The following is a 72,089-nucleotide window of genomic DNA, read 5'->3' on the forward strand; positions in this document are numbered from 1 at the left end:
TCATTTATAATCGACTTAACCGTCATGGCAAAAAAAACAAAAACAAAACAAAAAAAAAAACCAAACAAACAAAAATTAAGAAAATCTTGGTGTTCAGCAATGGAAGAGAAAATTAAAATCAAATTCTTGAAAGTCCTTGGTACATTGTAAATATCAAACATTTTTAGATAATTGTGACACAATTTGGATGAAATTTAATTAATATTCTCATGTGAATGTCTAAAACTTGAGTGTTACTTTTTCTTTCTAAGATATCTATAGCAGTATTTTTAAAATGCAACCTCTTAACCCTCTTGATTGTCACAAGAAAAACTGACCTTAAAGAAGCGTTTGCTGTCTTGTGGATCCTTCCTGGCCAGTTCTCGTCGCAGACATTCGAGGAAGAGCTCCGACTGTTTCCCGAGCTCTTCTCGCTGACGAAGCCCAGCACGATCTAGAAACAACAACATTTCATTTCTTTAACCTCTAGTGACACGGGCAAGCCCTACTTACTGATCAGTACCACTAATCCGTTCATGAACAGGGATTAAGTAAATCCCTCTGTCAATATTACATAACTATGACATTCATAAAGCGTTTTGTATCACTCCCGCCATGGCTAAGTTCTGGGCGGGGGGGGGGGGGGGGGGGGGGGGAGGGACTTTAACAAATCTTGATCAAATATTCTGTCATAGCAGCGGTGAAGGGATTGCATAGTTTTGGTTGAGACAGAACTTCATGTTTTTAATGTGTTTTGGTAAGATAATGAGAAACCTCTGACGAAGTGTGAAAGAGCATGTACGTGTAATTCCACGGGTAATTCAATGTAATGTAATTTGATTTAATGTAATTTGATGCAAATTGGTTTTGAAATGGCTGATATATCTAAAACAGAGCGATCCTAATAGACCCACCTTTTATCATGATTGCTTTGTTTCACTTTGACCCCGTTTACAGTGCGGGGCTGGGCTGAGCCGTGGCCGAGCCCACCCTCAATTGCAGGGCCAAGCCCTGCAAATTTGTCCGTTTACACTGCTGGGCCTGACCGCGCTTTTAATTCAAACCTTTCAATATTTTTTCGTAGTGGCGCTCTGCTTGTAAACAAATGCAATTTGGTATAGTCTGGTTTTCAGACCCTTTACCAACAGGATTCCGTGGCGACGAAGATGCCGTTCGGGCAAAGGCCTGTGCCGAAGGAAAAATCCTTTGCAGGACAAAACCACCTTTACAATAATCTATACTCATTTTCGACGTTGAGGGGGTTAATATCCTGAATAACGAAATAGTATGGGCAGAGGGTTTGGAAGCCAGACTAAAATTGGCCGCGCATTTGGCCCAGTTTGCATTTAAACTGAGAAAAGGATGGGCTTGGCCGCAGCTCGGCCGCGGCTCGGCCATGGCCGAGACCACTTCCAGAGCGTGACCAAATGCGCGGCCAATTTTGGCCCCGCATTTGGCCTTTTTCACGTTTACACTGAAAGGAAGGCAGGCTCAGCGCGGCCAAGCCTCGCACTGTAAACGGGGTCATAGTTTTTGGATGTCTCAGTCATTCCAAAAACTGATTTTCATCAAATAAACTTTGAATTCTTCTTAAAATGGCAAAGCCCTATACTATTTCATAAGTGGTTTCTTGGTATCTCGCAAAAACTTAAAAGCCCAATCCTCATCTTCACCAATGCTATATGTGACCGTGCACCTCAAAACGAACATAAAGTCGCACACACTGATTTTGCGTGAGGACTGAAAATAAGTGAAATGGGTCAACCTAGCCGAACTTGACTTTTTCATATTTTCTGAAAGAGCAGGTCTTCTTTTACATTATGCTAAAATTTGGTATCATAAAACGGGCAGGAAAGTGTGGTTTTTTAGTAGTTTATCTCGAACATTTTCGGTAGAATAGTGTGATTAGGTGTGTCTTTGGAATCCCTTTTTCATTTCTGAAAAACCTTGTCCACACTCTTCACTTTCAACTCTAATAACTTTTGAAAGGATAGTGCTACTGCTTTGAAAATTGGCATTAATTATGGACAGAATGTGTTAATGAGGCATGCCTAATTTCATTTTAATCTGATAATCCCTTCATTGTTGTTACTCTGGTGGTTTACTTCCTGTTTTTTGTCCCGTTCATCGCACAGCCAGCACGGTTTGGTAAAGATTAAGCGCTTGAATAGACACTGTACTTCAGAGCCTCTTTTCTCAGTTCACACTTTTCCTGAGTTTGTGCTTTCTTTCCAATATTTAGATAGGTTAGGAGAGTCCATTTGATTCAAGTTATACATCATTTTAAAGCTTAAAGTCTGCTCTTTCAGAATATGGTCTTAACTAAAAATTCATGTCTGGCGACTTTTTGTTTGTTTTGAGGTGCAGAGTCACATATCACCCCTTTAAAGTGAAAGGTAAAATGATGAGGCAGTATCTTATTCCAGAATAACCCACATTAATCACTTGATGTCAGGAACCTTTGATATGTAACAAAACAGGAAGTCATATAAGATTATTAACACTAACACCAGGGAAAATGGCTTGTAAACATCTCTTTGCCACGATTCATCTACACATACTCATAGTCTGGTTTCATATCATGTCAGTCTTTAGGCAATTATCTTTATCACTTAGTGTGACCGTGGCACATGACTCAATTTCCAGATATTCATGAAAGAAGGACACAAATTCTCGTTCACACACACACATACACACACACACACACACACATACACACAAACAGCTTAGTCACTGCAACGATACTCACACTGGGAAAAACTTGCCCTGGACCTACCCGAGTTCATTATGGTTGAGGCCATGAAGAGGGCAGTCTCCATATCGGTAAGGTTGAGCTGGGCTATGGCCGTCGCGAACTCGAGTATGTGCCTCCAGAGGTTCTCCTCGGCCATGTCGGCGATGAGGCCGGCATCGAAGAGCACCTGCTCGCCGAGGATGATGCTGCCGTCGATGGCGGATGCCAGCGGGTTGACTTGGATGAGCCACACCTCAAAATATGTCTGCTTCAGCAGCTGCATCTGGTCACACTGGGTTAGAATGGGGTCATTGGAGAGGAAAAAGAAAAATATACAAAGAGAGAAAGTGTGGAATTAGAGACAAATATGAACAGACAATTGAAAAGAGAAGGAAGAGAAAGAAACAAGACATAAAGACAAGAAAGATTGTTGAAGAGGATTATGAAATTGAGAAAAATGGAGATATGTACAAACAAAGAGAGAAAGGGAAAATGAGTATTTAACAGAAGAGGAAGATAAAGGGAGAGATGGGGAGAGAAAGGAAAAATAGTTGTTGCAGAGAAAATGGAAAATAAACATATGTGACCCGCTACATCAAAAAGGTCCTAAAGTCGCGCACGGTCGAAGCCGTGAAAATCGAGTTTGAAGTCAGAGCATTAAAATTGGTCAAAACTTACGATTTTCTGATTTTGATATATTATTGGAGTCTAACATGTCTTCTATCATCTGTCGAAATTTTGAAGCAAAATGATGAAAGGAAAGATTAAAAAATAGCGTTTTTCTGAGCCATGATTTTTGGCGTTTCAATGAAGCAGAAACTGGTTTGAAAATTTGGATTGAGCGCCACAGATAGGTTCCGCCCCTAACAACGACCAGAGTGATCTCATTGGTCAGTTTGCTGCAGCTTGCTGCTAACCGAAGCGTGAAGCTCGCACACTGCCCAGTCGACTGGTGCGTGCGGGCGGGGTGCGCTATGCTCAGCCGCTTCTCACATCCTGGTCACTGATTGGTTGGTGAGGAGACCGCCGATGCTGATGTGCTTGAATAAACTCTTCGGGGGTTGCTAGGGCTTACCTTCTATTGTCCAGAGGTGAAAACTGACTTGCGTGTCACTTGATTGTGATTGCATCAAAAGGAAGACTTTTAGGGCGCTTTTCTCAAAACAGTGATTTTCCACACGTCTCGACATGCTCTCTTTTGAACATCGATATCTCCGCAGCCGATTATTTTAAAAAAATGTGTTATATATCAATTTAAAGCAGAAAGATTAGGGGATTATACATGCCATTTTCAAATAATCGATCTCACCCGACTTTAGGATCATTTTGTTGTAGCGGGTCACATATATTTATTCATACATCTGAAAGAGAGAGAAAACAGAGGAGGGAAGAGAGAGGGGGGAGAGAATGTCTTTCAGAAAGACAGGAATGAGGGAGAGAAAAGATTATAAACGTGAAATATAAAATGAGACAAAGTAAGAAGGATAACGAAAGATATAAATAAAGGCAGACAGAATGAGGGAGAAGAGAATTAAAGACTTAGACAAAGATAGAGACAGAGATAAAGAAAAATAGACAGTGATAGATAGAGCTAGAGACAGAGAGAGAGAGAGAGAGAGAGAGAGAGAGAGAGAGAGAAATAAAAAGGAAGGAGAAGAGATAGATAAAGAGAGGGAATAATGGAGAGTGGGGGGAGAGATAGGGAAGAATGAGAGAGATCGAGGGAGAGATATTTATGATAGTGGAGCGATGAAAATAATGTGACTGGGGAGAACGAGACATCATTTTATCCAGAAGCACTGGCAGCATAATACAGCTCACAATTCCTTCCTCAAGAACTGTGAATAACACGATGAATGATACATACAACTTTATCCCCATCTTGCACAAAGAGGCCCCTTCTAATACGCAAACCTTCAATTTTAATTATATCTTTCACCCTTTTGAAGACTAGTTCCGAGTCTGGCAGGTGTCTAAGATAAGGGAAATGTGCATCAAGGCCAAATCAGCTCGCTCTCAACGGGTTAAAAGTGAATCATGGTGGTGTTTCAAAATTAAAAACATTTGTCAAGTTGTAACTATGCCAAAAGGGTGGAAATTGACTTCCTTTATTGCTTAAAGGAAAATCGCTCTTGGGAAATTTACATTACTTACAGAAATAGATCTAAATCAAATATGATTAAATCTGTACTATCATGAAAACATGCTGAATGAATACAACTAACTTCATTTCAATAAACCTAAGGTTAATCTGTAAAATTGACAACATTTCAATGCTCTGTGCTTGGAGAGTAATGTCAGTGCCATTCAATGAAATAAAATTCCATGCTATAAATCAAATGAGAGTACAGTCATGTTCCTATTTGAGTCTGTCCCTTATTTTCCTTCTGTCCATTGTCTGTCTTTCTGTCTGTTAGTCATTTAACTTAATTTATTTCCAAATGTATCAATCTGTCTTTCTCTTTGTCCAACAATTTGTCTGTTGTCTGTCTACCTACATGACCGGGGGGTGTTTCATAAAGCTGTTGGTAAAGTTATGAACAACTTAAAGGGATCGTATAGTTTTGGTTGAGACCTAATTTCAGGTTTCTAACATTTTTGGTGAGATAATGAGAAACCTCTTATGAAACATGAAAGAGCATGTAACTCTATGAGCAATTCACCATTTATTTGATGAAAATTGGTTTTGAAATGGCCGAGATATCCAAAAAAGAGTGATTCTAATAAAGTGTGGGACCCACACCTTATTACGATCGTTTGTCTTTCTTTGTTTTTGGATGTTTCAGTCATTCCAAACCCGATTTTCATCAAATAAACTTTGAATTCCCCTTAAAATGGTACGCTCTGTACTATATCATAAGTGTTTTCTTGGTATCTCGCAAAAAGTTAGAAGCCCGATTCTCATCTCCACCAATACTGTACTATCCCTTTCAACTGGTGATAAGTTCTTGTGCTGAATTATGGAAATTCTAATAAGTACCGGTATAGCATATCAGAACTGATCACCAGTCGCTCTTAAGTTGTTCGTAACTTTACGAACAGCTTTATGAAACACCCCCCCCTGTACACCTATCTATCTATGTCTTATCTTTTTATCTGTATATCTATTTCTATCTTTCTCTGTTTATCTGTAAATCTATTTACCTTTTTATCTACCTTCCCATCTACATATCTTTATATCTATTTACTTAAATGTATGTATGTATGTATGTATCTATCTCTCCATCTATTTATCTATTCATCTATCTATCATACATGTAGATCTACCTACCTACCTTTCTACACGTATATCTCTATGTCTATGTTCCTATGCATGCATGTATGTATGCATGTATGTATTTTTTTTTTCTCATCACCTACACCTCTTGAAGTGATGGAGTGTGTGGTTTAGTACTTGTCTAAGTGGGAGGGGGTGAAGGTATGGGATGGTGGGTCTGGGGAGATGATGTGGTATTAAAAAGGTGAAAATTACTCTCACTACAGACATGATATATGTTCTCTGTCAGACGTCTTTGGTATTTTCATCTCTACACCATTTTCCAAGGGAAATATGGTTCTACTATTAAAATTAAAAACAAAACAAAACTAGAAATATCTGCTGCCATAAAACAGGGTTCATGTCTCCTCTGGTTCATTAAACCTTCACCTGTTGAAGACTATTCCCAAGTATACTCTGGCAGGTGTTTGTGGAAAATGGATGTAGAAGCAAAATCAGTCTGTCCTCAACTAGTTTAGGGTTTAAAGGTATATCCAAGATGGATCTGCATACTAAAGTAATAAAAAAAAGTTTGTACACAAAATCACATTTTTGAGCAATTTTCAGTCTGACATGCACTTACATAATGCTGCGTAACGTCGAAACCGTGTACTCGGACGTCGCAAATTTGGTCTTAAAAGTTGCCCAAGGCTTCAAGGTAAATTGTCATGAATCGCCATGTGGATGCATGTTGCGCGAAGTGTCGAGGGGGGGGGGGGGGCATTATGCCCCCCAGGTAAGTTAGGGTTAATCCTAAGTATCCTCCGGTATATGTACCAGGAGAAGCAGTAAAGGGAAAAAAAAAAATCATTTGTATTCACTTGCTGCTGTATGTTCATATAAATCCTTTGATTGGAAATCCATAGCTTGTTATGCCATTCATTTTTTGTCATTCTTATGACTACACTCATTTACCATTTGTTGCAATACGTTATTAGAATATACATTTCAATTATTTTGTTTGTCGTAAAAAACGCGACAAAAATGTTGTATAATGAATATCATTGTAACTCAGTTTAATATGTTTGTTTCTTTGCTTTTGTGAACTAAAAGAGGAAAACAAACCAAATCAAATCATTTTTCTAACCTGAGGTAGTTTCATGAATCCGGGGAGGCATTTTGCAAATTCCACGATTCTTCGGACACACGGTGATATGGCCTCTAGAAACGCCTTCCATGCGTAGACCTTGGGATCTCTTCGCTGCTCCTCCGTCAAGTCTGATGTGTAGGAGGCAGGGATGATTGGCTTACCACCACTTTTAAGCCTCTCCTGGGAGTAGCGAAAAGATAATCACGCCATTTAAAGAAGGAACTCATAAAAATAACTGCCTCCATGGAGGAGCTCAAAAAAAGAAGAGAGTAAGAAAAAAAAAGTTTTCACAAGGGAGCTCAAATAAAAGATTGTGAAATTGTCTCCACATGTGAGGACATCAAATAAACATGAACATCTAACACAAGCATTATAACACCGGTCCAAATCAACACACTTAACCCGTTGAGGATGAGTCCCAAGTACACTCGGGCGAGTATCAATGGGAAACGCCTATTGTAGCAAAACCAGTCCATACTCAATGCAGAGACTCCAACCCCCAGCACCTTCTGATCTGGAGATTCTCCCGCCTGAAACCCCTCGCAAACGGGAGACTCCAAGTTGATGTGCGCGAAGCGCGAAATTCCTTGCGGCCGGGTCCAGTCTAGGGTTCTAGATGCTCTCTTGTGCTATCTAAAGTTACGTTCAGACGGCAGGCCCTAACCTCGAGGTTTAGCTCTCGCCCCCTAACTACGACGTGTGTCCACACGACGAATCTTAACCTCGAGGTTACGAAACTTCGAGGTTAAGCTTCTGCCCCCCGTAACTACGAGTGGGTCCCACTCGATGTTAAAACCACAAAACCGGAAGTTTCAGCCCACATACTGCTAACAAGGCGTCTATTTATTCTTTAGTCCAACCCTGTCGGACTTGCTTACAGGTACTCTTTTTCTCTGTCATGGTATGCAGAGATAGCACTGCACTGATGACTTTATGCCTTTATGAAGATATTCGTCGAAAACATTTTTTTTTAGCGTCGGGGAAGAATATAGAATACAGTAGCGAGTTCGACGTGTTCAGTTTCAGAGATCAAGCGCATGGGAAGAAAAGATGATGTTGTGTCGTGCGTCATAGGTTTTTCACGTGTAATGTATTTGTGGTGTACGTTTGGGAGGTTGACCCGGAAGCAGAGGGAAATTGTGGGGGCTGGAGTTTACGGCGAGGTCACTCTTAACTTCGAGTTCGTTGTTTTTTGTGTCCACACGGTGCGTAACTACGAGTGGGGACCCCCCGCGGCTCGTGGTTAGAGCGCTAACCATAAGATTTCTCGTGGCTCGAAACATCGAGCAAACCTCGAGGTTTGCTAACTACGAGTGCGTCTTCACGGTCCCTAACTACAAGCTCTAACCTCGAAGTTTCCTAACTTCGAGGTTAAGGGCTCCCGTCTGAACGTAACTTAAGGCTTGTTTTTCAACATATGATATGGCAATAAGTAGGAAATCCTTTCCAACGGGAGACACAGAGCCAGGGTGGGAGAAATCAAATCTCAAGCGGGAGAACGGAGGATTGTGCAAAAATGGGCTTTCGGCGGGAGATCTCCCGTCGAAAGCGGGAGAGTTGGAGTCTCTGCCAATGGGTTGATAAACACCCACCCACACAAAACACACAGAAGGAGAATTAGTAAAAAATAAACAAACAAAATATTCTGAATCCTGGCCAAAATGCAAGAATCAAATTACACTCACAAAAGCTGAATTCTAATCAAACTGTAGGGGTACATAGAAAAAAGAAAACAACAACAACAACATCAGAAAGACAGGATGATTGTCGTGCAAACATTTACCAACAGCTGTTGCAGTCCATTTCCAGCCAGACACTGGGGTTTTATCATGATGAGGGTAAAAATGCTGGTACAAAGGAAATGTTCTATGGTTGCCATCAAAATGGAAAGAAGAAGAAGAAAAAAAAAAAAGAGACACACTTTACCTCACTGAAAGTCCTGATTATACTCGGACAAGTGCCTATGGGAAACGTGTGTTGCAACAAAATAAGCCCATCCTCAATAGGTTAAAGAAAGCTTGGAGTCAGGAAAAAAACTAGAAATGTCGTTACAGCGACTGGTTATACCCCCGCCAAACAACATTTCATAAGCTTTGGTCAAAAAACTGAGGAAGTAGTTAAATCCGCAAGATCTTTCCTTGATTTTCTGCCATTAATATGCCGTTACCATGGCAACGTACTTTCGGGTACTGTCGAAAAATGCGTCTTGCACATCTACAACCAAAGGCACACATATGTACCAAGTTTCATGGAAATTGGGCAAAAACTGAGGAAGTAGTTTGCAACACAAAATTTTCCATCATTTTGGCTCATAATATGTGAGCTGTTACCATGGCAACATACTTTTTGTCACTGTCAAGAAATGTGTCATGCTGACCTATATCCTAAGACAAACATTCAATATGAATTCCATGAGAATTGGAAGAACACTGATGAAGCAGTTTTGCCATGAAGCATTTTGCCCTATATTTTACCAATAACATGCTGTTACCATGGCAACGCACTTTTTGCCACTGCGGAAATATGTGTCTTGCACATTAACATATTCAGATGAACATCTGTACCTAATTTCATAAAAATTGATCAAAAACTGTGGGAGGAGTTCGCGACGCAAGATTTGTACCCATTTTTGCCCATAATATGCCGTTACCATGGCAACATACTTTTGGGTACTGTCAAAAAATACGTCTTGCACATCTACAACCCAAGGCACACATCTGTGCCAAGTTTTATGGGAATCGGTTGAAAACTGAGGAAGTAGTTCGCGACGCAAGATTTGCAACGGACCGACCGCCCGACCGCCCGACCGACCGCCCAACCGACCGTCCGCTGATTCCTATATACCCCCTTCAAACTTCGTTTGGCGGGGGTATAAATATAGAAATAAAACTTCAACAAACACTGAGAGGGTGAAAAAGGAGACATAGGTAGCATTTGGTATCCATATAAAGTGACACTACTTCAGACAACTGACATTTCACAGTTGCTAACTTTAAAAACTACTGGTATTTGCACAAGTCTTTGAAAAGACAAATCCATAATTATCATAACCATGTATTAAGTTTGCTTTCTGTTAGGTCTGAGTATATCAACCTGTTGAGGACCGGCTGATTCTGCTACAACATGCATTTCCCATAGACATTTGCCCGAGTATACTTGGGACTCATCCTCAACAGGTTAAGTTTTCTATGAATATTAGCAAAATGCATTTTTATTTTCGCCAACAGCAGCATTGGCTGTAGTCACATCTGCAAATCAGCTATGGTTATTACATTTATCAACTGACAATCCTACCAGTGAATGGTTTACGCCAAATATGTCATAATAATACGCCTAAGGTTCCCAGTCAGTTATTTTGCAAATACTGTAAAACATGATATAATCGTGGCATGAAATTTTTTAGCGAATTGGAGCCGATGGCCTTTGTCACGGTATGAAATTTTCACGAGTTGCGTCTAGCATTCAATGCATATAGTGTAGACAGGAACATTCGTGTGCATTTTAGTTTTGCGAATCTTGGCTCTCGCAAAATTAAAATGCATGCGAACGTTCCTCGTTTTACAGTAAACATTTTCTCCCTAACTGTGATAAAGACAGAGTAAGACAATAAGAACAAAAAACACGAATGCAAAGCTTCAAAATTTTTTGCATGGATTTCATATCCAAACAAGAAATCAATAAAGGTTTAAAGGGCACTACACTCGTAGTATGGGTAGAACACATCAGTGAAAGTTCAAAGGAAATCAGACAATCCCATTCAAAAGTTATGAATTTTCGAATTTTCTGCTCAGTCACAGAAGATAATATGACCCAAAAGAAGCTAGTCTATGATGCTAAACCTTTTTGTTTCTGTACGTAACGGCATTTGAGAAACCCTTGCAAGCTTTGTCACTCACAATTTCCATCCTAATCCATCACAATTCTACAAAACTACACCCACTTGGAATTCTAGAATTTTAGAACAAAGAACCTAACACAAGTGACAATGATTTGAAAGGACTGTCAGTTATCAGAAGAGATTTGCTGTAGTTGCTTCGGGGAATTCGGTAGATCTGATTTGTCATCCACTAACACAACAGGAAGGAAAAGTTGTGCCAAAGTCATTCCAGACATTATCTACAACACTATGTGGGAAAGGGAAAGAGGGCAGGTGAAGGCAGCAACACGATAACCAAACAAGAGTTTGCTCTCTTCCTCTCCACATCCTAACATTGCCAATTTGCAGTGAGGGAACAACAAATATGATTTTCCAGTTTTAATAGAAACCAACACAAAGGGGGGGGGGGGGGGGGGGGGGTGGCCCGGATCTTGGACGCCGATCACACGATCGGTGCAAAATTTTGCCTGAAGATAGAGCTGGATGTCAACTACAAGATTACATGGTCATACAATAGAAAAATATTGCCTTTCTATTTTTAATTAATCTATTATGCAAATTTGTGCATGAAATCATATTTTTCCCTATAACTCCATTAAAAAGACTGGAGGATTGCTAAATTTTTGTATCAGAATTCCTCAAGACACATCAAACAATTTTCGTGTAAAAAAAATTCACAATCAAAATCAATTTCTTTTGTTGTCTATTGTTTTGTTAATTTCTTTTATTTAATTTACTGTTTTTTTGCTCTTTTGTTTTCTCTTGTTTTTTAGCCGAAATTTGTTGCAGGCACTCTTTGAAGCTTATCTACACTAGAATTGATTAATTTCAATGGTTAAAAGTTGAAATAATCTTATTTATATCAATTTAACCAAAAAACACAATTTGCATTACATTTTGCACACGATATCATGAATTTGAGTCAGTCAACCCAAATGACATACTTGAGTCCTCTACAGGGAATCCAAATCAGTAACTTGTTTGTGGCTTTGGAGCTATTTGGTCACAAATACTAACTTCCAAAAGGAAACATGGAGCGAGACAAAGGCAATGATTCATACAAGAACTCACACTTACAGAGAACTCACACTTATGGCTGTGGGATAATAAGATTATTGCTAGCACTTTGGGAACTCTCTAAATCTAGAAAAAAAAATGTGCATGAAATGTTATAAAACATGACAATATAAGCTGTACATGTTATTTAAAATTCCTCCTCTTCACAACATTTACATTTCCTTCAGACGTGTTTATAAAATTCTATGTCTTCTTTTTCTAAGAAGCGTTTTTCTTCATGTCTGCTCAAGGCACTGTAGCAAACATTGTTTTCCCACAAATTATGTCATCTGGATGCTGATGAATTCAAGGAATAAGCTCTTGAATAGGCATCGTGCTCGAAGAGAATACAGATTGTAACCTTGCAGTCTTTTCTCTTCCCATTCCTTCACTTTTAGATCATTTCAAATTCACAACAATTGCATGTACAGGATTAATATCATGATCATGGATACCACATAAAAAAAGAGACATAATGTGATTTTCTTCTTTGTTTGTTTGTCTGTTCTTTTAATCTGGCTGATTGTAAAGGTGGAGGTATGTGTATTATCACCTCTGCCAATGATACTGTGATATACAATTGTACATTCTTCCTCCCCGCCCCCCCCCCCCCCCCCCCATCGATAGTATAATATTTATCATCTTGTTTGAGGAAAACATGCAAAAGTTTAAATTGCTGTAACTATCCTCACAAGGTTCAAAATGACAAAATGACTACCATTCTAGTTGTCTGATTTCATCCACTCTCCATTTATTCTCAAAGGCAACTTTGAATGCATTATGTGGGGTTACACCTTATTGAACATTCACTTTTTGCTTGTTGATTCCATCATCATCACTATGTGTTAAAAGTAAACTTGAACATGGCTTTAGAATTTTGATTGAAGTTTTTACAGATCTTTGTGTGGGTGCTGTCTCTGTGCCCTACATTCATTCAAGACACACTTTCTCTGAGGTGAAGTCCCATCAGGGGGCTACCCTGGCGGGGGCCAAACAGGACCTGGGGTGTAGATCAGATCTCTTTACCCTCCACAGCAACAATGGAAGCCCAGTTGGGCAACTTGTCAAGGGCATGCACATAAAAACAATTGATTCACGGTAACCATGGCAACGATACGGTGAGGCAGATACACAGATAGGCATTACAAAGATGCGAGGGGAGTTCTCCCCAAGGCCACGTATGAAGAACAGCGTTGAGGGGGAGAGGAAGGGGTAGTATGGGGGGGGGGGGGTGTGAGATGCTGTGGTAACACAGACAAAACATGCATACAAACTGATCAGAAAACTCAACACACACACTCACACTCACTACCACATAGACCAATCTTCCCATAACCTCTGCCTTCATACACACACCAGACCGAGCTGATCTGCTCAGCATATATAGGGATTTTCCCTACAACATACAAATTGCTGAACTCAGTATTAAAAAGCCTGACATCCATCACCCTGCAGCCATAACAAAAGAAGAAGAAGAAGAAGAAGAAAAAACGCCCTCTACTACCCTACTGAGCCTTCTTTGCTGATTGTCTGGAATCTAATTTTAAGTAAAATAGAGATGTCTAATACACCTACATAATTCCTATTGTGTCACCTAGGCCTACTTGTTGGACTGAGGTGCATTGCTACTAATGTGCAGGTTTCCTTTATAGGCATAATTTGCCATTTGCAGATGAAACAAAAACCCAGCAATTAGTGGTTCAAAATAGTTCTAATGTGAGGGATAGGGATAGATAAAGGATAGAAACAACCAATGTAAAATAATTAATCACTGTAATCAATGTTAAGTATTGTTAAATACAAAAAATGTGAACAATAGTCGAAAGAAAAATGTTTCCAGACTAAACCATTTACAGTTATGGTTTCACGAGAAAAATAGTGACATCTCTTTAGACTTTATGCTTTATTGCAAAAATATCACATAGTAAGATGTTTTGTGATACAACTGACCTGCACATATGCATCAAATGTAATATCTTGAACATTTTTAAAATCGCTGCTCCAAAAGGTAAAAAGGACCTCTAAACTTCAAAACCAGGTCATGTTTGGTAGGACTACTGCAGGGGCGGATCCAGGAATTCTGTAAAGAGGGGGCGCAACTAATGTTTCTGGTGCCACTTCTGGGTTTCATTTCATTTTTTTTTAAATTTCTTTTGTATTTTAGGTAAAGTAAAGGGGGGGGGGGGGTGTGCCTGATACTGAAAAATCAGGCAAATTTCAAACTTCAACATTTGTTCATAATTTTTGTCAAATTTGGTTAAAACTTCAATGATTCATTTAATCTGCTGTAGATCGAGAAAAATAAACTTAAGCTTTTCAGAATGTTACAGTTTTTGGTTATTTTTGTTGTTGTTGTTAATGTCCAGCTTTAAAGGGTTAATAATTTGTGTGAAAGTCTACTGCACTCACTGGTGAGTTATTATAATCACTATTATTATCATTACCATTATTATTATTATTTTTTTTACAGAATAAACACACATTGTGCAGAGGCACGAAATGTTTCTGAGGTCTTGTTGCTTTCAAAAGTGCAAACACATAATTGCCACTATGCCTGTTTTGCCATGTATGTTATTTATATCAACTTCTTATCAAAATCCATTCAATCTACCAGCACATTCCCAAAAAGATATGCTACTTTTGGCTCACAAGTTCTCAAGTGTCATGAGACATTGAAAAGAAAAATGGAAAGGAGAGAGGAGAGGGGGAGGAAAAAGGTTGGGAAAATGTATTCTTTTAGGAAAGCTGTAAAAACAATGTTGCTTTCTGGATATTAGTAATTCCATTGTCATTGTTAATGTATTATACACGAAATTCTTTTGCAGAAATATCAACGCATTTAATGTATTATGTAAAAATTATGTAACTGACCATGACCTGTATCTACTGTTCACCTGTACCTCGGTGAGAAAATATTTTGTCATGCCTTGCTAATCAGAGATACAGGTGATTTTATTTTGTATAAACCTTCAGTGAAAGCAGACAAACCTTTCCTTTCCCTTTCTCCTTTCAACTATCCTATCTCTATGCAAGTCATCCCTCCCTCCTATTCCCCTTCCGATGTATATCATATTATAATCAAGCCACGCTTATGCTGTAGCCCCTCTGTATTATTCATTGTTGTATGTTTTGTTGTACTTTTGTTGTACATTGTACAAAGGCAATGAAGAAGAAAATGCAACTTACATTTATGTTACTTTGTACATGAATGTGTATGTACAATGATGATACAGAAACCAATAAATCAAATCAAATAAAAAAAAAAATATGGAGACTTGAGAGAGAAATGAAGATGAGAAATTCTGTGCAATGCAGGGTGCTACATAAGCACTTGCCCGATTGCCCGGGGCAAGTAAAAATCAAAGTCGGGCAAGTGTTTTGGAACATTGAGAAAAAATGCTTGCCCGAATTGGGCAAGCAAAAAGTTTTGAAGCCATCTTTACTTCCCAACACTTACGTGAAAAAGTCCCACCAATCCAACACCAACACTCTATCGAACCAAGTTTGTTACTCACCACATGTGCTGTTTATTCAAATGATTGGGTTTTATCAAGCCCTTGGCTTTTCAAATGATTTTTTTATTAATTTCATTTTTGGACTTTCTTATCGGGCAAGTAAAATTCATGTTCGGGCAAGTGTTCTGCAACAGTTTGAAAATCTGCTTGCCCGACCGGGCAAGTAGTAACAAAAAGTTATGTAGCACCCTGTAATGCATCATGAAATGAAGCAGGAGAAAACAAAGTTATAATACGTCTAAAAAGGCAGACTTTGGTGGATTTTATATCTTGTTCTTACCTAAAACACAAATGTGTTTGTGGGTAGCGTAAACATTTTGGTATATATATGCACATGCAGTTTTCGGAACAGTTTGGAAATGGAAGATTCTCCCTTCCCGATATTAATAACTCGTTTTCAAAGAAAGGAATGACATGGTGTGAACTCATTTTGGTGGAGTGCATTTGTATGAACCTTTGGATCGAATTTATGATTACGTTCTGCTCCTTGGTACTTGAAATTTGCCAGCGTTTTGGAATGAAAGAAATTCTGTGGGATAACATTCGCTAAGACAGATCTGTTCAGTTTTGGAACAGAATCATACACAAGATGAAAGCTGAGCGATTTCACACTTAATATGATAACAAATTGTTGTACTACATTTATTACAAGACTTTCGATGATACAGTGACAACGACTTTTAATATGGCTGAACATACCCATTGCCTACGGTGGCACCAGGAAATCAAATCACAAAGTTTTCATTATTTGTCAGAACCTTTGAGAAAAGCGACTAAGTAATCTTTTCTTTTTCCAGAAGTCATATTCCAGTCCCGTTCACATGCACAAATACACAGACACACACAAACACACACACACACACACACACACACAGACACACAGACACACTCACAAATAACTTTTAAAAAATATAATTAATGTATTGCAATGGATCGGCAAGAGGTGCTGTAAAAGTGGACATTTTCGCGGTGTTAGGAATATGTGTTATAAGTATTATCACGGTCACCCGCATGCATCTTTTACATGCTTGTCTACGGGAGCATTACGGTCACCCACACACATCTTTTACGTGCTTTGTCTATGAGAGCAAAACTATTCCCCATCTTTCTCATTTGACGACGATAGCTGCAAATTTCCAGCATCAATCAGTGAACTTGTGGTTCTGTTTCAATCTTCACAATTTTTTCGGCATGTGAGTGGGATTCCATAGAATTTCAGTGACGAAATGTGATTCAAACATGCATACACATTAAATATGACGAGTTGCGGGTCACTCATCTATACTTACCATGAGTTCCTTTCTCCTGCTAATCAAGGTGTTGACCATGGTCTTGTTGTATAGGCAGGTCACTTCTCGGGCCTGGAGGATGGTCTGGCTGACCGTATACATCTCCATCTCATGCCGTTCCCTCGCCTCCTTCTCCTCGCTGGTCTCCGGCCGAGCGGTCAGCTTCCGGATCTCGTCCAGGTTGTTCTGCTTGACCCGTTTGGAGTAGCGGCCGATGCGGACGGCTGACCAGTCGAAAAATTGGATGGGAAAGATGGTTGGAGAGATATACAAAGAGAGATGACGAGATGACAAAAAAACAAGAGAGAAGAAAAGAAAAGCAAACATCAATAGAGAAAAAGAGACATATTTTAGACAGAAAGATAGAGCGTGTGAGAGAGAGAGAGAGAAGACAAAAAGACAGTGAGAAAAAAAAAAGGAGAGATTAAAAAAGCGACTGCAGACCCATTAACTTCAACTTTTACACGCAAAATAGTTTTTATTATGCTCATGGAGTCATTATAACAGCCATATTTGTGTATCATGAGTTTATTTCACTTAGCTTTACTTTGAATTTCATTTTAATGGTTATTAGCACCATAAACCTAGAAAAGAGAATGATATGAAATAAGACTGGTACATGTACAAGCAAGGCCTATTGTACCTTAATACCAACATTCAATGATCTATTCCTTGAGCAGGCACCTTGAATCAGAATGATGTACAAAATGGGACCTATGAGGAGGACAGTCTTCTATTGACTGATTCTTTGACGCGCTACAGTCTGTATGTGTATTTTTGGCATGGGCAGCGCCATTACTCGGTGTCTCAGCCGACCCCCCACTCCTCTCTCCCCCCCACCCTCTTCCGCCCACGGAATGAAAAACTGATGCATGGTTGTTTTAGCCAATGGGCGTGTCGTACTGAGTGTGCGAATGCTTGCTTAGTGCGTGAACCTTTGTTACAAGTGCGCGATAAACACGTTGCCCGTGGGGTGGGGGAGAGGAAGGGGGGTCGGCTGGGACACCGCATGGCTGCGCCCTGCAGTGCCACAAATTGTCTGCTGCCCTCAACGAACCCGAATCCGTCAATAGAAGAAACTGGTTTGTACTCTCAGAGAGAACTTGACTTTCAAAGATGCTAAAATCACAAGATTGACAATTCTGTATTGATTCTGAGATTTTACTCTTTTTGCATGTACTTTGTATCAATTACGTACTGATTTGTCAATGTTCTTGGATAAAAAAAAAAGCATAAATAAAACCAAATCAAAACATACTCAAACAAGAATTGGTTGAAACAAATGAGGTTAGGTCCTTATGCAGGCATCAACTCTCCTTTCTCAAGTTTTGCATCTCCAAAATTCTGATGGGAAAATTACCAAAAAGTATCCCCTTTTAACTACCGGTAATATGGTACAATGTATGCATCATATTTTATTTTTGCAAATTTTGTGAGATGTGTGTGTTTGAAAACATGTGAAAATGCAGTGTATTATAACCTTTGACCCTGACACAACTTTAATGTGATGTGCACTCGTACAATGCTCCGTTCATTACTGCACTTCCCGATCACAAATTTCACTACTCACGAAAAATTACACTAGCTATTAAAATATATTGGCGCATGCGGTACTCGTGCAAACACCACTGACACTGCATGCTTCACTGTTGCCCTATGAGCAGAAAGAGGGTTTGCTAATCTCTTTGTCAGTTTGTAGAATTTCTAAATGTGACCGTGCACCACAAAACGAACAAAAAGTCGCAAACATTGATTTTGTGTGAGGACTGAAAATAGGTGAATGGGTCAACCTAAGCAATCTTGACTTTTTCATATTTTCTGAAAGAGAAAGTCTTCTTCTACATTATGCTGAAATTTGGGATCTTAAAACGGGCAGGAAAGTGTGATTTTTAGCAGTTTATCATGAACATTTTTGGGTAGAATAGTGTGATTAGGTGTGTTTTTAGAGCCCCCTTTTCACTTCTTAAAAACCTTGTACACACTCTTCACTTTCAACTCTAATAACTTTTGAAAGGACGACGCTACTGCTTTCAAAGTTAGCATCAATTACGAACAGAATGTGTTAATAAGGCACGCTCAATTTCAGTTTAATCTGATAATCTCTTCATTGTTGGTACTCTGGTGGTTTATATCCTGTTTTTTGTCCCATTCGTTGCACAGCCAGTGTGGCTTGGTAAAGATTTAGCGCTTGAATAGACACTGCACTTCAGAGCCTCAGTCTTTTCTCAGTTCAAACTTTTCGCGAGTGTGTGTATTCTTCCCAATATTTAGATAGGTTAGGACAGTCCATTTGATTTGAGTTATACATCATTTTAAAGCTTAAAGTCTGCTCTTTCAGAATATGGTCTTAACTAAAAATTCTTGTCTGGCGACTTTCTGTGTGTTTTGTGATGCACGGTCACAAATGAAACTTTCCCTGTGGTTAGTGTGTTTGTGTGAGTGTATGGGGGGGGGGGGGGGGGGAGGGGATGTACATAATACTACTGTTGGATTTCCTTGTAGATAATTGGATGCCTGACTCATTTCTCACCCTTTTTTTTTAGGAAGGGGTGAATATAACTCACTTATGCCTAACATCACATTTAGGATTACGACTACAATCTGACTATTAAAGTGCAGCACACTTGGTCAGGAGAGTCATTATTTAACACTTCCATATTGTGAACATTTCTGCGCTAAGATCCCATGGCACCATATCACAGAGGCCTGCACTGCTTTCTAGGCCCTGGCATTGATTAGGGGATGAAAATTACTTTTGAGAGATCCGGGCTGAATGCCAGTCTCACTGCTTGATCCCACATATTGCTTTCTGTGTTCTCCTAATATCTCAGCCACACACTGGGTCACAATGTCTTGAATGTCTGGATATCTCTAATACTAAATCCTAAAATCCTAAAATCTTAGAAAGCTCTCTGATATCCTTCTTCATCATACACTGATATAGGTCCACACTATCATCAAGGCATGGTCATCATATGTGACCCTGCATCACAAAACCAACAAAAAATCACCAGACATGGATTTTCAGTTAAGGGCAGATTCTAAAAGATCAGACTCTAACCTTTAAAATGATGTATAACTCAATTCAAATGGACTCCCCTAACCTATCTAAATACTGCAAAGAAAGCACAGGTTACACTCTGGAAAAGCGTGAACTGAGAAAAGAGGCTCTGAAGTACAAGGTCAATTCAAGTGCTTAATCTTCACCATGATGTGCTAGCTCTGTGCTATGAAAGGGACAAAACACAGGATGTAAACCACTGGAGCAACAACAATGAAGGGATTATCAGATTAAGCTGAAATTGATCATGGTCTATCAACACATTCTGTCCATGATTAATGCCAACTTTCAAATCAGTAGTGTCATCTTTTCAAAAGTTATTAGACTTGAAAGTGTAGAGTGTGTAAAGGATGTCAACAAACGAAAAGGGGTCTTTATGACATACCTGATCATTCTACTCTCCCCCCAAAATGAGTTGTAGAAAAACTGTTGAAAACACACTTTTCCATTCATGTTATGATTCCAAACTAAAGAATAACGTTGAAGATGGATAGCTCTTTCAGAAAACATGAAAAACTCAAGATTGACTCAGTTGACCCATTTCACCTTTTTTGAGTCAAGTAAAATCAAGGGGTGCAACTTTTTGTTCGTTCTGTGATGCACGGTCACATATATAATAACTTCAGGCAAGCCTCAGGCCAAATTACTAACAACATGTGGCCATAATCATGATGGCAACCACTTGACCACTAGAATGGACCATCAACAAGAAGTTGTCCACTGACCGGGAAGGGGGGGGGGGGGGGGGGGGGGGCAGGGGGGTTGTTGCTCTCAATCCATAAACTTGCAACGCACTTACAATTTCCTCCAAAATCATCAAATAGGGTTCTGGTTTTTAGGCATATGGTGTCATCAATGTTTTCCCCCAAACAACATTGTTTTTTTTATATCTTCCATCACTTTCTAGGGGTCAGGAGAAAAGACTATTATCCTCTTCAAATAAGGCTCCCATCTACATCTAGTCATCTCTTAGGGAAAAGGGACAAGAAATGAGAAAATCAGTCTGTTGCCTACTATTAAATCATCAATAGGCACAACAGGGACACCACCCTTCTAAACTGCATTGCTGTATTCTGAGGACTGAAAAGGCAGTAAATGTATCTTTTTTTAAAGACAATTCCGAAAATACAATCTTTGCTTTGCTTGCAACAGCCATGAATAATAAAACATTGGGAAAAACAATATTTTCCATTAACCCCGCAATATTTTTTGGGGGGGTAAAAAGAGTAAAAAATGCTACTAAAAATGAGCAGTTTGTATCTGAGGCATAGGTGACCACCATCACTTGAGTTGAAATAAACTTGAGTACTAGTCAAGACCATGATATTACTACCAGCAAATGCTTTCTTAACTCACAGATCCAAAAAATGCAGAACACTGTTGAGACTCACAAATATTAAGCAGAGAGAATTACCAGGCTTCAATATGTTACTCTTTCAAATCAGTAAAGAGTCATTGATTATAGGCAGGGAAGGAAAATCTTTGTGATAATTTGCCTTGATTAGATTTGAACTGATACAAACTGAATTCCCTTGATTTGCCTTGATTGATATTTTCATGAGACCACTATTAACTCTTTATGTGCCACGTTCGCATGCCCGACTCAGTCAAAGGCATGTCAAATTCTCATAATCTGCTCAAACCCACAAACCCGCCTAAAATGATCGATAAATTAGCGATTAATGCCAATGTGCAATGAAAGCATTTCTTGCAATTTCATTCCTGTCATATGCAGACTGCATTTTATGTGATGATTGATTATCAAGCAGTGTTCACTAATGGACTTGTGAGAAAATTCTCAGATTCTGTCACTGTTTATGTGGAAAAATCATGGCTCTACAATGTTACTTCTGACCATGAAAGAAAAAAAAATCATAGATATTTTATACAATTTACATCAAAGCAAAGCTAGGGTATTTTGTCTACATACACTTTGTATTTGATCACTGCATGTCCAGGGTAACAACAATCTCTAAATGTTTTATTAAGTAAAAAGAAAAAAGAAAAGAAAAAAAAAACAGAATGTTTTTCCAAGCGGCGTTGCTGTCCCAGAATAATGTAGCACACAGGGATTTACGTCAAGGCACATAAAGAGTTAAGTAATGCTCAGAAACCAGCAACCACAGAACTCACGGCTCCCAAGGGGACTTGAACCATTGACCTTGTGTTTGATGGTCTTATACACTGAAGCATGGCAGCTCCTTGCATTTGGTCATCATGTTGACAACTGTAACGATCTTGCACAGAAACTAAGCAAGCTGTGCTCTCACCATTGCCATGAATACAAGAAGTAAGAAATTAGAATGTCATGATAATTCTCAACACCGAACCCTTATACTGTGCTTCACTTGCAGATATAGGCAGATTAACCCACTGAAGACTAGCCCCCAGTATACTCTGGCAGGTGTATATGGAGTAGACTGCTGTTGCAGTATCAGCCCGTCCTCAGCGGGTTAATTTATCCAACCATGTCAGGTTATGAAGAGGTGAGCTTCAATTTGCACAACAATGTAGGGAGCTCTGCGAAAAAGTCTCACCAAGTTCAATTCGTCTCAGAGCTTATCTCACCAGCTTTCCCACTGAGTTCGCGGTCGTGTTTTTAATTTTACTGTTCTGAGGAGTACTGTCATTAAAGAAATGATGACGCACAGAATACTTAAATGACTCCCGATTATTAACCTCTCGCTGTGCTTTACTGGCAAAGAGGCACATCCATCGGAGTGGTTTTTTTTTTTCTTTTTTTGCTGATTGGCACAAACATCTCAAAACTCTACTCACCAATGAATAGAGATTAGCTAATCCCCTTAATCCCTATTGAGTCACCATGGCTTTCCTGACGGATTGAGGCAATTTTTTTTTTATGACTGAATGGGCTGGATAACTAATCATTTTGTTACATTTAGAGGATATTTATTACCAAAATGTTGACAAAAAAAGCATGGCAAATTTTATAGTATCTGGTCACACAGAGGGTTATAAGCTACAACATAGGTCCTTGTTAAAACAAGTCCTCTTTAATGGGAAAGCATTTATAGAAAATATAAATCCACTTCTGGAACCAAAAAAGGATTAACTTCATCACATTCTGGTCATAGCTACTAACAATTATCATTTGTGCTAGATGTAATGTGAACAATGCGAGTTTGAGACAGCACAGGGCTTAGAGTTGGCCTATAGGTAAATAGACATGTACAGTGTAGCAATAAATTATAGATGATTGTCACAAATGTACACACTAGTAGTTATGTACATGTATGATGTACTGTATGCATGTTTGTTTTAATGTGTGTGTACACAGGTTGACCAGATTAATGGAGAACATTCTATGTGGTATAGATATAGTACATACAGGTTGACCAGATCAGTGGAGAATTTTGTAGGTGGTATACAATGTGGCTATGCAGTACATGCATGTAGCAGGAAATACATTATAGCTCACTCAATCTAGAATGATTTCACCCATTCCAGAATGTTCTGGGAAGTGCTAACATATTTGGCTGAGTGAGGCACTGTCCCTGTAGCCCAATGTGATTGGTAGTTAATTTTGGCAATGATGTTATAATGCAGTGAGGCATACAGGATTCCTGGAACTTGGACTTGCCAGTATGTTCAGGTGTGTGGACCCAGGTTGGAGAGGGTTACAGAATGTGCTAGAAGGGGGTGAATGGATAGTATATAAGCCAGAGAAATTCTACGTCACTTTTGGCTCTGAAGCGACTTATTATAGTCAGTCCTGTGTTACCTGCTGACCTGTTATGTTTGTGGAGATAAGGCCTGGGAGACATTTTGCCTGCAGATAATCAATTTGCCTACATTGGAGATAGACTCCATTTTTAACGTCAATGGACATTGCTACAGAAAAGCTGTGACGGGCTGGATTCCTAGCTGAACATTATTGAGCGAATCATCATTCAACGCATCGACTGGACGTGGTCGTTGGATTCTGCACATTTCGCTGTGAACATTATACCGTGGATCTATTGTGGACATATACCCTGGATTTATAACGCGGACTATTGTAACCTGTGCCTCTGTTTTTTACGTCGAAGGAATCATTCATCGGTGCATCGCGGATCATTCACCTGTGCATGGAACATTGTACCTGGACACTGCCAGGGAACTGAAGGGACTTTGAGATTTAAGATTTGGATGCATGTAAGTGATTCCATTACCGATTTGTAATTGTTTCTATTGATCATTGTACTGATGTGAGAACCGATTGCGAGTCTGTACCCACAATATCACTGATAATAAACCGCCTGAACATTATTTGATTGTTTCTTTTGTGCGATCATTCTCGGAGTGATTTTGGTCTTAACATGATACACCCAAGGAAACCAAAGCCCATGTACAAATGTGGATTGAGTGAAACCAGCAATATTAGCAGAACACATCAGTGAAAGTTTGAGGAAACTCTGACAATAGATTTAGAAGATAGATATTTTTAAGTTTTCGGTGCCATTGTTGCTGAACATGAAGGCTAATGTAGTTCATGATGTTCTAATGGACAACAATATAAAAAAAAAAGATATCAGAGAATTCTTTAACAATTAATTTTGCATAGAAAGTACACATTCCATCAATCTGTTACTGACATATGAAGGGTAATTCTCCATGCTTTCTGAAAGAGCTATCAGTCAAGGGCACTTTCACTATGGTAGAAAAGTGAGAATATACGTGACCGTGCATCACAAAACGAACAAAAAGTCACACACAGTGACTTTGTGTGAGGACTAAAAATAGGTGAAATGGGTCAACATAACCAATCTTGAGTTTTTCATATTTCCTGAAAGAGCAAGTCTTTTTCTATACTATATTAAAGTTTGGGATCATAAAACAAACAGGAACTTGTGTTCTCAGCAGTTTTTCTTGAACACTTTTTGGTGGAATAGTGTGATTAGTTGAAGAGTTTGTTCGCAAAAACCGATAAGTCCATTTTTGAAGATTTTGAAGTACGGTCTACGTCATAAAGTACAAAATAATACCTTTTAAATGACATATTGGTCCCTACACATAAAGGTACATTTTTGAAGTTATGGTCAAAGGAAGCAAATATTTTCTTCTCTTTTATTTTTCCTGACCTTTAATCGCAAATATCTCCATTTGGCAAATATGGACTTATCGGTCTTTGCGAACAAACTCTTTGGTTGTTTCTCATAGAACCCTCTTCCCATTTTTCAAATACCCTGTCCATACACTTCACTTTCAACTCCAATAATTTTATAAAGATCGATGCTGCATTTATAACTGGTATTAATCATGTACAGAATGTGCTAATGAGGCATGCTCAATTTCAGCGTAATCTGATAATCCCTTCTTTGTTGTTGCTCCAGTGGTCAACATCCTGTTTTTTGTTCAATTCATCCCACAGCTGGCATAGCTTGGTAAAGATTAAGCGCTTGAATACACCCTGTACTTCAGAACCTGTTTTCTCAGTTCACACTTTCCAGAGTATGTCCTTTCTTTCCAGAATTTTAAATAGGTTAGGAGAGTCCATTTGAATTGAGTTATACATATATATATACTCTTTTAGAATCTATCATTAACTAAAAATCCATGATTGGCGACTTTTTGTTTGTTTTGTGGTGCAGGGTCACATATTGAATTTCTTTACATATTTTTTTTTTCTTTTCCATAATAACATCATGAAGTGTAGTAGTCTCCTTGTGCAGCAATAACAGCACCATAAATAAATTCATACATTTTCAAATGATTGACTGTCCAATTCTTCTCAAACTTTTACTGATCCTGTATTCCACTTATTCTGCTGCTTTCAATCATTCCAAATTTATACCGGTTGAGTTTCAGTTTCTTTGAATGGGGTCCTTCCAATGGCGATACACTATATACATGGAGTTTCAGTTTTTTTGCGAGGGGTCCTGTAATGGTCATACATTGTGTACATTGACTGTCTATCAATGCTTTAAACATCTATATACAGTCAACCTTGCTTATTAAAGTCAAAGTCAAAATACAAAAGAAAGAAAGAGAAAGTCAACTAAGAAATAAAAGCATGAACACATGTCTATGGAAATATAAAAGGGAATATATCAAATGGAATATATTTTCCAATGGTACAATATGTGCAAGTATGCCATCATTGCAAGGATTTCTTATGGCTTAGTGAATATTACTATTTTATGGTAATCATTTAAACACTGCAAGATTGTGTGTACAAACCATGCAACAAAGTTAGTTACATTGATCAAGCGTATCAATCACGTTAACATTCACTGAAAAATCAATTTTAATTGATTCTGATTACTCTAATATCTAGAAATTGTGATTAGAAATTAAAGATGTAACCTTAATTGTTTTGCTACTCTGTTTGTATTTCAAAATAAAGTCTCCCTGTACTGCAAGGAAATACATTTCAAATCCGTAGAAGACAACACATCCTCCCAAGTGATTTTATCCTCATAGACACAATGTACATCACAAATAACACGATACAAAAAGATATAATGATGAGGAGTGAGGATGGGTGTGAAAACCCGGTCATGAGCACCCAGGGAATCGATGTCGAGTTCACGAACGACACTCACATTCCTTGGACATTCCGACCGCCAGGCATTTCCTGAAACGACAGTGCTGGCACCGATTGCGGTTCACCCTCTCGATCGGACAATTTCCGGTGAAGTGGCATTTGTATTCCATCTTCTTTTGAATACTCCTTCTGAAGAAGCCCTGGAGGAAGGTGAGAGTGTAAGAACATAGTGAAAGATATGCAAGATATGGAATTCCTTGGAGAAAGATGTATTCTTTTCTTTCTTTCTTTTTAGGGGGTAGAAATCATCTCAGTCTTTTATACTGAGATTGAATTCCACAAATATCTAGTTGAAACCTACAACCACAAGGGAAATTTAGATATATGTATTATATGCGATACAAGGGAGGGAAAAAAAACAACAACCAAACAACAAAACTTGCACCACAGGAGTTCTCATGTGGCAGTGAAACTAAAATACTATTTAATTTTGAGAGTAGAAAAAATTAAAGATACTTTTGGGACACCCTTTTTATTGTTCCTTTACAATCAGGCAGGCTTCACACACCCTTGATAGATTGTATCATATACGACTTTATTTTGTTTCTATCTCTTCATTCATATCTATTGCATTTAATTATTAATTCATTATTTCTGCTTGGCAAAAAACAATGTCTCCTGAGTGTAAGGATTCATGGGCAGCTCCTATACATTACACCTTTACCAAGCCATGTAAGTTTTGCTGATAGGTGCAACACTGCACTGCAAGACTGAATATCTAACAAATGCTGCAAAACTTTGCAGTGCAATATATTCAAGAGAGTCAAGTTTTGGGGTGTACTAAATCTTTTGCAATTCAGATCCTAACAATTTACTGATTAAAACTGAACTTTGCAGTCTTTACAGACTAACAAAAATCTCCACAACAACAAAACAGTACAATCTTTTGCACAATCTTTTTTCTGGCTTTAAGTCAGCGATCACAAAAAGCACACCATGAATACATCACGTGCCATGTACACACGAGTGGTTCTGTAATGTTTCAGCCAATCACTTTATGGCTTCACAGCTCCTGTGACTTTAATACAGACCAATGGTGGCACCTGCTCGTGTGTTTTCTTCCCCAACTAGTGCAGACACAAACTGTCAATACACACAAATTGCCAAATCAATTTCATCCCATAAGCATCGCCCTGGCTTTTTCTGTTGGATTGACACATTGTTAGGGCCAAGTGGGGGATATTAGGTATGAATACTTTTGAAAAAACAAAACAAAAAACAAACAAACTTGCCAAGTTTAAGCCAAGTGCCTGACCAGATAAAGATCTGCATTATGAACACCTTAAAGGTCATGTTTACCTTTGGGCACAGCGATTTAAAAAACATTCAAGATATCACTTTTGATGCATATAATTAGTAGGTCAGTTGTATCACAAAACATCCTACCATATAAAGTTGTTTGTAATATAGCCTAAAACATAAGGAGATATATACTATTTTTCTCATTAAACCATAACTGTAGACAATTTAGTCTGGAAACATTTTTATCATAACTATTGTTCACATTTTGTATATTTAACAATACTTAACATCGATTATACTGGTTCAAATTTTTTACATTCAATGGTTGTTTCTATAAATAACTCACATTTTAGAACTACATTAATGTATGTTGAAGCACTAATGCTGGGTTTTTGTAAATTATGCCTTTAAAAACCTAACTCACAGCAAATCATGCACCCTATGCAAGTACCTTGAATCTTAACCCATTTTAAACAAGTGCCAACAAGTGCCAAAAAGTGATGTCATATCTTCAGAAGACGACTGCAGGTGATTAAACTGATAACTTTTGGTGATTACAAAGGAAAACTCCACTACTGAAGTTGGCTTTGGATAGTGCACAGGCAAGACAGAGCAAACAGAGTCGATTCAAACAGGACAAATTTTAAATGTTTTATCATGGTGTGGACATTATAAAGACAGTTAAAATGGAATTGTGTCATGTGTCTCCACAAAATTAGTGACATTTGTAATAATTACACTCGTAGGAAATGGCAGATGTGGTGATATTATCATCTCAAGTCTTCCAATGACTTTCACAGAAATTTCTAGACTTTATTTCTTGACTTGAAATAAAAAAAGAACAAGTTGAACCCTTCATTCCTAATCATTTGAAGAATTGCAGAACAGAATTCTGAAATAGGTTCTAGAAATTCTGCAAACTCATTGGTCAATTGTGCATTGATTTTTACTAGTTGCACATTGCCTTACTGATGACAGCAAACTGTGAACAAGTTATCACACACATGTAGAAAGAGTTTGCTCCCTAAGCAAAGCATTCGGACACTCAGTATTTAATAGAGAGATGACTTTTGACTAGCTAAAACACATCCAGGATTATGCACCCAGTCATTCCTGGATGAATAGCTCGATATACTGGATGCTCCCATATCAAATGGATTTCCGAAAAAAAAAAGGTCCATCATCATATAAAACAGACGATGCACATGCCATTTTGCACATCAGTAGTAAAAGTGGGCATGCAGTAACTATGGAATCTAGTCTACACCCACTTGGCTACGCCTTGTGGTTAAACTTTCCATTATCGTTGCCTCATACAGACAATTCTTTCAGATGCACTCAGACCTGTGCATCATTTATACTGATTACTTAAAGAGAAAAATGGGCCGCTGTTGCTGGATCCTTGAACAAAAATAACTCAGTCATCTAAATATTTAATGTACAAACCAATGGAAGAGTTGTGAGGCAATAGCATCACTGCTATCACTAGTTTGTGAACAGATAATCTTCTGGTGAAACCACATGAAACTTCACAGCACACACAATTCCACAGTATTTTTATTTGATGTTTTATTCCACGGTAATTTCCAGCACTGTTCTCATGTACTGTAAAATGAGGAATGTTCGTGTGCATTTTAATTTCACGAATTTCGCGAGCGGCAACATTCGCTAAATTAAAATGCACGCAAAAGTTCTTGTCTGCACAACATACAATGTACAGTGGATGCCAGTGGCAATTCATGAAATTTTCATGCTGCGAGAAAGGCCATCGGCTCCAATTCGCGAAATTTTCATGCCGCGAATATATTGTCAGGGGCAGATCCAGGAATTCTGGAAAGGGGGGCATAACTAATATTTCTGGTGCCACTTCTGGGTTTCATTTCATTTTTCAATTTCTTTTGTTTTTAGCGAAAAACTAAGGGGGGCATGCACGAGTTGCGCCCCCCTCTGGATCCGCCACTGATTGTATTCTACAGTAGTTTTCAGCCATTCATCTATAAAGTCAACTTGGATTTGATGTTGACAAGGGCATTAAACTCTTTGTGTTTTGTTCACCAATTGATACACCTGCTATAAAGCATTCTTCGCCAATTAGCATTGATATCTAGGGACTACTATCAATTAGATAGAGATTAACTGATCCCTATAATCCCTTGTGTCACCATGGCCTTCCTATTGGACTGAGGCACACTGCTACACTTAACCCGTTGAGGACGGACTGATTGTGCTACAACACACATTTCCCATAGACACCTGCCCGAGTATACGCCGGACTCGTCCTCAAGGGGTTAAAGTGGGCTTGTTATAAAACCTTACAGCAAGGTTTATATATTTGAAGGGAACACTGTATGCTGATGACAGAGTTTGGCAAAATAACAGAGATGCCAACCTTGTAAACAGCATTTGCAGTATTCTGTGAACTGAGAAGGCAAATTTTCTCTTGGAAGATGAAGGAAAAAATAGTATTTATACCTTTCTTGCAAAAGACATATACAACTTATATTATTTACAAGTTTTACACAAGCATCATGTTGGACCTCCCCTTCTTTCATTGCATTTAATGTATTGCACCATTGGCTGCCAAAGGGTCAAGCATATAAATAGCTTAATAATGGCAACCATTCTGTATGGACATTCATAACACATGTATTGTAATTATGTCACAGATGTGTGTGTAATGAAAACTGTTGAAATTGGAGAAACTAGCTACATAGTATCATATGTGACCGGCGACAACGGTTTCAGGTCGAGAATTTTGAAAATTTGAAAGAAGATCGAAACTGACGAGTGCGATCCAACATAGGGCGTTTTGAAATTCCATTTTCGGTAGGAAAATCTTAGTGTTATGCTGTGAAATTTAGTGTAGATGTAGAAAACATATCAAAGATTCAATTTCTGCAAAAACCCTAAATCGACAAAAATAATGTTCAAAATGTTTGTACCCCGCCTAGGAGGGAATTTGCTCTTGCGACTTTTGCCTGAAACCGTTGTCACGGGTCACAAATATACACTAGCATTATGTTTGGTTATATTTACTAAAAAAGGAATTGTAAATGATGCCATACAGAGAATAAATATATCAAATCAAAAACATAGTAAATATAGCATTTTTGAAGACATAGATAAATACCTTACACCCTTCACAAGCCATGACGCCATAGTGGAACCCCGAAGACTTGTCCCCACACACCTTACAGGGCAGGCACAAGTTGTCCACCACCTTGTCAGAGCTCTCCTGCTCTTCCTGGGAGCCAGTGGGATTGGTGAAGCTGTCGATGCACCCCTCATCTGGATCAAAAGTACAAAGTCACACCTGATTAAGCTGTCGATGCACCCTTCATCTGGATCAAAAGTACAAAGTCACACCTGATTAACCCCTTCTGTGCCAGGGAGTTTAAAGGGGCTGCACAGTACTGGTTGAGGTGGGGATTCATGCTTTTTTTACATTCCTAAGTGAGATAACGAGAACCCTCATATGAAATATGAAAGAGCATGCAATTTTAAGAAGGATTCAACATTTACTTGATGAAAACTGGTTTTCAAATGGCTGAGATATACAAAAGAGTGATGATGATAATAAAAGACTACAGGCCACGCCTTTTATTAGGATCTCTTTGTTTCACCTCGTTTTTGGATATCTCAGCCATTTCAAAACCAATTTTCATCAAATAAACTTTTGGTACCCCTTTGAATTGCATGCTCTTTGACATCTCATAGAGTGGTTTCTGAATATCTCGCAAAACGTTAAAAGCTAAAATCCTCACCTCGACCAGAACTGTACACACCCTTTAACCCTTTATGTGCCACGTTCACATGTCCGACTCAGTGCCAACTTAGCATATTCTGCTCACAAACCCACAAACCTGCAAAAACCGATCGATAAATCGCCAAATGCTGCAGTACAATGAAAGCTTTCCTCGCGCTTTTTCGTCTAACATGTAGCTTGCATTTCATGTGGTGATTGACCATCAAGAGGTGTTCCCTAATAGATTTGCATGTAAATTCTAAGTTTCTGTCACTGTTTTGTGTGCAAAGGTCATGTCTTTACAGTAATGTAGCTACTGGTCATTTCAAAGGAAAACAATCATAGATTTGTCATACAATTTTCATCAAAGTAAAGCTTGGCATTTCCTCTACAATTTTCCTCATTACATGTCCAGCTTAACAGAAATCTACAGAATTAACATTGTAGATTTGAAAAATGTAATGTTTTTTCAGAGCATGACTACGTTGATGTCTCAGAATAATGTGGCACACAGGGGGTTTCCAACATGGCACGTAAAGAGTTAAAAAGCATTTGCAACACTACCAATGAGTTTTCTGCAAAATATAGCTAAGATGTTATATTTTAAGACCCTGAAATGCATTCAGATTGCTTAATTATATTGGGAGGTATCAATGCGAAAATTGATTTATTCTTATTTTATTTTATTTATTTTTTATTTCTATTTTTATTTATTTATTTATTTATTTATTATTATTATCATTTTTTTGGAGGGGGGGGGTTACATACTGTACAGGGGTTTTGGTGCCAATATGCACTCAAAGAACATGAAATTAAGTAAACAACAAATGCCTTTGATAGATTACTAGTTCAAATACATTTGCACACATACACTTCTCACATGGACTGAAGGAAGATTTTGCTACAGAAAGTATGTTTTCACCCTCAAATTGGCACCTTTGATTCTATGTGTAATTACACATCAAAAAACACTACACTGAATTGGTTTAAAGCCATCCAAATAAATGTGCATGAAATCAGAAAGAAATCTGTTAATATTGAAAATATGAGAGAAAAGGGATCAATGTACTTTTCTATTCGTGTTGCAAATGGTTAAAAAAAAGGAGATAATTTAGAAATTAAAAGGCTTTTGAAAAAATCTACAAGTGAAATGATTTTCCATGAAAAACAAAGGGCTTGAGCAGGGCTCAAATGGCTCACTAATGATAAAGATATAAAATATATATTAAAGCTAGCAGCTCTCTAGGTGTAAGAGACATAAAGAAGCTGCTGTGGGCTCATCCCATTGACATTCATACTAAACTCAGAAGAATCTTTTCCTGTTGTCCCATAATGGAAATTAAGCAAACAACAAAAACAACAAATGGCAAACATTTTGTCATTACTGCTTTAAAGTATACATTGTTCTTTCACTATTTACCATATTCATTCATACATGTTATCTACGATACTTTATGACTTGTAGTTTTTACAAAATGTTATACAATATAATTTGTCAAACAATTATTTTGAGTCATGTGTTACTTTCTGTTGGATGGATATACAAATTGTAAAACATCATTGAATTGACTTGAAACATGTCAGATACAGCAGGGCTCCACACTAACCTTTTTTTTGGTATTCTGATGGGGCCACCAAAATCATCAATTTCAAATTTTTGGTGGCCCGAGAGAAAAATTTGGTGCCCACCCCCCCCCCCCCCCCCCCCAAAAAAAAATGAAAAACATTAAAAGTCCTGTTTTTTTTTAAATGAGTCACACACTCACTGCATGCATTTTATGCACTTCCGGCGCAAAAAATGACGAATTTATTGACATACTTTTCAAAAAATGAAATTTGGTGGCTTGACTTTAATTTTTGGTGGCCCCGTGCCACCGGGCCACCGTTAGTGTTGAGCCCTGGATACAGGAATGTGACACGAATAGTAGCCATCAATTAATACAAACACATACAGAAATTTACAGACGGACAGTTAAACACAAAAACATGTAATTTAATACACAAACACACATGGTCTGTCTCTGGATAAGATATCTTTTCATGAGCTTGGAATATAAGTGGATGTGCCTAGTCCCTTCTATACAGACACAGAGAGAATACATAATTTGCTAACCAGCAGATTTCACATCCACAGTTACTATAAAAGTCATTTGAACTTCTTTTTTTCATAATATTTTTTTTTTCTTTAGTGGGACCAGTATAACTCAAGCAAAGCATCATTTCATTTGAGTTTACTGTGCACTGTTTTTATCCATATAGCAACAAATGCTGTATGCGCCATATATTTAGCGAGTCTAAATTTTCGCAAATCAGGATTTTCCAACGATTTTGCAAGTGGTTAAATTGGCGATCGTGGAGTACTGTGCATGCTTAACGGAGAAATATGTGTGTGACACATTCGCATTGGGATCAGTGTCATCATTTTTGGGTGTCTTTAATTTTACCAAAAGCACTCGACTCGCGAAATTCGTGAAAATGAAAACCTCGCGAGATATTCGGCATATTAGATATACAGTAACCTTTACAGAGCCTTGCTTTTTAACAGTCAAACCTATTTATAGCGACCATCCAAGGGAGACAAGAGTGGCTGATATAGACAGGTCGCTGCTATGAACAGGTTCTTTAGCATGCTTTTTCTCTCAGATAGAATTGTTTTCAGTGGTTGTATACGGCAAGTGGTCACTATAGACAGGTGGCCGCTAAGACAGGTTTGACTGTACTGAACGTAGAGCATGGTGGAGGGCTTTCTATGCCAAATGGCATGGACGTCCAGTTAGCTTCAGGCAAGTAATTGTTACACTTGAACAGGCTTGCCAATCTACAAAATTAGGTCAAGTCTGGATAGGTTTACTGTGTGATAACAGAGAAAGCTTGAAGAGTTAGGCCCTAAGCTAAGCTACAGTATGTGCCTGGGGGAAAAACAACGATAACAACATCAAAAAGGTTTAAGACACTTTTTGACATTGTGGAGCTTACTTTCAGAAACTGTCCAACTTCTTTGCTCACTGTATGATGGTTTTCAATAGCATGAAAAATATCTTTTGCTTATTTGCAATCACAGGTATGTCATACTTTTATAGGAAAGTAATCTCTTCTCTACCTACCGTCAATGTCATGCGGCTTATAACAAAACTGACATCGAGATATAAGCAGCTTTTCTGGACCATATTTTTGGACAAGCACTGCTTTCACCGTGATTTTCACTGACACTTCTGCGCAGCATGCCTGAATTTTTTTTTTTCTCCCTTTTCCATAATGAATTGCACCTCCTAACTCTCTCTTAATTCACTCACTTTTGAATTGGTTAGGATCATCAAATTCTAACAAGACAATCCCCTATTATTTTAAAGCTTTTGAACTATGCAGAAAAATAAAATTAATTTTGCCTCCTTTTTATGGGTTTTGACCTTTGTAGTCACATATGATGATAACTGTTGGATGCAGCTGTCGCATTAATCAAACGAGTGGCAGACACATTTTGAGCCTCGGCATATGTCGTAAAACATGAGATTACAATAGGCCTACAATTTTGAAGACAATTATATATGAACAAATTGGTAATTTGGGTGAATTTTATTACTCTTTTGAGAATAGAGGTCAAATTATTTCCCATGATTATGAAGGTCACCAACTGTCCTACAGCTGTCATTTCCATTTGAATGAAGTGTCTGAGTGTCAATTAAAGAGAGTGCCAAACATACACCGATGAATGGCTCATTATGCCTCAGAAGCATTAACGGCAGTCTTGAATAGGAATGACTGGTCAGATATGGTCAATTCAGGCTATCAAGTTGATTAAGGCTAATATTGACAGGTTGTCGGTGACAGGTTGTTTGTGACAGGTTGTGACAGGTTGTCGGCGACAAGTTTTCGCTGACAGGTTGTCGGTGACAGGTTGTTGGTGACAGGTTGTCGGTGACAGGTTGTCAATGACAGGTTGTCGTGACATGTTATTGGTGACAGGTTGTCTGTGACAGGTTGTCAGTGCTAGGTTGTCGGTGACAGGTAGTCAGTATTAGGTTGTCGGTGACAGGTAGTCAGTGAAAGGTTGTTTGTGACAGGTTGTTTGTGACAGGTTGTTTGTGACAGGTTGTTTGTGACAGGTTGTCGGCGACAGTTTTTCGCTGACAGGATATTGGTGACAGGTTGTCAGTGAAAAGTTGTTGACTATACATGTAGGTCGTCGATGACCAGTTGACGACAGGTTATCTTTCAACTCACCTGCGACCATGAGGCTGTCAACATCTGGAATGTCTTCCAAGGAGTAGAGGGGTGAGGGTAAGTCATCCGGTAGCACCAGCGTCACAGCGTCCATCATCTGACTGTCTTCTGAACCTGCCACAAGAGGGCACTGTTCACTCATCTTCTGACTTTAAACGCTGACCTGTCTCGACTGCGGAAAAACATAAAAACATCATACACACAAACATACACACATATATATACATGACACACATTAATAGAAAAGAGAAGCCTTTATATTGAAAGAAATGTCATATTTTCTACAAATTTTCAAGAAATAAGAATGTCAGTCAGGAAGGGATTACCCATCCAGACATAGACTACTATATCTATGTGCCACCAGAAGATAAGATAATCATCTTGATGGTTGGCGGTCTTTAAAAATGGCAGTTATACCATTCACACTTTCTAATCGCAGAATCACTGGATCAGTCTAGCTGGGTTCCAAAGTCCTGATATACGTGTAGCATTCAAACACACAACTCAAAATACCAATGCACGCAAAAGTATGTATGTTTGTATGTTTGCCACACACAATCACAATCACAAAGCATGTGCTGCGCCACGCTGTTCAAAAAAAAAAAAATGGATCAAGTGCATTTGGTTGACTCCACAAATGTGTTTGAAAGGTCAACACTCTGTTCATGAATAATTAAAAAAAATACATCAATGCTTGAGCAACATGTGATTAGAATATACCTGACAAAATATGATTTGATCTACGAGATAAAAAAACTCAATGATTTCTGTTTGACATCAGATGCACAGTCAGAAACAGCTCAATTGGCATGAATACATGTATGTCCCCTTATACAAATCTGTAAAGCATGCCTCGCAAGCTTGCCGCAAGCTTGCGGATTAGCTTGCCACAAGCTTACGGGCCAGATCTTGGCAAGCTTGCGGCAAGCTTGCGGCAAGCTTGCAGGGTTCCAAATATTTAAATGAGCTGCCGAAAATTTGCATACTAGCTTGCTGCAACCTTGCAGGGCTAGCTCACATACCTGCAAGCTTGCACAAAGTTTTTAGCTTGCCGCAAGCTTGCCGGCCAGCTCACTGCAAGCTTGCGGGCCAGCCTGTGGCAAGCTTGCAGCAAGCTTGCAGCAAGCTTGCAGGGTTCCAAATATTTAAATGAGCTGCTGCAAATTTGCATACTAGCTTGCTGCAACCTTGCAGGGCTAGCTCACATACCTGCAAGCTTGCACAAAGTTTTTAGCTTGCCGCAAGCTTGCTGGCTAGCTCGCTGCAAGCTTGCGGGCCAGTCTGTGGCAAGCTTGCGGCAAGCTTGCAGGGTTCCAAATATTCAAATGAGCAGCCGCAACCTAACATGCTAGCTTGCTGCAACCTTCCAGGGCTAGCTGACCTGCAAGCTGGCACAAAGTTTGAAACCTTGCATATTAGCTTGCCGCAACCTTACTGGTAGCTGACCTGCAAATTTGCAGCCTTGTGTATTGACTTCTGGCAACCTTGCAGGGCTAGCTGACCTGCAAGCTTGCAGGGAGTTTGCAACCTTGTGTGCTATGCCACCAGTTCGCGGAATGCTTGCTGCTAAGCTTGTCGCAAGCCTTTGCAAGCTTAGTTTTTTAAAGAAATTAAGAAATTTGATTACTATAGAGCGCTCGCACAGGAGACCCGTTCGAGCACTTGAAGAGTTTGTTCGCAAAAACCGATAAGTCCATTTTTGAAGATTTTGAAGTACGGTTTCTGTTATAAAGTACAAATTATACCCGTAAAATGATATATTGGTCCTTACATATAGAGGTACATTTTTGAAGTTACGGTCAAAAGAAGCAAAAATTTCCTTATTATTCTCTTTATTTTTCTTGACCTTTAATCGCAAATATCTCCATTTGGTAAATATGGACTTATCGGTTTTTGCGAACAAACTCTTCAAGTGCTCGAACCAATCTCCCATTCCCCATCTGGATTACTTTAGGCCAGAATGTTGTATAATATGGCAACTGTCGCAGGATACAATAAAATCTGACGAGAAATGAGGCTGGTATATAGCACATACAAGGAATATAACATGTCATCCTATAAAAGTTTGAACAATGAGAGCACTGGCAATGAACATTTTTGTTACCTAGAATAACTCCCCATAAACCTCAATAGCAAGTTTGAACAAAATTCAACAAGAAATGTGGCTGATAGAGCATGCACAAGAAATGTGACTGGCATCTAAGTTGGAGCACTGAGGGCACCACCACCACAAGCTGTTGTGTCCTACATGTACATGTACAATGATCATTCGTTTACCGATCCTTAGCAAGTCTGAATAATTAAATCCCATAAGAATTGAGGTTACATGTAGTACCATACAGCACAATCAAGAAATATGACATATCCTTAAAAGTTGGAACAATGAGGACGCTGTCAATGAAAACTTTTGTTACCGGTACCTAGAATAACCCCCCACAAAACCTCCATAGCAAGCCTGAATAAAATCTGACAAGAAATGTCGCTTCTAAATAGCTTACGAATAGAGCATATACAAGATATGTGACATGGCCTCCAAGTCGGAACACTGAAGGCGCTGTCACCACAAACTGTTATGTGTCCTTCATGTACAATGTAGATTGACCACCCGCACCTCCTTTAAAATAGCAAGTCTGAGTAAAATCCAGTGAGTAACGATCAAGTCATTGCATAAATATTTAAGCATTTTTTTCAAATTTTGACATGGTCAGGGTGACCTTTGAACCTGTAAAAGCTAGAACAGTGAGGGCAGCATTATCAATACACTGTAGGTATAGGTGTATAGATTTGACTATGATACCTTTACATACCAAATTTGAAAAAAATCGGTCGAGAAACAAGGCCAGCATCACACACACAAGCAGACCCTGTTGAATTTACCTTTTCATGTATAAAGACGGAACAAGCGAGGGCACCACCACCAAAAACAATAGGCACCTTGATTTCACTATGATGCACCTTTTTGCCAAATTTGAAGAAAATCTAATAAGAAATGTGGCTGATAGAGCACACACAAGAAATGTGACATGGCATCCAAGTCGGAACACTGAGGGCGCCATCACCACAAACTGTTGTGTCCTTCATGGAGAATGACCACCCATACACCTCCTTAGCAAGTCTGAATAAAATCCGTTGAGTAACAATCAAGTTATTGCATATATAAGCACATTTGCAAATTTTGACATGATCAGGGTGACCTTTGACCCTGTAAAAGGTGGAACAGTGAGGGCAGCATTATCAATAGGTATACACGTAGGTGTATAGATTTGACTATGATACATTAATACATAGGCCTACCAAATTTGAAAAAAAAAATCGGTCAAGAAACAAGGCCAGCGTACGTTGCACACACAAGCAGACCCTGTTAAATTGACCTTATTTTCATGTATAAAGACAGAACAAGCGAGGGCGCCATCACCAGAAACAACAGACATCTTCGTTGTACCATAATACACCTTCATGCCAAATTTGAAGATGATCTACGAAGAACTGCAGCCAGTAGAGCGCTCTCACAAGAAAATCTCTGTGGCGGTCGCGGATGCAGCGGACGCAGTGGTGCAACGAGGCCAAATCCATAGTATCCTCCGAACTCTGTTCGGGGGATACAATTAGGAAATTTAATTGAAATTTGCACAAAAGTGAAACATTAAAAAAAAAAGGATGAAGTATAAATAATACACTCAAATCTGTTATACATTCATTTATTTTACTATTAAAAAAAAAAAGAGGTATGCAGAATGTACCGGTATTGAGTTATATGTAACAATAAAAATACCTGTTAATACACACACAAATTACAATGGGTGGGACTGTATTGCACATTTAGGGGAAGTTACTCTGATTACTTTGTTAAAATGTGTAGATTATTGAGGTTTATGGGGAATGAAAATATGGTGAAGTTATTCAGCATGTTAATGCATGCAGTTAGTTATAATAGTATTAATCAATTTCATACCTTTAACAGAATTATTGTCCTTAAATCTAAGCTGCACACAGAAACAGTCAAACCGCCATTTTGAATTTCAGAGTGAACAAAGTAACTTTCTTTTTTGTAACTGAGAGGGCACCAGGCAATTTTCTCTATCAATTAACCTATAAGCTTGCGACAAGCTTGCGACAAGCTTGCGACAAGCTTGCAAAGATTTTGATTGTGGCCATACAGTTGCAGTAAGCTTGCGGTAAGGTTGCAGAATTTGCTCTAACAACAAAGATTTTGACTGCATTTTGCATGCTTGCGAAGTTCTAACCCGCAAGCTTGCAGCAAGCATGCAAAGATTTTGATCACAGTTCACAAGCTTAAGTAAGCTTGAGGAGTTTTCTTGAACAACCTGCAAGCTTGCGACAAGCTCACAGAAATTCTGATAATGGCCTGCAAGCTTGTGGTAAGCTTGCGGAGATTTCTGCATTACTTGCAAGCTTACGGCCAGCTTGCAGAGCTGTTAGTTGTCTCACCGCAAGCTTGTCATAAGCTTGCACAGCTTTCATATGGTCTTGCAAACTTATCTGCAAGCTTGCGACACAATCTGCAAGCTTGCGATTATTTTTGCAATCATATCTGCGACCTTGCAATCGTCCACAAGCTAATGGTAAGTTGCTGCAAGCTTACCGCAAGCTTGCAGCAAGCTTACCGCAAGCTTGCAGCAAGCTTACCAGGGGATGCCAAGTTTGTATCATGCTTGCAGTAAGATGGCAATAAGCATGCGCAAGCTTGCACTCTTTAATACAAGCTAATTAAGGTTGCCGCAAGCTTACCGCAAGCTTGCTGCAAGCTTGCCGCAACCTAAGATTTTTATAAGGGTCTTTCCTATAAAACATATTGAAGAACAAGTTTACTTGGACATCTGAGAACTCAAGGCTATTTAATCAGATGATATGATGTGGAGGACCATGAGACCAAACAAACTTCATTCAGCTGATGGGGGCAAAGATTACTTCTCTATTGTAAAGCTTGAGTCATATGTTTGTATTCATTGTCTGCAGGCACTGACAGCTTTAATTTACATATCTTCACAACGATCAAAGTCTGCAGCTTTGATCATCGGTATTCTGAAGTTGATAAAACAAATACTGACTTCTACACTTTTGGCTTCAGAATATAAGTGGTTCATTCAGAGGGCAAGATTCAGGGTGGTTCTTACAAGCAGGCTTTGAGCAATTTTCACAATCCCATCATGACTACTGGTTTGGATCAGGGAGTGAGAAAGGACCTGTCAATTACTGCTGGCAAAAACCTATGAATCTATGATAAAAAGCATTGGTAGGAACATTCACAAGCATTGAAAAGGTGAGATTTGCCTCACAATTAGAATCACACAGAAGGAGGTTACAGAATGTGCAAGTGCAGCACAGCAAGAAATAATCTGAATATCGAACATGAATGCCTACGATAAATAACAAAAATAAAATGTGCTGGTAAGAGACCAACACACTTTTACAAACTGCTCACTATGGAGGAGTCTTCTCCCCCATGATTTTTTTGATAGAATGTACACATACGTATAATAATTTCACATAGCAACCTTCAAGGAAGTTCTCCAGAATGTGATCCCAATAAATCTGCGTGTTTTTCAGCTAACATGAAAGCTCTTAATTCCAGTCCAGATTGAACATTACTCTAATCCCTAATGCTTGAAGATCATGAAACAAATTGTGATGTAAATGCACCATGCTGTGACATGACATTCTGCCTCATTACGAATCACTATGGGTACATCCACACGTGTGGTATCTATTCCTGTTTTATCTAGATGTATTTTATGTACTTATTTATGTATTTAGTTATCATATTGAGCATAGAGGGAGCTACGATTCTGAAGTAAAAGTGAACCACTGTTAAACCTGCAGGGGGGAATCTTTGCCAATGATTCCCTTCAAGACCCTGACTGCACAAATGTAGAGATCAAACAATAAAGTCAGAAAGTAAACTCAGGTCTTTGAATATTCAGTGTTGATTGGCTGATACTGGACTTATGTTTGATTTCTCACTTATGTTTGATTACAAAGTCCTGGTACATGCACACAAGCACAATTCTAAGTAGGTCCCAAGCTGTAAAATTGATACTTTTGCACATCAAGTAGTTCTTTGCGCTGGGCTAGGTAAGATGAACTTTTAATACTGAAGAATAAAGACATTTGATAGTGGGATGAATACATATGTAACAAGCAAAAGATATTTTGCACACTTCTGTTTTCATGCTAGGTTCTGATCCTGCTAAATGTGCTAAACTTTCCACACGGCAAAAAATTCCAGCCTACGATGAAACAACAACAAATTTCAAAAGCTTGGAAATGGAGTTGTGTGCCAAACTCCAAACATCAATTTACTTGTTACCCCTATTTCTTCCCCTCCCACAACCCCAAACTGACACCACACCCCAAAGAGTAAAAGATGGAAAAAAATGACATGCTATCGTGTACTATAGAGTATCACCTCATTCAAAGAGAAAATATGAATTGAAGTTGGAATATCAAAATATCACACAAATAAAGATGGATATAAAACACAAATTCAGAAGCTGAAATAAAATGTAAACAAGAGACCCGCGGGTCTAGCGCTCACCTGAGTATCGCAAGTTCACCTTTCACGCAGTCACTAATCTAAATTATTCACAGCTCTACCAAAATTTGACGAGGCATTCTCAAGTGGAAGATGAAAATGTACAATAAGGGCCCAATTTTTTCAAGATTCCTTAATTTGGGGGAATTGGGGCCCCCTGGGGCCCTCTGGGTGGGGCATGGTGCCCAGTTTGATAAATTGAGATCCTGACCACCTGGGGATGCTACCTGCCAAGTTTGACAAAAATCCATCATGAGGTTTTCAGGAAGAAGATGAAAATGTACAATTCAGGCCTCCATTTGGACCCTTCCAACCACCCCCCCCCCCCCCCCACCCCCAAGAGGGGCACCCCTGGATCTCCTATGAACAAACTTGAAACTACAGTCATTACTGTACTCACTCATAGTATTATCTCAGCTCTATAACTTCTGATTCTAGAGAAGATTTTTAAAGATTCCTTCATTTGGGGGGTTTGGGCCCCCTGGGGGCCCCCTGGGCGGGGCATGGTGCCCATTTTAACAAATTGAGATCCTAACCCCCTAGGGATGCTACCTGCCAAGTTTGGTGAAAATGGGTCATGGGGTTCTCAAGAAGAAGATAAAAATGTACAATTTAGGCCCCATTAGGACCCCTCCTCACCCCCACCCCCCCCCCCCCCCCCTGGGTCCAAAGGGGGGCACCCCTGATTCTGCCATGAACAAACTTGAAACTACAGTCATCAATGTGCTAACTCATAGTATTAACCTAGCTCTATCACTTCTGGTTCTAGAGAAGAAGATTTTTGCGGATTCCTTAATTTTGGGGGGTTTGGGCCCCCTGGGGGCCCCCTGGGTGGGTCATGGTGCCCATTTTAACAAATGGAGTTCCTAACCCCCTAGGGATGCTACCTGCCAAGTTTGGTGAAAATGGGTCATGGAGTTCTCAAGAAGAAGATGAAAATGTACAATTTAGGCCCCATTAGAACCCTTCCCCACCCCCCTCCCCTGGGTCCCAAGGGGGGCACCCCTGATTCTGCCATGAACAAACTTGAAACTACAGTCATCAATGTACTAACTCATATTATTAACTTAGCTCTATCACTTCTGGTTCTAGAGAAGAAGATTTTTACAGATTCCTTAATTTTGGGGGGTTTGGGCCACCCTGGGGGCCCCCTGGGTGGGGCATGGTGCCCATTTTAACAAATTGAGTTCCTAACCCCCTAGGGATGCTACCTGCCAAGTTTGATGAAAATCGGTCTTGGGGTTTTCAAGAAGAAGATGAAAATGTAAAAAGTTTACGCACGACGCACGACGGACGACGGACGACGGACGACGGACGACGGACGACGCACGACGCACGACGCACGACGCACGACGCACGACGGACGCCGGACGAAGGGCGATCGCAATAGCTCACTTGAGCCTTTGGCTCAGGTGAGCTAAAAACAAAAAATCATTGAGCAGTTGCAGTTTGCTTGTTGGGACCTACACAATCTCACAATTAAAAAAAAAAAGATGGTCGTCTGCCATAAAATCATAAGCCGTGAATACATATGTCACGGTCTCCCTGATAGTAAGATTTATCGCCTGCAAGAAACCACTCGATTGGATTCCCCTAAAGACACATCAATGTCTCTCATAGATTATGGGGATTTCCCCTCAAGCAATGCATCACTTTGACTCGACGCAAAATGTGGAGTTTTAAGATTCCAGACATTGTAATTCCCCTAGTAGATAGTGCAATATCAATATCCACTTCAGACTGCATTTAATAGCCTGGATTGCTACCTGCTGTTCCTAAATGTTTGCCGCAGATTACACAAGAAAGCTGGAGTTGTACACAGATGGATTTTCGGCAAACATATCCCTACTTTGTAGTCTTGGGGACAGCACCTTCATCATACTGTCATATCATACGGTTAGGATAATCTTGGCCATTTGTTGGCTCCAATGCTCTGTTTTGTTAATACGGCTCATATTGCATATCACCTTCAGTTGCTTGAATCTACACAGCTTAAATGACAAATTTAAATGCAAAATACGTATATATATCCATAATCAACTTGAGACATCTGAGATAGAGATGCTGAAAAATGACGAAAATAATCAAGACATGTGATAACTTGATTGATATCTTCAAAACTACTCCTTGTCATAAATGAGTAAAGCATTAATGTACAATGTAAATTTAGATAAAACTTTTCGTTTATAATGACCGTATAACAATAGAGGTGGGCTATACAGGGTCAATTTTAGGTCATATTTTCAGAACATGTTCATCACTCCTTTAGTTTGATGACGTTTTGCCTACTGACACCATTTTTGAAAAAAAAAGAACGAAAAAAAATGTGAAATCCGAGGTGCTCTGGCCGAAATCGTTAAAAATCCAAGACGGCTGCCGTTTCGGCTTAAAAAAGACATTTTAGGCTATAACTCGGCTATTTTTTGTCTATTGAGATGGTTTTGGTATCTAACCCCATATTTTAGGGGTCAAGGAAATGGATTAAAATGATAATTTTAGCACAAAACCTAATCTTCCACATGAAACTAACCTCTTTCCCCATATTTTGGGTTAAATTTTCCTTCTCCTTTACTACCCCTACCCCAACCACCATTTTTTGCACTTTTTTCTGCATTTTTTCAAGTCATGTTAAAACTACCATACTCCTAATAACAAGTTCCATGCAGCTATCAATTGGGTTTTTTCTACCGATAATACGGCAAGAAATATCTTTACATTATACATCTGCATAGTCACTGCTGGATGAGAAGACTACTACAGTGTATGATGTCACATGCATACAACTATAAAGGAAAATAAAAAGAGAATTTCACAAAACTTTACTTTTTTAATAAAGTGCACATTTCTTCGACTTGCTACTGATGTATGTTAAGGGTAATATTCCCCCTGCCTTGAAGTTCTGAAAGAGAGAAGTTGAGTGTTCTTTTGTTATGCGAGAAAAATGGAAATATGTTGAATTTTCTTTATGCTTTCTTTATATCGTTGTACTCATGTGACATCACAAGCTATAGTAGTCTTTTCATCCAGCCGTGACTGAGCAGAAACTAGAAAAATTCATGACTTTTGAACAGATTGTCCGATTTTCCTCAAACTCTCATTGATGTGTTCCACTAATATTGCTGCATTCACTCAACCCACATGTCTTTAGATGAAGGTGAACATGTCCTTTAAAGGCCATGCCCGTGATCTCCAGAAGCATGCAGCAGAGTCTTTCTAAGTGAGGCATCTGAGTGACCTTGGCATTTTCAGTCCTATTTCGTTGCTAATCTGAACTCTGAACAACCATTTGTCTCTTCCTTGTTCAGACATGTCAACATTGATTCTCCGTTCCCAGTGACTCTTTATCTATCTATTTATCTTTGATCATTTGTGACCCGCTACAACAAAAGGATCCTAAAGTCGCTGACGGCTGAGCCAAGAAAATCGAGTTTGAAGTCACATCATCAAAATTGGTCAAAAAAATTGGATTTCTGTTTTTTGCATAATTTTGTAGTCTAATGTTTTGTTCATCATCTGCCGAAATTTCGAAGCTAAATGATCAAAGGAAAGGCAAGAAATCAGTGTTTTTCTGGGTCATGATTTTCCGACTTTCAATGCAAGAGAAACGTGTCCGAAGATTTGGATTTAGCGCCGCAGCAAGACTCCGCCCCTAGCAACAAGAAGTGATCTTATTGGTCAGTGCGTGGCATCCTAATTACTGATTGGTCGTGCATGGACCACTGGCGCTAAGCTTGAATGAACATGATGGAGGTCGCTAGGAGCGTACCTTCTATTGTCAAGTGGTGAAAACTGTCTCGCCTCCCCTTAACCATGAGAGCGTCGGAAGGACAACTTTGAAGGCGTTTTTCTCGAAAATCTGATTTCCTCAACCACTTGACATGCGCTGATAAAATCATCGATATCTCTGCAATCGAGTACTTTTATGGGTTGTGCTATCTATGAAATTAAAGAAGAAGTGTATGGGAATAATGCCATGCCATTTTCAGACAATTGTCCTCCCCGACTTTCGGATCCTTTTGTTGTAGCGGGTCACATTTAATACAGTTCTTTACCCAGGGTCTCTCCATTAAGTGGTCAAAGAACTGCTCAACACTTTAAAATAACCCCTTCCTGTGCCCATCAGTCTAATGTGTTCACATTTCACATAGGGCCTACATCCATACCAACGCACATGATACAATACATTCATGTGGGATCCAGCCTGACCTTCAAAATAATGTCCAGCCAAAGGTTGTAGCAGAAAAAAAAAAATAGTGGTTATAACCTTCATTTGAAATTGACTGGTAACTGGAGTAGATGGCAAAACTGGATATTGGGTCTTCAAGAAATGGTTACAAATATTCATGTACAAACTAGAAAGCCTGTTGGAATGTACAGGTGAAAGTGTGTATTTGTTAAATGGATCAACGAAAGACTTTCACGCAGCAGTCACATGTAGATTAGCACTTTCTGCTTTATTAGCCGTTTTCAACTGATCTCTAAAATAATTTTACATATTTTGTAGAGTCTGAGGTGCCAAAGATCATAGCAAACTAGTGCTAACTGTGAACTGGCTTATTGTATGTTATGTAAAACTTTTCTCAACTTCTCTGGTTTGGTAACCAAATAAAGAAACTTGAATAAGCCATCAACAAACAAATCAAACAGACAAACATGTTATTTTTACCTACAAAAAATACATCCCATTCATCTGATCACGCAGAAAAATAGAGGCAAACATTATCACTAATTATGATAAAACAAAAAAAGAAGAACTGACCACTCACAGAGTATAATCAATGGAAGGGACGGCCATCCAAACTCAGAAATATTGGGTATTCACACTTTCAAATCTGGCTGATTCTTCCTCGAGATTGTCACGGTGGTAAAAATCTTGTAAATGAAGCAGAATCGCTATCAGCATTCCTCTCTTGGGATCTCAAGTTTCTTGCAACAGTGAAATCCACAGTGACGCCATGGTTCCATTGTCAGTGGCTCCCTCTGGAGACCTTACACAAAAATTGTTTTTGTGGGTTGTCAATTTGCACATCCTCCAACTCAGACAGAACAGTTACCCCGTGGTCAAATGGTCTCTTGTCATTAATTTTTATCACTAACATCTCTCGTGCAATGATTTCTTTCCCCTGTTTGAGGTCAGGTTTCAATGTCCTTTTCTCATCACTGCAACATACAAAGTGCAGATGGACTACTCACTGTGTTGATGACGATGCCATCGCGTTAGTTCCAGACAATTATTTCAGGCTCCGTAGACAAGTATGGAAACAGTATTGGATGTGCACACCAAGCACACGTATACTGCATGATATATGAGAGTTTGAAGTATATTCATCCGCAATGCTATAAAAGGATTTGTGCTAAATCCCTGATAATATATCTCCATCAACCGCTATAGCTGCATGCTTAAATTTCTCCGTGCTATCCCTCCCTTTCTCTCACCGTGGCAAAATGAGAATGGCTTAGTGTCCTTGCTGTACAAGATGTTGATTCCTTTGATGTTTACAGTTGATGATGCCGTTTTGATGGGTAAAAAATAAAGCAGTGCCACCAACAAAACAAAAGGATCAAACGAAACAAGGTCGATTTTGCAATGATTGTAATGACCGCATGATTCCTGGCTGTATCTGAGATCAATGGATATGGATGGCCAAATTATTGAGAAGCTGCTGGCATTGATCACTGTGCATCCATCAATTTCTCCTGATCATTTTTTCTTTCTTTACCAACTTTCGCAAGGCAAGGAAAACTCACAACTTATCACTTTCTATTTGGGGAGGGAGAGAAGACTTGCACAATCTTGCATCCCAGATGCGATTCTTAAGTCCGCCAGTGGCGGCCAATTCCACTGACGGCCCACGGGAAGTTTGATTCTATATGTTCTGAAACGTGACGGGATGGGGCATTGCTTCTCGTACTGCTGCCCACTTGATGAGCTGGAACATGAGCTGGTAACGCTGACTTCGTTAAGAAAACTGCAATGATGCCATCGCCATCTCAAAATGTCACAGAGAACAAATATGTGTGCATCCGGGGCACATGCATTTTGTTAGGAAAGGCGGGCAATCTCTGCGTTCCCTGGGAGAATGTTGCAAAGATCACCAGCATTCGCCGTCCTTGGTGGCCTGGGAATCCCAAATCACCACCTGTAACAACACAAAAAAAAAAAGAGGAAAAAGACATGATGATGATGCAATCACAAATACTGTTTGTTATCTCTAGCAAACCAACACAATGGAATCACATGATTTTATGATTTTATGAGACTTCTGTGCCTTTAACCCGTTAACCCATTGGGGACGAGTTCCGAGTATACTCGGGCAAGCGTCTATACGGGAAATGCGTGTTGTAGCAAAATCAAACCGTCCTCAACGGGTTAAGGATGATTTGACTTTGCTACAACACGCATTTCCCACAGACGCTTGCCCAAGTACTCTGGACTCTTCCTCAACGGGTTAACAGTAAAAACATGACATAAAACTTTCACCTACACTCTACCCACTATATATTTGGAAACAGGGATCTGTGTCAAGTTGCTATCTCCTCTGTAACAATGCACATTGTATTCAGTGACTATAATTAGCGCTATCTTTTTCTTCCTTTTTGTAACATAACAAAAATTGAAACTTTCAATATTCTAAGCTTCATCTCCTCTCTCCTCTTCCCAAGTATTACAAAAATATTACAACTTAGATTCTCAAATCTCGTGATCTGTGATCTTGCCCACTGAATCAACTTACGTCTAATCTTGATATGCAATCGAGCTAACCCAGCTACAATTCTAAGCACCCGGCACAGAGAGGGTTAAAACAAATCTTCATTTATCAGTCATGACAACCTGCAGCCTCTCTTGTAATCATTAGGCTGAAACAGACCATATGGATGCATGGCATATCTGTTGATTGCATAAAAACCACCATCCACAGAATGTTGACATTCCATTTGTCAATGCAAATGTCATACAAACCCATCTCAGATATCAATTGCCTGAAACATGCAATGTGTCATTCTAAATCAAGAGAAATAAGCCACAAAGCTTATTATCTTCATGACTGCTGCAACATTTCTTTTCATACGCAGAATTGTGGTTTGAAGACTGAGTAGGTGGATGTCAATCAGTTTCCAAACTAGGAAGTGAAGCCTAACAGCCTAAGTCCATTAGATCAAATGTCTTGTGTGGCTTCAGAATATTACCATCTGAAATCAAGAAACTGCCACTGTAGATATACTGATACCCCAACAAACATTAAGCAATTATCTAAGTATGGAAAAAACAAAAATACATCGTGGAGCAGGTTTACAGGCAGAAAGCAACCCATGTTGCACCATTGTGAATACCTACACAATTTCAATGGGAAATTAAGCAGGATGTTTTGTGATATAACTGACCTCAAGCATCTAATGTGACAACTTTTGATAACTTAACATTTTCTTAATCACTCCTTTCAATGGTAAATGATACCTTTAACTGGTGTGTGGTGTGTGATATGTATGGATAGAGGATTAATGGACAAATAATAAGTTGACTAGTTAAACCACCCCCTGCTTTAGAAAAGAAAAACAAAACAAAACAAAACAAAAACCCTTCATCTGGCAGAGAAATAAAACTTAAAAAAACAGCTAAAACATTCATTGAGAAATCTCATTTTTCCAGAAAAAGGAGCCTTAAAATGGTTATTAAAATATTTTGAGTACGGGATCTTACAGAGAGTTAAGAGTAAGAGATAGCGATTGTCACTGCAAGCTCTTTATATTTTATTTTATTTTATTTTATTTATTATTATTTATTGTCTTTTTTCTCCCTTTCATCTGTCTTTTCTCTTTTTTTCATCTGTCTTACGACACATCCTTTTTGATATATCCAAAACTTCTATCGCACTTCAACTGAATCCCTTCTTCAAGCTTTTCAATTTACTGCAGATTACAGCACAAGTTTGCAGAAAGCATCAGATCTACAACAACAAAAAGGGGAAAAAATGATGATAATCCATTTCAAGCATCAAAGCCACAGCAACAGAAAGGGGGAAAACATATTAAACTCTATTTCAAAGAAAAGACATGGACAAATATCTGGTAGGTACCAGATTATGTGTAAATATAGTGACTAATTTCAAGTATGGCATGCTACAGACATTTGATCTTTCTGTATCTACACTACATGTCCAAGTAGCATTTTGTATTGAAATTTGTCCATGTAGGCCTATAATCTTGCCAACTATTTTGTAAGGTCTTTTAAGTATTTCTAGCAAAATTGCACAGAAGTATGTATGTCAATTCAAGTTTTAGAGCAACTCTTAAAATCACACCTAGGAGCTCTGGAATTCAAGTCAAAAAGGGTAGGTAAGACTGGATTGTGATTGGATTAGGATTGGATTAGTAGGATTAAAGATAATAAAAAGTTTTGGTACCTCAAAAGTTTCCTTGAATTTCCTTGTCTTAGTTTGTGTTTGAGGTTAAAGTACCTTTCATATAACTAACACTGTGAGACTTACTCGCCCCAAAGTGCTCTCATGTCTTAGTAATCATGCAATTAACTGCGACCAGCAGCCCCATACGCATAGCGACCAGCAGTCCCATACGCATAGCGTAATCGGGCTTCGCATTGTAGCATTCAGGATCATGACAGATTTAGTATTGCAAGATAAATGTCAACTTAAAATCCCAAAAATTCTTCAATTTGAAGACTTACCAATTAAGGTGAAGTATTGAAAACAGGCTTCCGGCAACGTTTGGTTCTGCCTATAGTCCCTTTCTGTTCGAATTGATGACTGAATGTGACTCGGTCGAGAGGACCTTGGGAGAGCTACATTGTACCATACACTGAATACTACAGCCAGTGCATGCGAACACATCACATGCGGACAAATTTCAAATCCATCAACGGATAAGATGTTTGTGTGCGCATGCGCTGGCCGTAGTAGTCAGTGTAGTAGCTCTCCCAAGGTCCTCTCGACCGAGTCACATTCAGTCATCAATTCGAAAAGAAAGGGACTATTGGCAGAACCAAACGTTGTTCGAAGCCTGTTCTCAATACTTCAACTTAATTGGTAAGTCTTCAAATCGAAGAAATTTTTGGATTTTAAGTTGCCATTTACCCGCGATACTAATTCTGTCATGATCCTGAATGCTACAATGCGAAGCCCCATTACGCTATGCGTATGGGGCTGCTGGTCGCAGTTAGCTATGCGTACCGGTACAAAATGGGCTGCACGCTGCTGGTCGCAGTCAGTGGTTTCGTACAATACAATGTATTTATCGACGCCGTACGGCGACGGCTCTGGTACGAAACCATTATTGCATGATTACTAAGACATGTGAGCACTTTGGGGCGAGTAATTCTCACAGACAACGTACTTTAAAGTGAAACACAAACCAAGACAAGGAAATTCAGGTACCAAAACTTTTTATTATCTTTAAGTAGATTATGACAAACTCACTTAACTTGAATAATAATAGAAGAGTGAACAGCACCATAGACAAAGTTTTCAAACTCGGTCAGCATCGGGTCTACAAAGACAGATAGAAAAAAAAAGGAACAAAAAAATAGTACTTGTGGAGAGACATCCAACAATATCCAGTGATGGCATACTAGTGGGGCAGATATGTGAAAAAGATGCTCACATCCGGCGGAAAGTATGAAATTTTGCATATAGGGGTATTTTGAGGCGCTGATTTCAAAAATTGCCGGATCCAAGTGTAGATCTTATCACGGGGTCGGCCGCCATTTTGAATTCCAATATGGCCGCCGTCAAAGATCCCTGTATTCAGTTCTGAATGACATTAGCCATTGGAACTTGATATTTAAAAGCATGAAGATACGATGACTTCAATAACAGACTTATTTGATATATCTGACAAGCTGCACGGCAGCCAATTTGAATTTAATACATATTTGCCATGTTGGAGTGTTGAAAATCTCTATCTCGGGTTTGTAAACTAGGCTACCTGATAGAGTGCGCGCTGATGTATTTACATTGTGACGTCAGTGAAAGGTGCATTATGCTTCCTTTTTGCTGCACTTTTTGACATGCCCGTGAATGTTAGTCGTGATGTTTGTCTTCGTAGCCACATTGGAATTCAAAATAGCACGCATTGCGTTTGTCAGACACATCACATCAGTTAATATTTTAACTCAGTATATGGGCAATTCCATGGGAATGTGGACATGGCACTAAAATTTCAACTTTATCATATTGCAAAAGAATTACTCATTATGTATTACCCATATATTGAAGTTAAAGAAACTCAAAGAATTATATCAATCGGTCAAATATTTCCCGAGAAACAGCTACAAATGTTGAAGACAATTTTTCAGTCATCCAAATCGCTAAAATGCATGCTTAACTTGATATAATTTTTTTTAATAGAAAAATTCTGCTAGCACTTCAATTAATTTATTTTAAAGAAGCAAATTGGTTCTACTTCAGTCTCCCATGAGGAAATTTTTATGCCACCTTCAAAAAATTCTAATCACCACGTGAAAGTTCAGCCCTCGAGCCATGTAACGCGAGTTACCGAAACAAGAAATATTTTTCATTCTGAAGGAAGCAGTGGAGGTAATTTGTTGGGAATCATAATTTTCTAAATTCATCACACCCTGATACTGTACCCAGGATGTTGACTTGAATAAACACTGTTATCACATTAAAAAATGTCAATGAAAAGTGTAACGCGAGTTACCATGTAACGCGAGTTACCGGCGTGTAACACGAGTTACCAACTATAAACACAAGTTTCCCCCAACATAAGCAAATTTTAGCACTTAATTGAGCTAGAGTGTGGTGAAAACAATCAAATGCAGTGCTATACACACTATGCTGGACTGAAACAAAGGAGGGCAGCCTAATAAACTGTGATTAGCATCACGGCCACTGATCACATGCCACATTGAAGAGTCTAGCCTGGCTTTCACTGCATGTGTACATGTATCCAGCAGTGAATGAGACCATTAAATTTATCTTTTGAATTTCCTGCATCAGTATTACAGAATTTTTATTACAGAATGCTATAAAGCACAGCAAGTGTTGGTTCTAATCCTTGTTCGGTGGTCTACTGAAGATGACACCTGTCCGGAGATCAGGAGGTTGTGGGTTCGAATCCTGCTCGAGTATGTATACCCATGATTTTTTATCATGGCTACTTAATAAAACACTGATCAATTCAGTGAGCTTATTAACGTTGATGTAGGGCAATTTTTCAATCAGTTGCAATGAAAACATCTCAACGGAAGAATTTCATGAATTTGAATAATTATGCAGTACCCACTGCATGTTATAAGGATTAGAACCAGCACTTGCTGTTGGGCGAAAGCACGGTGGTCTAGTGGAAATGACGCCTGTCCGGTGATCAGGTCGTAAGTTTGAATACTGCTTGAGTATATATGCCCATGACTTTTTTATCATGGCTACTACTAAAACACTGATAAATTCAGTGCTTATTTACGTCGATGTAGGGTAATAAGCCAGTTCGTATACACTGTAGCTCATGTACACATTGGTACAAATGACCTTTCTTTTTTCTCAGTTGGTTCGGCACTTCACTTGTTTTCAAAGCAGCATAATGCATAAGCTTGCATGACATAACAATTTATGGAACTTCTGTTCAAAAAAAGAATGAACTTGCATTTAGATCAGGGGATCAGAATACTCACATCAGTTTATAATTTAGCAGGCATCCATTTCATTGTTTTGTATTGAATGCAGTAACAGCTTATTTCCGTTTATATTGCAAAATACCATTCTTGCTGTCAGGTGGATGTGCTGGCAAGCATCATTTAGATAAGGATCGCATGAATAATCATCGCATCACAGATGCTTATCTCAGTGATTTACAAACCAAAATGCCTGTTGGTACAAATGATCTTTTTTTGTTCATGCACAAAGTGGAATTACGAACTGGTCTTTTTGTCAATCAGTTGCAAAGAAATGTACTAGTTTTCACTCCTCACAAAGATAGGATTTGAATTTTTGAAAGATTGTAAGCTGTTTCGTAAACTTGTATAGGTTTTGATACTTTTATGTTTTGTTTTAAAAAGACTTTCAACATTTTTCATCTTTACACTCTGAAACTTACAATGTAATAATACACCTAAATCATCTAGTATATATTCAAACATATTCAAGGTCTCTATGAGGAGTGAAGCTCTTATTAGTCTTAAACACACTCTTCTAGTGGGTTTATTAGTAAAATATTTGTTTCACATTTATTCGTTTTACTATCTACATAAATAAGCATCTCTCAGAATATTCAACACAAGATTCAGTGCCATCAGAACAATTGTATGTCATCAATTTGAGTCACCCTGTGTTAGTGGACATAATGTAACGCGAGTTACCGTAACGCGAGTTACCGACATAAAGGCTCCCTACATTTTTCCAGGTCATTGTTACTCAACTTTGATATTGTTAATTTATGAGTCCTAACCCACTATCAATTCAAGGTAGGAAAACTTTTATCAAGATTGTCTAGTATGAGGAAACTTTCCAAAAAGAGGTCTTCATAGAATTGGCCATGTCCTTTTTGTGTAACGCGAGTTACCGAAATTAAATGATTCAAGAATCCCAACAGGTTTGTCCTTTATTTTTCTTTTTGGATTCATTTAGTTGGTGTATGTCTACTTAACCCATGATGAAAAAAGTAACTTGTAGATCCTACCAATTACAAAGATATTGGCACATTATCACAAAAATGTACCCATTATTTGTAACGCGAGTTACCGTGGAATTGCCCATGTTAAAATACTTGTTTACACCTAATTCCAGGGTCACTCACCACTTAGAAATCGAGATAGGGATTTTGAATTTTTCGTCGAGGCGGCCATATTGGAATTCAAAATGGTGGCCATTCGATGTTTGTCAGACACTCAGAATCAATCTGTCATCAAATTCAATGTGTCAAAACGCTCATGTGTACCAAATTTTGGTGCCACAGGTCATTCAGAACTGAAGATAGGGATCTTCGAATTTGTTTTGTGATGGCGGCCATATTGGAATTCAAAATGGCGGCCGACCCCGTGGTCAGATCTCTTGGATCCGGCAATATTTGAAATCAGCGCCCCAAAATACCCCTATATGCAAAATTTCATACTTTCCGCCGGATGTGAGCATTTCGACCAATTTTTGTTACATATCTGCCCTACTATACACTGTAATCCAGTTTAAAACTGTTGCTGCCAAAAGCTATTTCATGCGTGTTCACTACAAACTGTGCTGTCTCAAATTCAAGGTGATGTCACAGAACACTTCTGAAAAAAAAATATACGGAAATCTAGATCAACTGAAAGAGAAATAGTCCTTAAAGGACAAGTTCACCTTCATAGACGTGTGGGTTGAGTGAATGCAGCAATATTTGATAGTAGAACACATCAGTGAGAGTTTGAGGAAAATCGGACAATCCGTTCAAAAGTTATTAATTTTTGAAGTTTCTGCTCACTCAAGGCTGGATGAGAAGACTACTATAGCTTGTGATGTCACATGAGTAAAACGATACCGGTATAAAGAAAGAATAAAGAAAATTCAACATATTTTCACTTTTCTTGCATAACAAAAAAACCCTTGACTTCTCTCTTTCAGAAGGCAGGGGAAATAATATTACCCTTAGCATATGTCAGTAACAAGCCGAAGAAATTTGCACTTTATTCAAAAAGTAAAGTTTTGTGAAATCCTCTTTTTATTTCCTTTATATGGATGTACGCATATGACATCATACACTGTAGTAGTCTTCTCATCCAGCAGTGACTACGCAGATACTTTAAAAATTCATAACTTTTGAACGGATTGTCAGATTTTCCCCAAACTTTCACTGATGTGTTCTACTGATATTGCTGCATTTACTCAATCCACATGTACATGTATAAGAAGGTGTACTTGTCCTTTAACATTTAAGATGTAAATAAGCATCATGTGATGAATTATGGGATGTTTTGTTGTGTGAAATAGTTGTTTTTGTTTTAGTTAAAAAGTACGTCGATAGTTGGCTAAAACTGTATTTCTTTCTTTGTGCATTTAATGTGGCCCCAATATTAAGCCTCACTTACTGGGGAACCTCCTGTACAGTACTTTGATTTTTTTTTTAAATTATCTGTTCTCTATCGCAATGATTTGCTTACCTTTCATTTATATACAAAATCAGCCATGAATAACGATGAACCATGTGTACATGTATATTTTCGAAAGTGATTATAGTCGATTACTTGTACCATGCAGAAGCGATATAATGAAAATGAAATGAAATAAACATACATTACATATAATGCATTACAAATTTATGAATATTAGTATCCAATAGCTTATTCAAAAGAAACCACCTCTGAAAAAGAATCATAGTCATTATACAGAAAAGCACTTCTTAATCATGAAATCATCATACTGTTAGCTTTCTGATGGTATACAACTCATAAGGTATATAATGCTTTACAAATATGAAGAAACATTGAATGAAAGCTGGCAGATACATGTACATGTAGCTGTGGACTAAAGTGTGGTCTCCATCAAACTCATAAAATCCTGTGGATGGGACTACAGTGAAGCACCTACACCTATGGCAGTGTCTGATCTCACATAGATGTTGACTTATTCTGTTTGCTGTACTGTAAACCTCAAAAGTGAATACCAATCCAAACAACAGTGACAGGAAGTGACGAGGCAAAGGACTGTGGGATGCCAGGTCAGAGTTCACAGGCTATTAACAATTTCTATAGATGAAATCATCGTCCAATCTATTTTTTGCTAGTTTTCCAACTTTACCCCTTTTCAGTGTTTGGTCCATGAAGATAGATCATTACTAGAACTAGAGAAGTACTCTGAGAGCGCAGACCTCCGCCAAGTATGCAGCTTATTTCCACTGTCCCATAGCTGATCTTGTTATGTTCTTTCTTGGGGATATAGTGATTTCCACCCATACGTACTAGTGTGCTGAGAGTCGCCCGATTTCCCAATATAGAAGCCTTTGTTACGGCATATAACCCTCAGCTGCGCGGTGCGCCTTGCCCTAGCAGAATCTAGGGTACGCACTGTAGTGCGGGCATGCAAACCTCAAGTACACGCAGCCTGAACTCCCAAGTTCATTGACCCTATCTGGCAAAATATCAAAATCCTTCATAAACTCCCCCAAAATTCTCGGATCACTACCAAAAGTTAATCGTTTGTTACTCGTGTCATTTTCAACCTTTTCTACAAGTTTCATCCCAATCCGTTAACTACTTTATAAGTTATTTTGCACACAGACAAACTAACAAACGAACAAACTAACAAACAAACCAACAGTAACGCAAACATAATTACCTCCCCCCTTGGCGAAGGTAATGAAGCACTCAAAGAGCACAGACCACCACAAAGCAGCATATTTCAACCATGAATACTAGTACATTGTACACACAGGCTGAAAATTGCCTAATTCCCCAATATAAAAGCCTTCTGTTTTTGTCATCAGCTTCCAACTGCACGACACCTCCCCCTAGCAGGGGGACGCTCTTTAGAGCGCACAAACTGAAATATGTGCAGCTTGAACTTTAAGTTCATTGACCCTTCATTACCCGAAAGATTAAAAAATCGTTCAAAAATCCATAAAAATTCCCACATCACTGCCAAAATTTAATCATCTGTTCCCTGTCTTATTATCAAATTTTCCTGCAAGTTTCATCCTAATCCATTCACAATTTTTTGAGTTATTTTGTACATAGACTAACCAAAACAAAACCTCCTTCCTTGGTAGAGGCAAAAAAAAAAAAAAAGACACAAAAGAATAGTAGAGTGTGGAGTAACATTAACCACATGATGAACCATGCAGAACAAAGTAAATATGCCTCCCACATTTCTTACTGATCCAAAACATGAGGGTAAGAATGGGATGCCTAATTACAATGCACCAAGATCATTAACCTGAACCTGAGGATGGGCTAATTTTGCTACAATGTACAACACGCAATTCCCATAGATCCCTGCCCGAGTATACTCAGGACTCGTCCTCAACGGGTTAATTCTGCAGGCACAAGAAGCCATGCTGTGATGCACATGGAGGAATAATTTCTACTTCAGACTATCCTTTCAAGGTCTTATTTGAAAGCATCTCCATCTGATAGTAAGATTAGAATTGCAATGAAAAGAAAGAAGTCAGCTTTCTTGGAAAGCCGAACCTTAATCACCAAGAAGGCATGTGGGATACCATACATTGTGCTTCATGGTGGCATTATGACAATATATGTCTTGTTAGATAACGGCATTAAATGCCACTATCCCTAGATGGTATTTTGTGAATGTGGCTAATATAAGGGGCTCTAAAAACAGTTTTCAGCCTGGATAAATCATGTTGGGGCTAATCTTAGCATGTTTGTGGTTTGTGTTTGCATTTTTTGCTGATAATTTCTAACATCACTTAACCCATTATTTCACCATTAATCCAAAAAAAGTCATTTTCACCAAAATTGCAGATACAAGGTCTTGTCACCCCACCGACGTTATGCTTCATACTCGTATACTTTCATTGCCGGAACCATTTGAGTGTGTGGCCTGCACAGATGTGCGACTACACAGACTCAATGCACTCTGAAATAATAGGGCACATGCGCATGGGCACACACACACACACACACACACACACACACACACATACAAAATCATACCAGGGAGGCACCACTGACAAAAACATACAATTAAACCCGCTCAAAATATGCTCACCCCCCCCCCCCCCCCTTAAAAAAAAAAAAAAAAAAAAAAAAAAAAAAAAAAAACCGAAAAGAAAAAAAAAAACCTGTGAAGATAAATTGCAGGTTCTAGGATTTGCACTAGCCAAAAACAACAGGAAATATGTGATAATTTCTGTACCGGTACCGCAAAAAATTTCTACATTTACAGTCAATTGTGTTTTTATTTTTTTTTCTTTTACTTTTTTCTTTTAATCTCACTAATTTACAGTCAATTTTGTTTTTCTTTTTCTTTTACTTTTTTCTTTTAAACTAATTTACAGTCATTTGGATTAACACATTACAATTAAATCTGACATCTGTATAACCAAACCCATCCCTGATTGTACTTTAGGAAAGTGTAATTAATACTGGTATCTCTAAACTACACAAGAAGCATTTTGGTAACATTCAGAACATCATTAAGGGTACTGTACTTGATAACACAAACATACATCATTTGGGGTATGTGATGCACCCAGTGACGCCATTCCGGGCACTGTACGAGCTGAAATTTTTGCGTTCAGATATTTTGGCGAATTGCTACATGGAGGACATTTTCGCATGTTGTTAATTTCATGGTTGTGAGGGTCTAACTGAACTTAGCTATTCGTGCGTTGTTATTTTCGCGTGTTGTTATATTCGTGGTTCAAAGGCGATTCACAAAATTTGCGAAAATAAAACCACCGCAAAAATTTCAGCTCATACAGTATGTTTTTCGTGTATGCTGTCACTTCAGTGTGCAAATTTGTTGTGCTGCAATACACCCTTTGTGGTCCATGACTGGGGTGCCTGGATGGGGAAACATTTGTTTGAGAATGCCCCCCACCCACACACACACCCTTGTTGTGACCGGGACGGCACAGCTCAGGAAAGAACCAAGGAAATCGCCATTGAATGTCTTCCTCGGATTTGATCAAGTCTTCCTCGGATTTGATCAAGAAGGTTACTGGCAAATAAATGTAAGTACTGTAGTGTCATGTCAGAGAGAATTTGGAAAGAAAGAATGGAAAACAAAATTACATGTAGAAAGCCATGAATATCCTGCAGATATACAACATAGTGTAGGCCTACAATATTACATAGTATTAGCACCGATGAACAATATTTCAAATGGTATGCTGTACACTTCTATTGGAGAAAACTGCCACACAAAAGTTAGTTTGTGTAGCAGTGGTGTAAAATGCATTATGATAGCAAATGGCGAATTCATACTTTCACACTACAGTGCCACTCAGGAGTCCCTGAAAGATCTTGAGTAAAATCTGCTACAACAATGTATCAGTGTGAAAGGGGAAGTGGAAGGAAGATTTGATTTTAGGGTTTGTTGAGTGAGGAAATTGGAGTGGAGAAAATTGGAGAGGGTTTGTGTAATGGTGAACTTTGGGAGGGGAAGTGTGTGTGTGTGTGGGGGGGGGGGGGGGGGGGTGGCTGGTGAGGAGAGTAAGGTTTGGTTAGTGAGTGGTGTCTGTTGATCTGAAGGTTCATTAATCCATAAATGAAATACCATTTACTATCCAAAAGGTTCGTTAATCCAAAAAATGAAACAAGATTTGCAATTGTGAGGTTCTTTAAATGAAGGTAGGTTTGTTATTAAATGAGAAAATAAAATAGGGCTCGTTTAACTCTTCATGTGCCACGTTCACACGTCCGACTCAGTCGACGGCGTGCCAACTTCGCATATTCTGCTCAACAAACAAAGCCACCAAAACCCGATCGATAAATCGGCTAATCACTGCTAATCCCGCGGCACAATGAAAGCCTATCTCGTGCTTTTGTTACTCTTATATACGGCTTGCATTCTATGTGGTGATTGACTATCAAGCGGTGTTCCCAACTAGATTTGCTCGTACATTCTAAGCTATTGTCACGGTTTTACGTGCAAAAGTCATGCATTAACAGTAATGTAGCAAGTGGTCATTTAAAAGAAATTGAAAATAGATTTGTCATATAATTTATATCGAAACAAAGCTTGGCATTCCTCTTTTACTTTGCCTACTATTATGCCCATCTTAACAGAAATTTGTAGAAGTTATACAAATTGGAAAAACAGAATTCCTTCTCAAAGCATGACTACCTTCCTGTCTCAGAATAACGTGGCACACAGGGGGTTTCCACCGTGGCACATAAAGAGTTAAAGAGAAATTAAAAAGAAGGTCCATACTAATAAACCATAAGAATTACAAACCCTACTTCTTTTTGGATTAAAGAACCTTTGCAACATTGATAAAGTTTTTTTTTTTTCATTTTTGGATGAAGAAACCTTCAGAATAATGAACCTTATTTCATTCTTCTAAAGATTACAAACCTTCAGAATATAGAACCTTACAAATCTAGGAACCTCTGGAATTCAAAAAAAAAAACTGTATCCATGTATTGATGGGTTTGGAAAGGGGTTTGTAAGATCATTTTCCTTTCTAATCTTGACAGCTCAAAATTGAGTACTGCATGATACAAGAGACAAATAAAGTCAGCACTATCTATTTCAATCTGTATTAATGCAAACACATAAAAAAATTCCCATCAACACTTTCTCCCCCTCATATGACAGAAGATAATTTTCAAGATTGGCTCCTCAAATCTGCCAGTTCTTTGACTTAATGTCAACCAAAATGTTTATTTGGGGTGCTTTCTAAAAAATAAAAAATGAAATATGTTGAATTCATTTAGTAGTAGTTCTCAATATAAATATGGTGCAATTCCCATAAGTTTTTGTGGACAACTGAGAAAGACACAATTACACAAATGTTCAGTATTCTGGCCTCTTGCTAGCTGTGCAGAGCTTTAGTATGTGTTGCAAATTCAAAAGCTTTCAATGAATTTTCTTGGAGTTATTTGCACCATAATCCTGTGAATGAACAACAACAAAAAGTTGCACGATTAAGACATGTCATATGTATACCCAGAATTCAGGAGAGGCATGATATTTTACCTGCTCTTTGCTTTTTTTTGAGTTTGCATTTCCATTTTTGTAAATTCAATCTTGGACACACAGCTTGCGACTTTTCTTGCCCGGGAGCAAGATTCTTTGGGTATCTTTTCCGCTACCACAACCCAACAGAAGTCGCACTTACAAATGTATTCTTAGTATTAAGCAAAGGCATGGCATTTTGGTGACAGCCTTGCTTTTTTTTTTTCTCCCGGCTCGTATTCTCATCTTTTAATAAATTCAATCTTTCCCTTTCATATACCTCAAACCTGTCACACATGAGATGCTTTAATGGCCGCCAGACAGTATTTCGTTCTCTTGAGATTTCCTCAAATACATTTTGTCTCTTCCTTTTTTTTCTTTTCTTTTTTTTTTTTTTTTTTTGGGGGGGGGGGGTTCTTTTCACCTCCTGACATATCAAGATTTTGACACCTGAAACATGGCGGCCTGTCTCCATTTCAATGTCTTCACAGGCTTTGCCCAGCTAGACGCAAAGCTTACGCAAAGAAATTTTAAGACTCCCGACAGGGAGAGAAAAACATTGTGCATGCCTACAGCCACAATGCATCAAATCTTGAAGGTATTCAAGTCGGCTGAAAGGGATTTATATTACCATCTGACAGTACAGTATCAAGATGGCAAAGATAAGATGGCAACTGTGAAGAGCATTATAAAATCCATGGGGTATACTGTATGCAGAGATACATTTCTCATCCAAGCTCAAGTCAAACTATCACTGAATGTAACATTCATAAAAGATTGTGAAGTAAGAATCCTACAGGCTATGACTTCCCTATAGATGTAACACAATAGCACCAATGCCTGGGCTGTCACAATTTCATCTGGAAAAAAAATGAATCATAGAACCCAGAAAACATTCTATCCTTCCCACAGAAGGCCCATTTACATGGTTTATTCTGAAACACTGTATTAACAGTATTTTGTGTGGTATTCTGTTATGTGAATGTAATTCTGAATTAGGTATGAGATTATCACCATAGGTGTGTGGTTTTTGTGAAGATGGCATCTTGTGTGCCCTAACATGCTTCTGTATGTTTGTTTGCAAGTGCATGTGTGTGTGTGTGTGTGTGTGTGTGTGTGTGAGTGTGTGTGTGTTTGCGTGCCAATTGGGCAAAGTTTGTGTCCGTTATAGTTTCTAGAAAGAGGAAACAAAACAGAATCAGATCAGAATCTCTTTTCTCTTATAGATAAAACAAAGACTTAAAAGGCAATTGAATAATTCATATTATTTCAGACAGTTTCTTTCCCACCCCTACAAAGAAATATCCATTTCAATTGGATGTCATAGTTGACATTAATAGCATGTTAATTGGCAGTTTTTAACTTACTGTAAATGCCCCAATTTCTGTAAAACCTTTTACACTGAACAATTAACTACATATATTTGTAAATAGTACTAACAAAGTTTGCGGGTTCTGAAATTTGTGCTGTGCAATTGCATGTATACTCATAATGCTTGCATCTAATGCAAAGTTTCACAAGGAAAATTTTGAAGACCTGGGGGGCGTTTCATCAACGAGTTCGTCGCAGGTTTTCACCGACAAATTTGCTATCAGCCAATCAGACGCAAGGATTTAAGTAGCTTTTAACAGTTGTCGGTGTAAATCACTGACAAAAAGTTTCATGAAACACCCCCCTGGGGGGCGTTTCATCAACGAGTTCGTCGGAGGTTTTCACCGACAAATTTGCAATCAGCCAATCAGACGCAAGGATTTCAGTAGCTTTTCAAATTTGTCGGTGAAAACCTCAGACGAACTCGTTGATGAAATGCCCCCCTGAATATAAGAATGACCCAGGTCCAATTTCTGGCCAAATTCAGTTTGACATGGGAAATTGTACAAGTAGCTTATACAAGGACTCATCTTGTGTATAAATGATAAAGCCTAATTACCCCCGGAAGTGCCTCAAATGAATGAGTTATTTCTTCTATATGAATGTAAAAATGAAGGACTTGGGTCATTCTTACACTCATATCATAGCGCCCTCTCTCGTCCTTCTCTCATCTCTATAGCAGAATATCATGTACTGTAAACGTGGAAATTTTCGCGGTACATTAATTTTCGCAGATTTCGCGCTACGTTCGGCTAGCGCGAATTCAAAAACGCGCGAATATATCTTCGCAATCTTCTATGCACATTTTGAACGGCCTGAATTGCGTGCCCTTCGTCGATGATACTGCTACGTAGTAGCACAGACATGTTTACGCATATAGCAGTATCATCGCACGCACCGCAAGCACCGAGCCCATGGCCGATTGGTGTGCTACATCTCCGCGACTACAGTACTAGTCCTACAGTACATGTATCGAGTAAAATACGTGTACAGTGTACTACGTAGTTGAGCGCTTGTACTCACACTCGCGTGCGCCGCTCGCTACGTCGCTTTCATACGCTGGCATCGCTGGATGAAAACAGCGACTGTGTATTAACCCGCTACAGAGCGCGAATTTAAGAACCCGCGAATATGTTTTCGAGCCCCTCAGCGCGAAAAATTAATCGCGCGAAAATATTGACGTTTACAGTATATGATTCAAAGAATGACCCAAGTCCATCACACAAAATGGCCTCTCCACAATTAATGTAAATATTAATTGTCATAATGATATATGTTCTAAGTTGCCTTCCCATCACAGTTAAATAGAATATTATTGGAGAAATAAAAAAGATATGAAGTTTTTCTAAGTTTACTCGAAATGGTCTTCCATGGACTGAATCCATGTACACGTACATACATGTACTCAGAGCAATTCTGTAGACTTAGTATTCATCAGCTAACTATTGAAAGCAAAGAATTCAATCCATTCTAAATATACACACTGTATGTGTAGAAAATCAAAAATCTTCTCATAGATTATAGAATTCATGATAGCTATTTTAAAACGCAGTGCAAGTAAATGATAAATTTATCATAAGTCGTTTTTTTTGTAAGTTTAGTACTTACAGTTGTCCAGAAAGCTGTAATTCAGTTGCAAAGTATGTGTATAAACTTTGTGCGTGTCCTCACAAACTTGACATCATTAAATATTTTGTTCTAGGGTTGTTACTTTACACATCTTTGTTGATTCTGCATTATTTCTCAAGAATACATTTCAAAATGCTTTCAGGCTTAAATTCACATAATGTAAGCCCCCCTTTGTAAACAGAGATTTAGTGTCATAACAATCCATTTATGTGCTTTTTGAATCCATGAAGATTAATTCTAAAAAAAAATATATTATATATACATAAACACAGAATTATTATACTTATTGATATATATACTCAATTGATGAGAAAAAGAGCAATGTCATTTGCGCTATAAATAATGAGATGGTAGATCATTAGTGTGGATAAGACTCAAAGAATATGAATGAAGGAAAGTTTCTGACTCTGACAACATTAACCCATTGCGGACGATTTGATTTTGCTACAACATGCATTTTCCATAGACGCTTGCCTGAGTATACTCGGGATTCATCCTCAATGGGTTAAATGAGACGGCGGTGACACAACGTGAGTCATGTACTATCTAATCTTCTTTCTCTGCTTGGGCGACAAGACCTCGTATACATCTACAAAATGTCAAATTTTCATGAGAGAGAGAGAAAAAAAAACAAACACATGGTGGTCAAAGCACTGATATCAAATGGGAGAGCCTTTCTTTTGACATGCTGTGGTGGCTTCATTTGTGGGGTAATACAGCTAAGATTTGGATGGGACATCACTTAACTGATTATCTGACCATTAATCAAAAAAAGTAATTTTCACAAAAATTTCAGATACGAGGTCTTGTCGCCCCAGTGATGCTTTACTATCTAACCATTTGCATGCTTTGTGGCACCAAAAAAAAAAAAAAAAAAAAAAAAAAAAAATTCACAGTAGCGCTGTACACAGTGCCCAAAGCCATGGGCACAGACAGTATAAATCCACTGCCTCTGGAATTGAAACTTAGTAGGTCCTGTATGATTTACAGCAAGATCCCGACGGAGATTTTAGAATCTCATCGGGTAAATTATGCTTTTTCTTCCTGAGAAGAGCAAGTTCCACTCTTTACCCAAGTGGACTCTGACAAGTATTGTACAAAAACAACAACTGGAACTATGCATCAGGTAAAGCTTTAAAAAAAGTGAGACTGTCGAGTTTCAAATGTTGAACTGTAATACAGTATCTTGTGCATTCATTCTCTAAAAGCATATCCAGTGTCAGAGTCATATTTCTAAAGCCTAAAAAAAAAGCAAAATTTAAACAAAAAGTGTTTTTTTCCCCCTTTTCAAAGTATATACGATAACTAATGTAATGGCACAATGATCAGAGACTGGATATGACTCAACATCTATACAAGTATTCGAACATCGCAAGGTACACAAAGTTTGACATGGTAGCTATGCAGACATGATATTGTATTGTCCACTTGTCTGTTTGTGCACCTTCCCCATAGATGCTTTGAAAATAACTCTAATCTCGTGTACTAAAAGGCCTCTTTATTTCTTCAATATTGTTTTTCTTCGATATTGCATGAAGTGGTGAAATTCTACACACAATTTGCATTCATTTTCTGTCACTTGCACTAACAATGCCAAAAAGGTCTTGACCTGATCCATTGCATTTAAAGGTAGTAAAATAAACATAGCTTGGCTGCACATAAATATTTCATAGCCTCCTGCTTTATTACAACTTAAATATGCATGCAAAAGAAATAAATAGTCCCCTAAAAGTGTATATTTTAAAGGGATGGTATAGTATTGGTGGAGATGAGGATTGGGCTTTTAGTTTTTTATGAGATACCAAGAAACCACTTATGAAATGTGACCCGCTACAACAAAATGATCCTAAAGTCGGGCGAGGTCGATTATTTGAAAATTGCATGATATAATCCCCTAATCTTTCTGCTTTCAATTGATATATAACACATTTTATAAAAATAATCGGCTGCGGAGATATCGATGTTTAAAAGAGAGCATGTCGAGACGTCTGGAAAATCACTGTTTCGAGAAAAGCGCCCTAAACGTCTTCCTTTTGACGCAATCGCGATCAAGGGACACGCAAGTCAGTTTTCACCTCTGGACAATAGAAGGTAAGCCCTAGCAACCCCCGAAGAGTTCATTCAAGCATATCAGCGTCGGCGGTTCCTCACCAACCAATCAGTGACCAGGATGTGAGAAGCGGCTGAGCATAGCACATTCTGCCCACACGCACCAGTCGACTGGGCAGTGTGCGAGCTTCACGCTTCTGTTAGCAGCAAGCAGCAAACTGACCAATGAGATCACTCTGGTCGTTGTTAGGGGCGGAACCTATCGGTGGCGCTCAATCCAAATTTTCGAACCAGTTTCTGCTTTGTTGAAATGCCAAAAAAACATGGCTCAGAAAAACGCTATTTTTTATCTTTCCTTTGATTATTTTGCTTCAAAATTTCGACAGATGATAGAAGACATGTTAAACTCCAATAATATATCAAAATCAGAAAATCGCAAGTTTTGACCAATTGTAATGCTCTGACTTCAAACTCAATTTTCACGGCTTCGACCGTGCGCGACTTTAGGACCTTTTTGTTGTAGCGGGTCACAAATAGTACAGAGCATCGCCATTCAAAGAGGAATTCAAAGTTTCTTGGATGAAAATCGGTTTTAGGATGGCTAAGACATAAAAAAATAAAGTAAAACAATGCAATCGTAATAAAAGGTAGGACCCACTTTTTATTAGGATCACTCTGTTTTAAGTATCTCAGCCATTTCAAAACCAATTTTTGTCAAATAAAATTGAATTTCTCTTGGAATTACTTGCTGCTCTTTCACATTTCATGAGAGGTTTCTCATTATCTACCCCAAAATGCTAAAAACCTGAAGTTTGGTCTCAACCAGAACTATACAATCACTTTAAAGCCCCCCCCCCCCTTGTTTTTTTTTTTTTTCTTTTTCTTTTTCTTTTTTACATCTACAGGAATATAATACACACATTTTTGACTCCGGAAGTGATATAAAAAAAAAAAAAGTAGTAAAAGCTTTTGTTTTGCCAGTCGATGAAGCATGGAAGTAGAAGAAGAAGTGTGGGCAAGGCCTTTTTTTTCTGTGCTTGTCAGCTGAAGAAACCCTGAAGTGGCTCCAGAAACGATAAACTGCCCCCTCCCCCCTCACCCACTTACATGGTGCTGGCCATGTGACCCTAACTTTAAACTTACCAACTGAAGCTTCAATAACCAATCAGAATTCAGTAATCCATGCAAACTTTAACTCTTTAAGTGCCACGTACATTCGCACGTGCAGTCAATGGCCTGCCAACTTCACATATTCTGCTCTTCAAACCCATCAAAACGGATCGATAAGTCACCAAATGCCACAGTACAATGCAAGCATTTCTCGCGATTCCATTCCTGTTATGTAACACGTACAATTGTAGCTTGCATTTTATAGTGAATGACTATCAAGCAGCGTGTCCTACTGGATTTGCAAGTACATTCAAAGTTTCTGACATGAGTATTACTGTTTTGTGTGCAAAAGTCATGCCTCTACAATGATGTAGCTACTGGTCATTTGAAAGAAAAAACAATGTAGATTTGTCAAAACTAATCTAATTTAAGCTAATCTAAGCAATGCTTGGCCTTTTTTTTCTACATCTTGAATAGAAAGAAATGGAAATGTGACCGTGCATCACAAAAACCAACAAAAAGTTGCACGCTCTGATTCTGTGCTAGGACTCAAAACAGGCAAAAGGGGTCAACCTTGTCAATCAATGAGTATTTCATATCATCTGAAAGAGCAATTCTTCTGCATTATTCTAACAATTTGGATCTTAAAATGAAAGAGAAGTTGTGTTTTGAGCAACTGTTCTAAAACATTTGTTTTTTCTTGTAGAATCATACTGTAATTAGTACAAATGTCTCAGAGGTCCCTTTTCATTTCTTCAAAACCCTTTTTCTCGAACACTCTTCAATTTCAACTCTAATAACTTTTAAAAGGTTGATGCTAGTGCTTGGAGAGTCTTTGTAGGAATGACTATTATTAGCTCTGCCAAGGAGGTTTCAATGTTTTTTGCTGGCATTTGTAAATGTAATTGTTTATTCATTTATCTCAAAATACCAATGTTATTGGGAAAAAATTCTGAATAGATGATGGTAGAATTTGGGGTAAAGTTCTGTAGGAGGTGAAGGAAGCAGGTGGTTTATTAGTTTTTTAGGGTGGCTTGAATCACAACAAATTCAAGATTTTTTTTTTTTTTAAATTAAATATGCATGGTCATATCTTATTCTATTTACAACAAAGTACAAATATTATGCAGGAAATCAAATCTGATGTTTAATGACAAGGCTCGACACAAACACTATTGATTGATGACCCACTCAGACTAACAATATTCATCAAGTTCATTTGTTTGATGGTCCAACAATAAAGTATATTTATATTCCTAAATAATAGTTAAAAACAAACCATTTTAGATAAAAAATTGATATGTATGATAAAGTGCCTCGATTACCACAAAATCTGACTGAGAAGCAAGAAAGACTAGAAATGTCGCTATGGGGACTGGTATGCCTCCGCCATAATGCATGATTCTCCTAATAGGTCTATAGTACATGTGGACAATGTGTGATTACATTTTCATAAAATTGGCAAAATATTAAAATGACATGTTTGTCACAAATGTATTGAATGTTTACCTTCCTTGACCTACCATGTATGTTTATTGGATGAATAGGAGAGCATGTATTTGGGGATTAAAGAACTTAAACTTGACTTTGACCATTTCATAAGTTTATGCACTGAGTAATTTTCAAGGTATGGAGAAAAAGTGCAATTTCTGTATTGAACAGTAAATTGTTATCATTTTCATCTGGCCTTTGATTTATAAGAGAATCACTGTCAGGCAGAACATACATAAATTCGGCATGTTCTAAGTTTCAAGATAACTTGAGCCACTTCCGAGATATGGAGAAAGAATAAAGTTCAGCACTTTCACTTGACCTTTTGACCTTTGACCTTCTTGGCAAAAAAAAAAAAAATCCCAGAGAATCTCTATTGGGTTATACATGCATACATCAAGTTTTAAAAAAAAAGTCCTGCTGGCATTGCATAAATATAAGGAAAATAGTAAAATTTTGAAGTATTGCCCTTGACCTTTGACCCCTGACCTTTGACCCCATGAACCCTAAATTCCCTAGATAACCACTGCCAGTCAGTAGATGCATATATATACTATGTTCCATGAAGATACCTTGAATAATTTCCAAGATACAGAGAAAAAAGTGAAAATTTAACATTTTACTTGACCTTTTGACCTTTGACCTTTTGACCTCATGACCCCAAACTTTCACCAGAGAATCTTAATTGGGTAGTTCATGTATACACTAAGTTTCCAGAAAATATCTTCAGGCATTGCATAGATATGGGGGGAAATAGTAAAATTTTAAGCATTTTTGACCTTGACCTTTTGACCTTTGACCTTGAGCATGTGCACCCAAAAGTTGATAGGCACAACTTCACCCTCTAATACACATACATGCCAAGTTTCATTAGGATACCTCAAAAGGTTTTGGTAGTTACACTGTCCACAAAATTCACTACGGACGGACGGAAGGACGGACGGACGGACAGACGGACGGACGGACGGACGGGACAACCCGAAAACATAATGCCTCCAGCACCACTTCGTGGCGGAGACATAAAAACTATTTCAGCTGTAAAAAGCAAACAAACAAACAAAAACATTTAACCTGCTCCTTTATACAGGAACCTGGTACTGTAACAGGTTCCCATGGCATCAACTGATATAGAGCAAACTGGTATACCAGGTTCCCAAAATGTAGGTAAGAGTGCCTGCATTTGTGGCCAAAATTCTTTTTTTTTAATTATGCTTCCATGTACAATGGTTTTAAGAGAAAGATTAGAGTTTCTTCTATCAATATCAGTTTTCTTTCTGTATGAAAACTACATGTATTGCAGTATTAATTTCCCTTTTTCCAGTGTACTGTCCTCTCATATTGCTATGAGCTTGAATAGACACTGTACTTCAGAGCCTCTTTTCTCAGTTCACACTTTTCCTGAGTTTGTGCTTTCTTTCCAATATTTAGATAGGTTAGGGGAGTCCATTTGATTTGAGTTATACACTGTACATCATTTTAAAGCTGAAAGTCTGCTCTTTCAGAATATGGTCTTAACTAAAAATTCATGTCTGGCGACTTTTTGTTTGTTTTGAGGTGCAGGGTCACAAATTATCTTGCTTCACATTAGGCCTATAGGCCCTATCTACTTTTGGGGGCCCCAGCCCACTGGGCCACCACTTACATGCACATACATGTATGCAAGTCCAGCCTTGTCTGATTATAATATGCAAAGTGCTAAAACTGGATTCTTGCTGTATGCTGGAAGTGCATGTCACATGCAGTTTTGGTGTCCAAAAACAAGCCATTTTTGCTGTTAATGGTACAATACTATTCTACTCTTGGGATAGCAAAATGTCATGGTATAAGTTTTGGTGTCCAAAAATAATAACTGTATGGTACAAACAAAAGAAAAAATAATCACTGAAAGTCATTAAGCCTCAAAGAATCTGATATCTAAACCCAATTCTTAAATAGGCCTACCAGTACCTGCTATAAAATTATAATAATAATAACTGCTGTTAATCATTGGACCCCTATTTATCCAATAAACCCAATTATGCTACACTGTATATATGACTGTTAATATGCAGGCTACCAACACCTCCAATAAACATGGTATAAAACAAATTGATAAAAACACCTGCCAAACTGACCTCTTGAGATATTTCCCTCTCTCCCCACTCTCTTCATATAGGCCTACGGGTTTCACTGCAGACCTATACTTTCAAAGTCGATCGATGCACTGGATGTTGCTACATGTAAGTACGCAAAGAAGATGAGAGAGGTCATTCACCTCATTATGAGTATGGTCAGTAAAGGGTCACTGTACTTCTCAAAACTTTATACTCACAGATTCAACTGCTTGTGAACATGTATCCACTTCAGGATGTGATGTAGCCTTTGTAATCCAGGGAATAATTTTCCAAATCAAATTTGATTTATAGCAATTTTGACCGATGAACAATATTTCAAATGCTATCCTGTACACTTCTATGGAAGAAAACTCTTACACACAAGTTAGTTTGTGTAGCAGTGGTATAAGAATGCATAAATTGCGATGCGATACCAGGAAAATTATTCCCAGTAATCAATTTATTTACTTATTTTTTTGATTGACTATTAAAGTAGACAGAAAGCTGAAAAAATGAAATGAAATCAATCCTGCATGTAGGGCCTATAGCCTTCTGACACTCATATAAAGATATTTGACTGCAAACTCTGAAGTTTAAC

General features: G+C 38.4%; 1 protein-coding gene across 1 annotated transcript; it reads right to left on the reverse strand.

Moving 5' to 3' along the window:
* Positions 1 to 317: 317 nt before the first annotated feature.
* On the reverse strand, positions 318 to 35,754 carry LOC139737425 (retinoic acid receptor alpha-like; the record flags this gene model as incomplete). The annotated part of the gene is made up of 7 exons (XM_071648100.1): positions 35,613 to 35,754; positions 30,777 to 30,946; positions 26,403 to 26,544; positions 16,797 to 17,020; positions 7,057 to 7,239; positions 2,756 to 3,005; positions 318 to 433 (listed from the first exon to the last, which is right to left on the reverse strand). Coding segments are annotated over exons 1-7 (1,227 nt in total), but the record flags the coding sequence as incomplete, so codon positions are not given.
* Positions 35,755 to 72,089: the final 36,335 nt, after the last annotated feature.

The sequence above is a fragment of the Diadema antillarum genome, unplaced genomic scaffold (assembly GCF_040938485.1).
Source record: "Diadema antillarum isolate AM-2024a unplaced genomic scaffold, OU_Dant_1.0 seq00000693_RagTag, whole genome shotgun sequence".
Taxonomy (NCBI): domain Eukaryota; kingdom Metazoa; phylum Echinodermata; class Echinoidea; order Diadematoida; family Diadematidae; genus Diadema; species Diadema antillarum.